Raw genomic sequence first — 72,089 nt, 5'->3', positions numbered from 1 at the left:
GATGTGCTATATCTTGACTTTGTAAGGCTTTTGATATGTCTTTCATGACCTTCTCAAAAACAAATTAGGGAATACAGCTTAGATGGAGCTACTATAAGGAGGGTGCATAACTGGTTGGAAAAGCATTCCCAGAGAGTAGTTAGTGGTTTGCAGTCAAACTGGAAGGTTATATTGAGTGGGGTCCTGTAGTGATTTGTCCTGGGTTTGGTTCTGTTCAATATTTTCATAAATGATTTAGATAATGGCATAGAGAATACATTTATAAAGTTTTCAGATGATACCAAGCTGGGAAGGGTTTCAAGTGCTTTGGAGGAGAAGATTAAAATTCAAAATGATCTGGACAAACAAGAGAAATGGTCTGAAGTAAACAGGATGAAATTCAGTAATGACAAATGTAAAGTACTTCATTTAGAAGGAACAATCAATTGCACACATACAAAATGGGAAATGGCTGCCTAGGAAGAAGTACTGTGAGAGGGGATCACAAGCTAAATATGGGTGAACACTGTAACACTGTTGCAAAAAAAGCAAACATCATTCTCGGATGTATCAGCAGGAATGTTATAAGCAAGACATGAGAAGTAATTATTCCATTCTACTTTGCACTGATTAGGTCTCAACTGGAGTATTGTGTCCATTTCTGGATGCAACATTTCAGTAAAGATGTGGATGAATTGGAGAAAGTCCAGAGAAGAGCAACAAAAATGGTTAAAGGTCTAGAAAACAGGACCTATGAGGAAAGATTGAAAAAAAATGGGTTTGTTTAATCTGGAGAAGAGGAGACTGAGGGGGGATATCAGAACAGTTTTCAAGTACATAAAAGGTTGCTACAAGGAGGAGGTGAAAAATTGTTCTTCTTAACCTCTGAGGATAGGACAAGAAGCAATGGGCTTAAATTGCAGCAAGGGAGGTTTAGGTTGGACATTAGGAACAACTTCCTAACTGTCAGGGTAATTGCCTAGGGAGGCTGTGGAATCTTCATCGTTGGAGGTTTTTAAGAACAGGTTAGACAAACACTTGTCAGGAATGGTCTACTTATAACTTAGTCCTGCCTTGAGTGTAGGAGCCACAACAAGATGATCTATGGACCTATCCAGTCCTACACTTCTATGATGTTATATAATGAACAAAATTGGCACCTATGAAATTCACACCACATTATAACTTTAAATGAGAGAGAAATCACTTTGAGGAAGAAAAATGTGGGTACCACAATTGTACTTCAGGCTACTGGGACTAATTAATTAAAGTGAAAGAGTAACAAGACTTATTGACATCATCTGATGTGGCTAATCATCTCATACACTTGAAAGTGATCAAACATGCCCAAAAAGAGATTGATTTTCAAAATATTAGGCTATGTATACCCTGTAGCTAGGATGTGAGCTGTGCTCTTGGAGACATACCTGCACTAGCTTTACTCTAGCTAGCTTGTTAAAAAGTAGTGAGGACACAGTAGTGTGGCCATCAGTGTGGGCTGCACAGGGAATACGAAACCCGAGAGACGAGGCAGGCTTGTGTAGCCTGTGCTGAAGCTCATACCTCTGTGTTCTTATTTCTGTTTTTATCAGACTAGCTAGATTAAAACTAGTGCAGGCATGTCTACATGAGCTACAAACCATATTCCCTGCTGCAGCGGAAGCAACCCTTAGAAGACAAGATTTTCAAAAATATTAGTGTGCACATTTGCATACCTACTTTTTATGCACAATTGCAATTACTGTGATTGCATGCAGACATCATGTATTTGAACAGAAAATGCCCAGCTTGTCTGCTAAATGCCCATCTTAGCCATAAAATATGTAGTTCCACCAATCCCCTTCCTTATAAACAGAACTGCATCCACATGGGACCTTCCATCCCTCTCTCCTGCAGGGCTATTCTTCCCATCTCAGGGAGTTCCTATAACCCCACTCTCATGCACTCCTATTGGCACTCTCTTTTACCCCAACCAGTTGACATTCCTTCTTTCCTATGCACTTGCCTGGATTCTCTCTGCACGGACACATCCCCACTTACTGAAGATGTCTTGTAACATTCACTCTACCTCATTTTGTTTTAAGGGATCTTCTCCCCTGGCTACATTGCGTTGGAGGACATCTTGAATGGCCTACTACCCACTATAATCTGAACAGTTAGCGTTGTAAGAGCTTTCAAACGTACACACCATATATTCCAGTAATGGAAACAGCATAGAACTACACTCACTTCAGAGACACAGCCTCGGAGTCTTTGCATAAAGTTGCTAGGGAAACCACAGGGTTTTTCTAGCTGCCGCTCTTGGGCCTGTGGTGTAATTATCCTCCTCAATGATGCCTTTGCATCTCTATATTCTGTCCTTAAAAAAGGGATCTGAATGTCTTTACTTTCAGACAACATGGGGATATCTCAAAGCATTGAGAGTTAGAAGATGTACCATACGGTATCTGATTTATTTAGACTTATGCAGATGCTGAAAAAGGGTGGCTATCTAGATACTCTAAGTGCTCTTGATATACCTTAAAAATACACCACAATAATACCTAAGTGCAGCACTACAATTTAATATAAACCCCAACAGTAAGACAGGCAACCTAAAAAACTCAAATCTCCTTCTCCCTCTAACAACTCCTCATCCTCACAATCCTTTTGGCTCCCAGCCCTGATTTTCAAATGCATGAGAACAAAATGAGCTTTGCAATGTGCTCTAAAGATCTTCAGATAAAGACCATTTCAGACCAGGGGGAACAAATTTTAAAGCCATGGTTCCCTCATAGTAAACACATTGCTGCATCTCCCTTGCACTTTTACTGGTGAAGATTTCCCCAGCGGCAGTATGACAGTGAGAGAGGAGGTTTCTCCAATAGGTAGATTTAGGATAGATCCTTATAGATACTTCTATCTCATCAGTTATGTTAATAACCAGGTTATGCCTGTTTGCTATCTTTATTTTATTTTGCTACCAAGGGCCCTACTTTGCTGTATGGCTTAGAAATAAAAAGAAGATTGGGATAAGGGTGGTTTCTTATTAAAATACTGTGATTAGTATAATTCCCATGGCAATTAATACAGCTGCTCAGTGCTGTGCTATACTGAAGAAACTCAGTAGCATGCAAGTTGTACCAGAACTTGGAGGCAGGCATTGAAGGCACTTCAGATACTAGGTCCTATAGGCATTAACTCTTCGTGGTTCCCAATAAGCACTCAGATACATGGCTAATAAAGGACAATTGCTTTGGGTTGGCAGGAAGGAACAGTTGCAAATACTCAGAATCAGTGGCGTAAGCAATTACACTTTGTGGTAAAACATAGCAATTCCTTGCTTGGCTCCTCAGGGCAATCCAATTGAAAGTTAGGCCTAGTACCTGGTGTATACTTCCTAGTCCATTCCTCCATTAGAAGCAATTAGGTAACATCCTGCTTCAAAGTCTTCCTCTCACAGCCTGCTCTGCTTGGGGTACTTTAGCACTTGCTTCCTGTTCAGCTTCTTGCTTACATGTAGTTCCTCAGCTCTGCTCTCCCATTTGGCTAATTGCTAGCTATGCAGCTCCTCAGATCCATCAGAGCTCACTTCCTGGATCAGACCTTTTTTAAGAGTTTCCTGTTATCTGGAGAGAGAGTGGGTCTGCTCTTCCAGCTCCTATAGCAACACCATGAGGGGGAAAAAATATGGAAAAAAAATCTAATGTGTCATTAAAAATCAGTTTAATCTCATCTGGGCTTGCAAACACAAAGATGTCTTAACCATAATCCTATGGTTATTGCATGATGTCCCTACAGGACAGAGATAAGATGGGTTGAGTGCCTTTGGTATGCATTTCTTACTTTAATATTTGCTATTACATATTATAATATTAATATTAATATTAATATTATAATATTTAAACATTGTAATCTTAGCTATATTTTCTGGGGTTAGAGTCCTTGTTTTGGGGTTACAACATCTCAGTAAAGTTTTTTTACCTCTTAAATTACAGATACATACTCTCAACCTTAATTCCTTCTTCAGATACGTTTTTGTTTGGGAACTCTTGTAGTGTGCATGCTCATCCTGCTTTATTTGTGCATATATGATATTGTAAGAGCTTCAGTTAAACAATTGTCAAGTTCTTTATTCTATATGACATTAACAAAAACAACAAAAAAAGCTTAATGTTCCGTATTAATCTCTTTGGGTATGTCTATACTGTAATGTAAGCCTTGGCTCAGACTCAGGCTCTAGTCTCACCCCCTTCTGTCTACACACAAATCATGCTAACTCTGGGCTCAGACCCTGATTGGGCACTGCAGAGTCTGAGTCCAATTTAAGCCTTAGCCTAGAGTTTGAGCCCTATTACTTTGCAGTATAGACACAGGCCTCCTCCCTACCCCCATTTAGGTCCTGGGAGTCCTCCAAAATATATCTTACAATCTCATGGGCCAACTTACTTTGTCCTTTCTATACCAAGAATCTCAGATCTACTCTATTGAAAACGGAAGCAACCCCCTTGGTGTACAGCAGCAGCTCAGTGAGTCAGTGTTAACCCTTCCATTGTCTCCTGAACACTGAACTGCAAACATACCATCAGAGAACCTTCTGTGTTTGCAATGGACACTGACTGGAACAAGCCTTTTGCAAAGCATGTTACTTCAAGGTCACGGGAGCACAGCCAGATTTTGGTAAACCTCTGGTGTGAGGCCAGCAAAATAGTGGATTTTAGTAAGAGTACCAGGAATGACTGTGCATACTAGCAAATAGTGAAGAATCCGGCAGCTTTGCAAATATACTGGATCAGTGATCAGGTCAGGAAGCAGATTAAGACGCTCAAGAGTGAGTACTGGAAAACCAGGGAACAGAACTGCACTTCATTGACATCATGCCCATTTTATGAAGAGTTTGAATAGGTGCTTGGCACTGTGCCCAGCATGGAGCCAACTGTGGAGCACGATGACCTGATCAGCTGGGATGGTGCTGTGTTGGTGCCAGAATCCAGCATGGGGACTGATGGGAGCCAACAGCAGAGATGGAGTGAGGACCATGAAGTCCTTCTGTTGCTGAAACCAGTCCCCAAACAGGGTTTGGAATATGAGCAGCAGCAACACATTCTAGTCTATACTGGGAGGACCCATCTGCTGCACCTCCTGAGAAGCATCCTGCTGCTGAGCCCACAGCAGACACAGAAGGGACAGAAGCTGCCCCTGAGCCTAGTAAGTTTCTGGATCCATTTGAATGTTTATTAACACAGCTACGAGAGGGGTTACTGCTCTTTGAACCAAAGCAAAAATGTTATGGGAAACCCCTGCTGGCAGACTATCTGCTAATGGCAGATTATATCCCAACATCTTGGTGTTCCCCTCTCCTTCTCTGCCCTGTGACATTCAAAATGGCGACCAGGAAATACAAACCGTAAATAACACCTTTAAAGTGAATTTTTACTGGAAAGGCACAGATTTTTGGTACAGCCATTCCTGTTTCTTAAAAATAGCAACCTTACATTGACATGCCTGTCAGTATGCCATTCTTACCACTCCATGATCTATGAAACTGCCTGGAAACAGTGAACTGTGTGGTCGTAGGAGAGATGGAATTGTGTTCCATTGCCATATCTAGTCCATTTCAGTTACAGGCAGTCCATGCACTTCAGAGGTGACAAAATCATTTGTACCAAATATAACAAGAGTTTGCAATTTCATGCAGAAATGTGCCCAGGGCATGGGGGGGTGGAGAAAAAATGTGAGAAGAGGAAGACTGCAGAGTTCTGCATGTTTGCATGTAGCCATAACAAGGTAAGCCAGTGCGGAAGCTAGTGCAACACCCTGTTGATTCCAACGTGAATTCTGAGCCAATCCTGAGTACTGATAACTGCAAACTTCCTGAAACAGGAACTGCAGATAGGTGGTCACATTTCAAGGAAGGGTGTATTTTCCAGGGCAACTTCAGTAGCTGACCAGGTTTAATGTACAAGATTTTCTGTAAACATACTAGTTAAATACAAAGCCTAAAATTTACTACAGTATATCATACTCACTAAGCCTGGAGAGCTAAGCAGTCATTCAGAAGGCTGTATACAGGAACTGCTTTTTTCAGGGGCCCTGCCAGGGAGTCAGTGGCCTCTGGTCCGACCGGCAGCACCTCCCGTGGAGTCAGGTGTTGATGGAGCGCCCCCCTTTTCTCTAAATGGTGACTTCTTATACCCTTCCATAAACAGCTCTCACCTAATTATCTCTCTCATTATCATATATGCTAATTATCTACATTGGCTTTTCACCTTTAACTACATTCCATTCTCACCACGATAATTGGGGTCGTCAAAACAACATCTGGTGATAGGAGGGGTGGAGTAAAAGTATGCCCCTTGGCAATGACACAGTGTACCCCCAGACATTCAAGGATAATTTGTTGTTCTCATCACCATTATCTATGTGCAGCTGCAAGCATACAGTATTTGTATTTTGTCTTATTATGTGTCGTGGTATGCAGGAACTGAGATCTATAAGGTTACTCAGTAGTCCTATTCATCTCTGCCAACTGGAAGATGTCATGCTACAGGGGTCAGAATAGCCAAGCAAGCAACTGAAGCTACGCTAGGCCTGTAGGACAGTGGTCAAGCAACTCAAATTGTACTGCGCCTCCAACACTTCTATCACATATACTGCAGGTTTCCCACCAGTGGCTAGGAATAACTTCTCCTTTTGCCAATCAGGCACCACGAGAACTTATGTCCTCCAAAATATGGAAGGCCTGAAATGATAGAAAAAGCTTTTGTAGCCCAGCCACTGATGGCAGTTCCTCTGCCCCTACGCCAAATAGTTGTGAAATTTTCTAAACTCAAAAAAGCAGCTTTGCATTTTGAACTCACCATTGTGCCTGTACTTCTTTTGCTGCAATTAAGAGACCTTCCATGATCTGAAGGTATTATTTTCTGTCTTTGAAACTCCACAAGAATTTTTTTCTGTGCTCCTGCCCCAAAGTATGAAGTAATAATCCTCTGTGTCTTGTCCTGTTCCAGGCCCTTCAACCTCTACTGGCTGCAGTACCTCCACAGCACGCCCACAGTGCTGCAGAAGCTTGGGCCCATGTATCTTCACAGACTGTTCCAAGAGGAAGCATTTCTGTGGTGAACTCATGATTGAAACTCGGGGGAGGGCCAACAAGCAGGTTCAGTACCAAAGGCACAGGGACTTACGGCCAGAGCCAAGAGGAAAGGTTCAGGCTGGCTGTACAGCAGGGTTTCAGCAGGGGAGCAGACACTTGTTTCATGGCTCCAGGAACAGGAACAGTGGCTGTGGAAGGACAGAACTTAGCGGAAAGAGCTGTTTGAGCTGCTCATACCCCTAATGACTGCAAGAGTAGCAGCTCCTGCTGCATCACCCACACCATGACCTAAATCCCCTGTGCACTACCATGTGCTGCGGTCCAGAAGCTTCTTGGGAAGGGCCCGTAAGCAGCTGGGAAGAGCAACCTCGCCCCATGCAGCTCTCCGTATTGGCCACTTGCCCTGGGGATGCCTCCATCTCCCCTCTCACAGAACCAAGTGTGCAACAAATGGAGAAAGAAGGGAAGGGAGATCAGGTGGCCAGAGGACATGTCACTTTAGAGCATATGGTTTCAGTGTTTGCACTTGTCCATACACTTTGTTTTTTCCCCTGTAATGTTCTGTTGTTACTGGTGTGTGTTGGTGTGTTAATGACAGCTGAACTGCCTGGTAAAGGGTAAATGTTGTATTTTTCTAATACATGGTTATAAATAAAGTTTTTTATTTCATCAAGAAAGTTTATTGCTATTACTGCTTCACACCATAGAATGTGTATTCAAAATTGTAAAGGTAACCACATGCTCGGGGACAATTGGGAATTAGTATGCAAAGACTATCCCTCAATACAATTTTTATAGCAATTCATATTTCAATCACTTCCTTACATCAGTCCATACCATGAATAACTCCCTACCCCTCTTTCATAAGAGGCCATGTCATTCATAAGAACATTGAATGGCACTAAAATTCCACACTGCTCCCCACAGTCAGTGAGCCCCAATACATCCCACAATAAGCACATTCATAAAAGTACTATTCCCCCTCTGCCACTGGGCCATGCAAGTCCCTAATGTGGGAGCACACAACATCCATGACTTCTGTTGCCTGGATGCATTCAACTGCAGTTGTGGTACCTACACTTTCTGGCTGAGCGTACTGATTTATTGGCCCCCTCCCTGTCATAGACCCATTCAGGGGGAAATGGCTCACCTCTGCTTCAGAAAGCCGCAGTAATGCGGACAGCATTGATGACACTGGAATCTAAATGGCCCTGTAAACATCTCCAATGGGATTTCAATCTGCCAAAAGCATTGTCAACAAAAACAATCTACACCTGCTGAGGGTGTCATTAAACTGTCATTTGGTGTCATTTGGTGGGAATAGTGTTCCAGCCTATCTATGAATGGGGACTCCCGATCTGCAAGAACCCTGGAATCATGATCTGGAATCGGCAATGCAGTGGTGCTGGTGATTCACTATGTTGATTTTTTTTTTCTGAATGAATACAGGTCAGATGCCCCGGTGTGATACCAGAAGGCACTGCACTACTGGAGATGCTGCTTTTTAAATGATAAGTGAGATTCTTAAAAGCACCCATGTGATTTAGGAGCACAGATCCCATTGAAAGTCAATAGAAAGTCCTAAGTGACTGACATCCTTTTGAATATCCCATCTGACATGTTAAAGTGAAGTCCTGACCAGTTGAGGTCTTTACAGTTCCCACAGCCGTTTTTGTTAACCTCGGTGTCCTGACCAAAATCTGAAGGTAGTATATTATGCTTATCTAAATTCTGTTTGGAGTTTCAATTAGATATGGTATTTTTATTCATGTCCTGCCATACACAGTTGTTGCTGTGTGCAATGGTGTTGCTGTTTGCTGTTAAACAACTGTTAAACTGTCACATTGCGCTCCAGAGGTGGCTGCATTTCAGCTGCAGTTGAAGTGACCTCTGTTGCTTGGATGTCCTAGTGGAGCAAATGGGTGAAGAAAACCTCTATCCTCTCCTGTGGCAACAGGGCAGGATTCTAATTAAGGCCACAAACCTTCAGGTGGATCCATGCAGGTAGCTCTCTGTGCCTGCACAGAGCCACGTGGATTTCTCTGGGGCTTCAAAAGGCACAAGGGTCCTCCCTTATCGATCCACTTGCAGAATCGGGGCTCACATTTTGTAGCGAATGCGAGGGAGGTCAACCAACATGTATACCAGCTTGCACACCATGGTTCCAAAGAATATGCAGAATATGCAGGTCAATGTGTTGTGGAGCTCGATCACCTAGGAAGCAGGTGGTTCTATTAATTGAAGTACACACTAGATGGGGGTGCACATGGAACCCTTTCAAAGTCTTCCACTAAACTGTCAGCACAGCCCATGGAATTCTGTCTTGGCTGCAGAGTTTTGGAGGAGAGGATGCATTTAACTACCAACGTGCTCTGACTAAGACAGAATTTTAAAGTGTTTTGAGATCCTCTGGGATTAAAAGTGTTACATAGAGGTAGGCTATTATTTATTGATTTTTAAAAAGGTATTTTTATTTTCAGTATGGAGTCAATTTTCCAGTGATATATCATTGATATGAATGTCAGCAGTGTTCAGGCTGGAATGTAATCAGGACTCCAGGAGTTTGACTGTTCTTACGTTAATTAAAATCTAATCATCATCGTGAGAACAAATACCTACTGAGACGTTTTAACCATAACTCCTGAAGGATCCTCACAAAAGTTTACATCTGCACACATTCCAAGTCAAGTTTGAAGGCTAGTTAACATGCTGAACACATTTCAGCTGTAATACCAATGTTTCTTTCAGGATTAGACACAGGAGTGATTTTACTGTGGCTCAGTGATTAAACCTGTGCAACCTCTTTGCTTCTCACATGGACTGATGACCCCTTCTCCCTCCAGCTGCCAAAAAGCTATGGCTAATGCATGGACAAAAATGTTCTAATTGTCCATTATATCAGCAATAGTTTCGATTATTTATTTTAAAAACTGGTTATAGCATGTATTTCTTTATATGCAGAGGCCATATACTGTTATCTCATTTGCAAGGATATTGCTTGGGAGCATAGAGAAACATGCATGTGTGCACACGCGCACGCACACACACACACGGAAATAACAGTTCTTAACAACCAACCACGGACTAGATTTAGGAAAGCATCCAAGTAAAAAAAATATTTTCTGCTCAGACATTCAGAAAGGAATTAAAAAAAATAAGTGTTCACATCTACACCAGTCATATTAACATTAACCCTTGGAGAGCTGCTGAATATAACATAAAGTAGATCCATTACAGCAGCATTGATATCCTGGGATATCCTGCTCCTTTGACCCAATCATTTAAAATAATGGAAACGCTCCAGGAGAAATGCCAGAGAGCATGACATCCTCAATGTAAGTAAGCCAGAAAGTTAATATAGATTTTATTCCACACCTAGATAAATGTTCAGTGCTACCATCCTTGTTTAAATCTCTCTAACAAGCTATGATGAAGAAAGAAACTTGTGAACTGTTAAAGAGAAATACAAAATCTAATGATAGATACTTCTCAGTTTTGTAGTTATGATGATAATGTTTCCAGTTCTGTGATTTACAGAATTCTTCAGGATTACTCCTTAATGTAATCTGCTAAAGTCCTGGCAGGTCATTTTGGAAAATGGCTACATCATTTAAGTTGCATTTCTTTACCTTCTGTTATATGCTTACCTTCACATGCTAACAGAAGCTGAATAGAGGTACATTAATTATAATCTTGGGAGGAAAGAAAAATATAAACAGCTCGTTCCTATGCATTTTTCAGTCACAGGGTTCCAGTACTGAAAGTGGTAAAAAGCCAAAAAAATTTAAATGATCAGGCTTCCACTGATAAATGTTTCTAATTCCCTTCTTCATCAATGCAGAGAGACCTGGATAGAGGATCAGGCCCACTGTGTAGAGGGTGCATAGTGGAACAGGATGTCAGACTCTAAGGCCCAGATCCTCCAAGGTATTTTAAATCAATGGGAATTAGAGTCCAGAGCCACCAAAGTATTTAGACTCCTAACACCTATTTATTTCAAAGGAAATGAGGAGCTTACATATATTTGAGGATCTGGTCCCAAGACCCAGTATACGAATGCAGGGATCTTCTGATGAATCGCTTTAGAATCAGGTTCTGTAATGCTGCATTCAGATTCAAGGTACTTGCTGCTGAGTCAGACTGGCAGATGGATCAAATTCGCTTTAACCAGGATACAAAGAGAGGTCGGGGGGTGGGGGGGGCTGGAAGGCATCTCTTTGAGTTCGAGGGAACTAGAAAAGAGAAGTGCTAGAGAGATGGAAAGCCTGGAAGTAGCATTCTTTCGGGAGGATATTTATATTGAGATAAGTTGTTTGAGGGTTATTAGTCAAACCTAGAAAGGGGTGAATTAGTGCATTAACTCAGGTTCTCTGTGTTTTGTTGAGGATGGGACAGGGATTCAATCTGTTCATGGCTAGCGGGAAGGGAACCCGTATAAGACTTTCTGTTTGCTATTTGCCAGACAGCTCAGCTCCCTGGGAGCTCCCTCCCTCCTAACAAATAAGGGATTTGGGAGACAGGCTGAAGTCAGGCCAGTAATCGTAGCCTATGTGGATCCACTGGCTGGACTCCTTGTGGCCTAAGGAAAGTAATTCTGCACCTCTTAAACCCAGATGAGTTTCTTCTGCACACTGCATAAGAATGAGGATTTGGCCCTCAGACTCGATTAATGATGCTACTTATGGGGCAAATCAGTTCAGGCAAAAAGAGACTTATTACAGTCTTCATCTGTCCTGTAAATTCAATCACAACCTCTTTCAGATTCATATTGTTACTGTAATTCAGCTGTATCCATTGGAACAGGCTGGCTGTTATCCTCCCACTCACCAGCACCTCCTTCTCCCACACCACTCACACTGAAGTGGGTCTGCCAGCATTTCTGCTGGGTCTTGCTGCTATGCCTTTCACATTTCCTGGTGCATTAAGGATGACTTTTTAAATCTTGCTTCAAAGTGTACAGTAAATCTCTGAAGCCCCAGAATCATTCAAATATGAGGCATTCTGGGGCTTCTCATTCACACCGTCTAAAGCATGACTAAATGGTGAAGGCCTGGGATGTATTTATTAATTATCATATTATAGCACCGAAGATGTGCACAGAGTTGTGCAGGCAAATTAAAGACAACACCTCTTTCCTATGGAGCTGTAAGTCTAAGTGTTTGATACTATGAAGTGAAAAGTTCCAGTAACTTCCAGTGTTATTGTCCAAGCAAATGAGAATACAGAATACAGTTGGGGATACAGTAGAACCTCAGAGTTATGAACACGTCGGGAAAGGAGGTTGTTCGTAATTCTGAAATGTTTGTAACTCTGAACAAAACGTTATGGTTGTTCTTTCAAAAGTTTACAGCTGAACATTGACTTAATACAGCTTTGAAACTTTACTATTCAGAAGAAAAATACTGCTTTCCCTTTATTTTTTAGTAGTTTGCATTTAACATGGCACTGTACTGTATTTGCTTTCTTTTTGTTTCTGCTGTTGACTGATTGTGTACTTCTGGTTCCAAATGCGGTGTGTGGTTAACTGGTCAGTTTGTAACTCTGGTGTTCGTAACTCTGAGGTTCTTATAAACCCTTGGGACCATGTCCTAAATTAATGTAGAACACAAGTCAGATGAGGGAATCTTTATCTATAACTTTAGATCCATATCCAAGCATTTGTATGCTAATCTGAACTAAGTCTCTGAATCTTTTAACTTGATTCATTGCTCTTACTAAGGTATGTGAATTCCCCATGTTATTCTTCATAGAAATAACACTCAGAGACCTGACTATGTTTTAAGAGAAAGCTTGCGAACTTTGGAAAGCAGACAACACTGTTTATATTTTGTTGCCCCTCTGCCAATCCATAGCAGATGTCCTGAACCTTGCAGGTCAGCTAGCCATTGGAGGAGAAATCAATGTCATGGAGTTTGGGTATATTTTAAGTTCAGCTTTCTTTGTTTACCCACGCATACCAGTCCCCAACCAGAGCTTGTCACAAACAGCATGTAGGCCATCCTCTCTTTCCTGCCAGATCTGGTCACCAGGGAGCCACTCTGTCCAAGAAGTGACTCTGGAGATTAAGGCAGAGAGCATGCTCTCTTGCTGCTTGTCATAGCTCCTCTCCAAGAAGCCAACCTCAGACAACTAATAACAGAGCATTTCTTCCAAGACTAATAACTTGCTTGTTTATGAAGAAAAAGAACTTGTAAAAGCACCTACTGGTGACCCTGCCATATCAGTATATCTATGTATTTGTCTTTCCTCTTTTATTTTATTATTAGGGATTTTTATAAGGGAAAGACTCAAGTCCAACTTTGCAGAAGTTTGGGTTCAGCTCTGGACATTGCAGCTTTGGTCCATTTCTGCTGTTTATTTATACATGAAATGGGTCTCCCATTCCATCTCACTTCCTCTCACTTGCTTTCCATTGCTAATCTCTGCTTGGATGCTGCCCATTGCCACAACTGGCAGTGACAGATCAAGATAGTCATATAGCTATATTTATGCACAAAAAAACAATTAAAAATTGCAACTTATTGATGATGGAAAAGACAGAACATAACAGTCAGTTTTCTGTCCCACATCTTCATTCCCATGCATTTGTATAGCCCATTCCTTCTTCCACCAGGAAGAGATGTCTTATGTGTTATTTCTCTAATTTAGGGCTCAGTCCTCCGAGCCCTCTATGTGTGTAATTCCCATCAACAGGAATTCTACACCTAAGAGCTTGCAGGATGGGGCCTACAATTTATGTTAGTCCCTTTGAAACTCTCAATGACCAATGGGTATTTAAATACATAGAACATCTTTCCTAAGCTGATCCATCTTCCTCAAAAACCTTCTCTTCCACACTGCTTATAAGAAACCAGAAACCAGCCAAGGCTATGTTAAGAGGCAGATGGAGATAGCTGGAACTTTAAAAAAAAAATCTCACTATAATTATAATAATAATTTAAAAATTGCAAATGCATATTAAGATTGTACATTTTTATTGTATCTTTCTCCCCGTTTTACCATCACCTTATCATCTTATATTCGAAGCTCTTGGGGGCAGGGACTATATCTCCATATGTGGTTGTACAGTATCTAGCACTAGGGAGATTACTGATAGAATACTGATTAGGCCTCCTGTATGCTATGGTAATAGAGATAATTTGTTTCACAGAAAGTGCAAAACCAAGATGCCTGCTATGATTGCACACGGCTTCTTTGTGGCCCTATGAAATCTTGAGCTCAGCTTCACAATACTTGTAAAGTGCTGGCATGCTACTTGTTCCAATTAGTAGTAGGGAGATGATTAAATAGTAAAGCTTTTTTGCAGTTGATAAACCAGTATTTCAAGGAGGACAAGGAGATTAGACCCTTAGCAATTCAACAAGTGCAGTTCCACATATACAGTATAATTTAAATGTTCTGAATGGTCACATGTGAACTTCTCCAACATTAATAGAAGTTGAAGGTTGTTGCACGCAACGCTAGAATGGTGATCTCCCCAAGATTTGTAAAAGGTCTCAGTGAGTGGAAAGGAAGAATGTGCCAAATTGCTTGACTGAGCAGGAAGTTCCCGTTATTATTATTATTTAAATTACACATTAAAGGCTAGGTTTTTAAAGGGGTCCTGACCTGGCCTCCTTTATTATGCTGACAATTAATTGCAGGTGCAAAACTTCAGGCACAATTAATTGTGGGTGCAAAACAGTGCCACAAAACAAAAGAAGCTGGCACTGAAAATCTGGCCCTAAGGGCATTGGTCCTGGTGCCATTCAAATGAATGGCAAAACTTCCATTGATTTGAATGGGAGCAGGATTGGATCCAAAGGGCAGGACACACAGTACAGCCTCCTTCTGTGACTGAGATTCTTTTCTTTTAATGTACATTGACATGCCTTAGTCTGACAAATGCTGCTCATTATGGGCTCTAGGATTACTTCACGGCCTAGGGCAATCATGGCTCTAAACTGTGCTTGGCATTTTGCAAAATAATAAGTTAAAACCTATTCTCTCTCTTATTACATTTCAGGTTCTTAACTTGGCAGGCTGCCGTAAAACCAAATGCAGAAACCTGAAGCTTTACAAGGTAAGGACTCCACTGAATGTGTGAGATGCACAGCAGCTAATTAATACCCTGCAACAAATACACTTATAAGTCACCGTGCAATGGCGGTGTCTTAAATGGATACAGTAAGTGCTAAATTCTGGCTTCAGTTATGTACATGCTCCCTTTTGCTTCAATACATGGATGGAACTAAGGGCAGAATTTGTCCCTAATTTCTTGTTCCTCTTTGCTCCACATATTTCATCCTCTCTCACCTCTTAATTGCTAGGGTGCTTATTATAAGCAAATATTATTTATAGAAAAAATTATTATGTGGTATGTGTCTGCCTTTCAGAGATCATTTCACATCCTTTCAATTCATCAGCTAGCTAAGGCGGTGAACACGGCAGAGCTGATGCTTCCAGTCTCTTAGATTGAGGAGACACAATCTGACTCATTTTCCAGCACTTCCAGAAGCTCACTCATGCAGTGGAATAGATGGTGTCAGTTCAGTCGGCCCTCTCAGCTGCAGGAGAAGTGCACTGTACATAGCTAGCAATCCAGAAGGGGATTAGGAATCATAAAAAGTGAAATGGCAACCCAGAATAAATAGGACGGGGCAAACTCCTTGACCCTGACTCCAACCGGCCAAAGCATTCACCTTTACAGAATAGATAATAAATGAAGGTGATACAGCAACTGGATGCAGGGTGTCTTTCCATTAAAAATTGACCATTAAAAAATATACTGCTCACCGAGTTACAATTTTTTGAATTTATGTATGAGATACATTTACCCAGTACTAAAAAAACCCTGTATACTATAACTTCTATAAGAAGAATAAACTTCTCAGAAGTAAGAGGCTTTAATCAGCTGGCAAAGGGGAAAAAATGAATTCTTTTCCTAGAAGGAAGGCTTTTTTCCCCTAATGTATGTAAAGTCAGCATTGATACCATGGTGATAGGCCCCTTAGAAAAATGAATGATCATCATCTGTGAAAATTAAATGATATTATTATGTGTCATGGAATTTGCATCAAAATTTTAGACTATGACAACCATAACGTATGAAGCAGGTTTGGGGATAATACCTGAATAGTATTATTTTTCATATTGTCATAGCAAAGAAATCAATTCTGGATTCCTTCCCCCCCCGCCCCCCCCTTAGTCACATATGAAGCTTTGACATTGTTCATTCCGTTTATTTGCTGCTGGCCTAATAATCCCCTGCATGCTGGGAAAAACCTTTGTTCTCTGACAGAAGTAATAAAGCTGTCTGCACGATTCCCTCTTGCGAGACATGGAGTGTTCCCGTTTTATTTAATCTGTTGGTGTGCAGCCTTTTCAAAGTAAACACTTCACAGGGACCGAACATGGAAAGACATGTGAGAGACTGGCACATATTAGAGTCAAAATTAAAAACTAACCTGTGAAAAAATAATGATGTCTCTCAAAGTATTATAATAATAATAATATAATAAAAGAAAACCTACATGAGCAACCCAGCTCAAGCAGGCCTTGACTCTCATTTTTGCCAGAGTGCATGTCCTCTTGTGGAAGTGCTTTGGATTTTCCCCTGTCTTCATTCACTCATTCCCGGTGAATAGAGAGCATAGAGAAAATGAAGAGATCTGAATGCCAGCAGGAGGCTGGCTGCTTTCTTCTAGGCATGTCCTGAGCCCAGTCACCCAGAACAACTTGTGATCCCTGGACAAAGCCACTCACAGCAGTTGGTCATATCAAGAAATTTTCCTCCTGGAATTAGATATTATCCCAGGAATCACTACTGAATCAAACATAATGCCCCATCCTGCTGGGTCAAGTAGGATTTCATTTCAATTTCCTTACACAACGATGCATTTCATCTTGTCTACGTACAATGACAGTGCTCAGGCATGAAATAAATTGAAGTGCTTGAAAGGCAGAATTATCCCTTGAACCTGCAGCATTCCCGACCCCAAAAACATACATTGGCAAGTGAGTTCCAGATAAGCAGGATCTTCAGCGAGTGTTTGTGCTGCTTCGCTTCCTTTAATCATACTCCTTTTTGTAAAAGGGATTTTTGAGGGGAAAGATAAATCATTGCTGAGGAAAAAGGTCATTTTCAAAAGGCTTTAAGAGCTTCATTTTGTGTGGCTTTTCAAGGTGAAACAGGTAATTCAGTTCAGTGAAAGTCTTTTGTATTCAACTTAATTCACACTTCACACTACCAAGAAAAAAGTAATGAATTTAAGCTTGAATAAAGTTCTTTATTAAAAGTGTTCCTATACATGTGTGAGCTACATCTTGTTGTTTGCTAGTACACAGTCGTAGCTATTGAAAGAGAAGTTATGGATAATGCTAAGGCTATTTATCCTGGCTTTAAACCATCTGTGGATATGTCTACATGTACAACGCTACAGCGGTGGTGCTGCAGCTGTGCTGCCGTCATGCTTCAGTGTAGACATTCACTACAGTGACAGGAAGGGTTTTCCCATGACTGTAGTTAATCCACCTCCCCGAGAAGTGGTAGCTAGGTTGACGGAAGAATTCTTCCATCAACCTAGCACTGTCTACACCGAGGGGTTAAGTCGGCATAGCTATGTCTCTCAGAGGTGTGGATTTTTCACACCCCTCAGAGATGTAACTAAACTAATGTAAGTTTCCAGTGTACCCTTTAGTCACTGAAATCAGAGCACTTTTCTTGCTTGTAGTATAAGAAGCATTGAACACTTCTTCCACTAGCCCTTTCTGTAGTCCCTTCAGTGGTACATGGACAGTCAAGCAGTGAACTTAGAACAAATCCTCAGATCAGAGATCAGTGCTGGGAAGGGACCCACAGGCAATATGCACCTGCTATACAGTGAGTGAGGGAAGGAGGGGCTTCAAGATTTTGCATTAGTAGGAGCATTGCCAGCAGATCGCAGGAAGTGATTATTCCCCTCTATTCGGCATTGGTGAGGACGCATTTAGAGTATTGTGTCCAGTTTTGGGCCCCCCACTACAAAAAGGATGTGGACAAGTTGGAGAGAGTCCAGCAGAGGGCAACAAAAATGATTAGGGGGCTGGAGCACAAGACTTATGAGGAGAGGCTGAGGGAACTAGGCTTGTTTAGTCTACAGAAGAGAAGAATGAGGGGAGATTTGATAGCAGCCCCTTTAACTACCTGAAAGGGGGTTCCAGGGAGGATGGAGCTAGGCTGTTCTCAGTGGTAGCAGATGACAGAACAAGGAGCAACGGTCTCAAATTGCAGTGGGGGAGATCTAGGTTGGACATTAGGAAAAAGTTTTTCACTAGGAGGGTGGTGAAGCACTAGAATGGGTTACCTAGAGAGGTGGTGGAATCTCCATCTTTAGAGGTTTTTAAGGTGCGGCTTGACAAAACCCTCACTGGGATTATTTAGCTGAGGTTAGTCCTGCTTTGAGCAGGGGGTTGGACTAGATGACCTCCTGAGGTCCCTTCCAACTCTATGATTCTATGATTTTATGATTTTGGTGATGGATAGTGAACTGCAGGAATCAGTGGATGTAATCTATGGCCTATGTAATGCAGGAGGTTAGACTAGATATTGGACCCTTCTAACTTTAAAATACATGAATCTCTTGAATTATGCGCAATTTTTCATAGGGCTGGATATCATCTGGAATGTTTTGCCCCCAGCTTTGGTGCTTAAGAGATTAATCAATGCATTTGTTTTTAAAGATAAATATCAATGGACTCCCTGCCAATCAGATCATCAATCCTTAAATAATAATCTAAAATTAAAGATCTTTTTGTGGATAAAGAGGGACACAATCATAGCAATAAATTCACATTCAGCAAAACTGGTGAAAACTGGCTGTTTGCCATTTTCACATCTAGACCAGCATGTCATTTCTCCATTATACTCTCTTGCAGATTTGACAGCCATAAAGAATTTTTTTTAGCAGTATTCGCTAACTTTTTCAAATTGTAAGTCACTTCTTGAAAGGCAGCATTTGATTAGTCATCTTCCCTTCCACCATCGCGATTCAGATCCTTCTTCTTCCCTTCAGCAACTGTATTGCTTGGGTCATAAACAAGTAATTTTTAGGAGAGTACTAAGGAGACAGATATAAAAGTTAACTTGCATTAGTGTGATGGGTGCAGTAGCTTGGTTATATCCCTATTTTAGTTGTTATTTTGAAGATAGAAAACAGAAAAAAAGAATGACACTACAAATGTAGTAAAGAGTGCATGTGGAATATGGAGTTCTTATGACAATAAAATAGTGACAAAACTTCGTGCAAGAAAATATAATTTTCAAAGGAAAGCTAAGGTTAGCTTTGGTTGTTGCAAGAAACAAAAGAAGAACAACTGACCCTATCAGTTAGTATCAAAGGAACACACCATGGGGTCAACAGACAAAAGTGCATGTGCATGAAATGAGTGGTGCCCACGTCATAGCAAAGTATTATACGTTTTGTTTTGTTTTTCAGTACAAAAATGTGTTTCTCCATAGCAAGTGCTTACTGAACCAAGTGCCCTTGGAGAATGTGAGGGTAGTGCCACTGAATAGCAGAAGAGAGCCATGCTGCAATCAAAAGGAAATTAAAGACTGGATCCTATTTATTACAGGGACTGGCACTGTTCCAGGAAAGCAATTGACGTTAATTTGTGTAGAAAATTCCAAGATCAATCCCACTTTGGAGCCAGTTCTGGCTGCCTCCCCAGGCCCTGTATGATACTCTGGTGCTATAAAGAAGCCACGGCAGGTCTGGAGAGAATTACCCTTATGCAGGAGCAATTAAGGGCTAATGTAAGCAGGCTTCTGCCATCCCTATCACAGAGTCAGGGTAGGGGTCATGATGGGGACGGGAGAAAGTGGATCAAAAGCAAGAGGGTGGGAATCTATAGCACTCATCACTAGCTCTAGGTTGCAATGCAGCCCATAACAAACACTGGAGACTGCCCTAAGTTTGAGCAGCAGAGAGGGCTAAACCATCCCAGGGTGGTTTTAATGTAAAGCTACTCTAATATACACTAGGAACTCTTTCAATCCCAGCAACAGCCCAGAATCCAGGCAGTAGAAAGGGGGCTTAAAGAACACCCCTACCTTATTCACTGCTCTACCATGAAACTCCTGGATTCAAGATGGAGCCAGATACATTAGTCTTATTCACGTAAGAATTTCAGACCAAAGTCTGCTACCTGTATAGTAAGACCTGACCACTTGACTTGTTCAAAGGCCTCAAGTGAGATGAAAACAGCAGGAATGCTGTTTGTTCTGTCTGAGCAGATAGCAATTAGTAACCTATGAATATTATTTGATCTTTGTCTATTATGAATAGAGCTGTTTGGGAATTTTTCAGCTAAATATTTTTTCTCTGTAAAACACTGATTTGTAGAAATGGAAACTTTTCACAGATCCAGAATAGATTTTCTGATCTATAAGAGACGGATACCCATGAATAGCCAACAGCCCAGTGGTTTGGACATTCATGTGGGATATAAGGGACCCAGGGTAAGTCTCTGCTTTTGGGCTATTGACTAGTCTTGTTTGGGTCTCTCTCTCTCTTTCCCTGAACACTTTCAAAAGGTCTCAGTTTTATCCCAATCCAGAACAAGAAAATATTTTGAAATTTTGAAAATTTTCTCAGTGCAGGAAAACTGTTTCCCAACCAGATCTAATTGTAAATATATTCTACTTGGTCACAATGGGCCAGATCAGGGAGAAATTATAATAGGCTGGATGCAAGAACTTTGGATAAGGTGTTTATACCACTATTTTAGACGGAAATTAATTTATTGGACGTATATTGCTCAGGATCTATATATTTACCCCTTTGCTGTGATGTACTTACCCTGCACTGTGCAGGAATGGGTTAATCCTACACTCTGGGTGGTGGAAGTCCTGCCCCTCCAACCTTGCTGTGCATGCTCTAGCTGGTGTGTTAGTATAAAAGGAAGTAGCTTGGCTCATTTGGGGCTGGATGCCGAGAAGGAAGGATGTGTGGTAGAGGCTCCAGCCAGGGAGCCATAGAAGCCTGCCAGATTCACAGGCTGCTATGCCTGCCGAGGGATCCAGAGACCCCGATAACACCCACACTGAGACTTCAGGAATCAGGGTAGGAAGTGGCACACTGTGAAGAGTCAGCGTGTTTTGGTCGGATCCCTGCTGACTCAGTGGTACTCACTTGTCACTGATAGGGCCCTGGGTCAGGATCCAGTGGAGCAGGAAGGGCATGGGTTCCCCTACTCTGGCCATCACCCACCCCCATGTAGTGGACCATTCCACTCCAGCCATTCAGCCATGCTTCCCTGAAGGATGGGGCTGCTCTACTGACTCTGGGTATTGGGCCATGCTGCCCAAAAGGCTAGGGCTGCCTGGTTGACTCTGTCCATTGGGCCACATTGCCCCCTTGACAATGGCCAATGCTGCCCTGAAGGCTGGGGCCACTGTACTGACTCTGACACCCTCACCTGAGTGAGGACAGCCGGTCAAGTTTGACCATGGGATCTGAGCACCCCCACCCTACCATAGAAGATGATGGGGTGTCTTTATTCTGCCACAGCCCCATTCTGCTTCTACTTCCTGGCTCTGAGACTTTCCATTTATTTCTACCAAATATGCACTCATTATTTGTAGCCACCATAATTTGATTTCTCCAGGTCATTTGGCCATTTGAGTCTGTCATCCTGTGTGTTTCCTTGTTTCCCCTTTGGCTTTTGGGGTTTTCTCCAAATTTGATGTTGATTAAAATTAATACCAAAAAAAGCTCTTGAAACAGCTGTCCATGTGCAGAGAGGTGCTTTTTTTTTTTTTTTTTTTTTTTTTTTTGAGATTCTTTTAAGATTAAGTGGTCAAAATATTCTCCCCAAATCCATAAAAGTATCCAAAATCATATACAATTCCCAGGAAACATCACAGCTTGAGGATTGGCAAGTGGCTCACCACTGTGAAAAATAATGGCTCCTTGGACTCATTTGGAAGTATTCCACAGTGCCCAGTGGTCCACAGACCACTCTTGGAAACTGCTACAAGCAAATGCTGAGAATTAAGAGTGGAAGTTCATAGAGTCATAGATTTTAAAACCCGAAGGGACCTCTATATCATCTAGTATCACCTCCGGCATTATTTAACGTAGTGCATCAAACCCAACAGCTTGTGGTAGACATTGAGCACATTATTTAGAAATACACTTTGATTTAATCTTGATTTAAAGGAGACAGGTTTTAGAGAATGTGCCACATCCCTTGGTAATCTGTTCTGTTGGTTACAGAGGTGGGAGAGTCAAAGGTCAAAGATCAGATCAAACTTTGTGGTCATTTTGGTCTTGATCTAAGCCTTGCCCACATGATTGATCACCAGTGCTCAGTGCTCCGTTAAGCAGATAACTTTACAGGAGTGGGAGGCAGATAAGGCATTAAGGAGAATAGTTTTTTGAAATGCATAAAAAATAGGCAAGAATCACTAAAATGCATGTAGATAATTAATTTACTTGCTAATGAAAACTATATGGGTTTGTTTTCATTTTATTTATCATTTCAAAATGATGTTACATTCCATTTACAAGAAAAGACAATCCAATATAAAATACTTTTTATACAATAAATTAAACAAATCCTATGAACGTTTATCTAAGAAAAAAGCCCCTCAAATATTCTTTTCTTCTAAAAACAGTGTACAATTTTGCAAATGTTACATCTGAACTGCAATTAAACTTTGTCAAACTTTTGCCATGAAAGCTGGTAAATCTAAAAACTTTCATCATTGTCCACTTCTAATAATAATGCTTACATTTTGTTTTAAATTCTCAGATTTCATTTTGACATGGAAAATTCAATGTACTAAAATGCATTCATAAAAGCATACAAAGAGAATTATATGTAAACAAAATGCTAGGGAATATACAGTTAATTTGCTAATCAAAAAGATATTAAACAAGTCTGCCATTCTATTATAGCAGTAAATATAAATGTATTCCCTTAAAGTGAAACATGACATAAGATTTACAGCAGGATTACTGCTTTTTCCTAGATTTTAAATATAATGGCTTGAAATATTTATTAGCTATTTTTGATAAAAACGTATATTGGTAAATACATGGAACATGACAATTCGATGCATTTAAAATACCCAGCATCTTCATTCTATACAAACATATGTTTCCAATATATTTGAAATATAGCTTTTATGTTATTTCTACATTTGTTTAAAAAAATTGTCATTTAAAACCAATAGAGAGACCTTATTTTATGAGAAATATTATTTTCGTTCTTTGGTGGAATTAAATTGTTGAGGTTTTGTTCATTAACTGAAACAAAAACTACCTATCAGTAATATTTAAAGATGAGATTTCCATTATTGTCAGTTAATTTCCTAGGCTCTCGATATTAATATGAATACATATGTATTTCAAGAGGAGAATTTGTAATACCATTTATAATATTTACATTAGTGGTAGGCACAGTGATTTCTTTTAGATGTCTGGATGCTTATCTGAATATTAGACAGAAATTATCTGACTCCCTTTGGTCTTGAAGGAGGTTTAGAAACATCACAAGAACAGTCATTGTTATGTTTTTTGATGAGTCTAGTCTTGAGTGAACCCAAGAATTTCAATAATGTACAAAGACTATATGCCAAATCTTTTAAATAGCTGGAGCCAAATTCTCTGTGTGTGCATATGCAAATATACAACATATGCTACTATATCAGCAGATGCAAATTGGTTAGTTGTGTGTAAAATAGCAGTTGCACAAGTGTTTGATTACCTGCACATGTGTATGGTTTTTATTTATTTATTTGCACTGGGACTTTAGAATGTACTATTTAAAGATATAGCTATCTGTCTAGGATTTTTCTATTGGCATCTCCACAAAATTTACTAGGGTTTCTACCCCCTTAACCAGCAGATTTCAGAGGAACTATGTGCCCTGACCCCTAAACTGATATTCCAACTTGCAAAGGAAAAAAGTCGGTAAATTAATGGTGGTAAGGTCACCATTACTTGGCTTGCAAAAACACTCTGGATTTTTGTGTATGAAGAGAGAAGGGCAATGCTTTGAAAACATGGAGGGTCCTATGGCTAAATCTTCTGTCACTCTCTGTAGCTGAAACCTTGCATAGTCCCCACCGAGTGGTTTCCATGCACTCCCAAAGGAACCTTTCCTCCTTCACATTCACTAGTTTAGGATCAGATGGATGTTTTGTATCATCCATTTGTGAAAGCTGAAGGTGTAATATGGTGACCCATAGTGATGAGGAAGCACAGAAATGATTAGTGAATTCACTAATAAACAATATTTAATTTGAAATGTCCAGTGTGGTTTAAAAGTAACTGCTAAAAGCTAGAAAACTGTGAAGTATTTAACTATCCAGCTTGCCAACTTTAATGCAGATTTGTTCATTAACAAATTTGTGCCAGTAGTCAGGATATATATACTGTGTTCATTGCCGACTCAATGTCAGCATGAATGTCCAGTGAATTCCCTCAACTGCAGCAGTCTTTGATAAAGAAGCTGAACTTTCACTGAAGTATAAAACTGATGGACAACCATTCTGCAAATAACACTTTTGCCAGTGTTATAGGGATATTGAACTATGGAGCAACAGCGACTAACTCTTACATCTTGGTCTTAAAAGTATTACAAACGAGAATGACCTCTAATGATTTATTTGAATACCAGCTCTTTCTTAATTGGAGCAAATATAAGTCATCTAATTAGTATGGGATTTTTTGTTGTTGTTTTGCCTTAGTTTTGTAAATCCTTATGTTTTGGAATCACAGTATCAATTTTCAAATGCTTATCTATTCAATATCCATACAGTGCAATCTGTAGAGTTTTGGTTGCTGCAAATAATTAGACTGTTTTATTTTCTTAACTCGTTCTTTCCATTTTCCCCCTCCTTGTGTGTGAATATGTAAATAGATGTGTGTGTGTGTGTTAGATGTTGGTCAGCTTAGATAGGTTAAGAGATGATCGTTATCACTACTTTTATTGTCTTTTGTTTTGTACACAGCAATGTACCAAGGCTCCAATCAGAGAGTGGGACTCCATTGTGTGAGATGCTCTATACACATGTAATTAAAAAAGGCAAACCCTACCCCATAGAACTTATTCTCTTACCATATGATGAAAGACAACAGAAGGATAAAATAAAGAGGCAGTGAGGAAAAGGTAACTGTGAAACAAAAAACTATTAGTGTAAAAGGCGGTAGTCTCAGCATACCAAAGTCAGTTTCAGTCTGTTGCTGTATATGCTCATTAGGCCCAACAGAATTCCCAGGATTTGCACATGGAAGCTGCCATTTTTTACCTAGCAAAGCTACAGGTTTAGCATGGGTAAAAGATGCACAAGTGTATATTCTTGGAACCAGTGGCCAGGGAAAATCTCTTACAGGAAATCCAAGAAAAAATACTGATGAATCATAGAAGATTAGAGGTGGAAGGGACCTCAGGAGATCATCTAGTCCAATGTCATTCAGTCATGGATGTCATTCAGTCATGAAGATAAACTAATTGAACAAGTAGTGTGTTTTGATTTTTGGTCCTATGCTAATATTATGTAAAAGAGACTTGTTTGTTCTGTAAAATTTCTCATTCCAAAAGTAGGGTGAAAAAGAAGGAATAGAAGTTGTGTATTCCTTGTTGAATGTCTTATGTGTAAGGCTGAGAAAACAGAAGAATCCATTCATAGGGAGACATGTTCTGAAAAACACATGTTCTGCAACCCACTTTGCATCCCACAAAAGCTTATGCCTGCATAAATTTGTTAGTCTTTAAAGTGCTACAGGGCTCTCGTTGTTTTTGCTGTATACAGACTAACACGGCTACTCCTCTGGAACTTTTCATTATGATTTCAATCATGAGTACTGCTTCAGTTTGTGGTTTGGTCTTTCAATATTCTGTCAATAGAACCATCCAGAATAACCAAGACCACATATTCTGCTGATTAAACTAACCCTAAAAAGTGCCATTCAACTAAGAACCGGTGCTTAATAGATAAGTGAGTTAAAGTGTATCAGTTCAATCCCTTCACTTTGGAGATCTGGTCATTTTTACCGGCTTTATAGGACAAAGTGGGGAAATCTTCCATCACCATACAAAGTATATTTAAAACTGATTTTCATTTTATTATTATTATTATTTATTTGTATTCCAGTAGTACCCACAATCTACAAGGCATTCTCCACAAGTGGTTTGAAAACTGTATTTTAAGCATTCAGGATAAGACGAAAAATGTCAAACGACATTTTTTGTGTGCTGTTGTCATGTGTCAGATCTGAAGATTTTACTTATAATACATGCTTCTCCCCCATATTGTATTTACTCCATCAAGCACATTTAATTATGAATATACTTTTGCAAGCCCAATCCTGTAATTAATGGGTGTTACATGCCTAAATACCTTTGAGGATTTGGACTTGAGAGCTTCCTGTGAGGTGCTCATTTCCCCTACAGGCCCATTAGTGGGAGCTGAGGGCATTCAATGGTACTTCTTTAGAGGTTCTCACTTCCTCAGAGGATCAGGATCAAAATTATTTACTTCTCTGAAGTCATTTTGGGTTCAATCCTGCTCTCTTGAAGTCAGGAGCTTTGCCATAAACTTCAATAGGAACAGCACTGGGCCCTCAAACCAATATTAGTCTGACAATTTTTAAACATTTTTTGCAAGTAATCATGACTTAATGTCTGTTGGTATGTGAGATATGCTACGTCTTGTATTTCACTGGAATTAAACCAGACATAAATTTGGCCCAGTACCTCTACCAATGAAGTAACCCTGAAAAAGAAAAACAGTGGGTACATAACAAGGTTCTGAAACAGAGCATAAGAGAAAAGTCTACAAAATTAAAGAAATAGGTGGCTGTTAAAATTACAAAATGGTTGGTAATTACAGAGGGAAAAAGGAGGTGGAGCCAGACTTTGCATTGATCTGAGGCAAGTCTGATCAAGAATATTAATAGTAAATATTTCCACTTGCCTACCAGGAGTGAAATATTTGCTGACAAGGCAGGAGACAAGTTACTCAGCAAATTATATCCATTGGCAGATTTTGGCTGATTGCCCTAGACAAAGCTAGCTCCAAGATTTGCACGTTCAATACACTGCCTGACAAAGACTGCTTCTTGAGGTTGCCTTTCAGAACAAATTCATTGCCAGAAGTATTTCACTACATGATGTCTTATATTCTTCAAGGCTTCGTGAGAGAGGAAGAAGGAAGTGTCTACCGACGACATTCTAATCTGGGCAGTACTACTAGTCGAAGCAGGCATCAGGCCTAGTTGTCAGAACAGGAGTTGATCGCCAAGGATCACAGCCAGAGTCAGGAACCAGAAGTCAGAGCCACGGTCAGAACCAGAGTGAGAGGCCTGATTCTAGAACCATGAAATAATTCATTTTGTATCATGGATTCTGGCATGAAAGAATGTTCAAAGACTTGAAGCATGTACTGACTTCAGCACCAGTGCTGCAATTACTTGACCCAGTGAAAGAGATCAGATGTTTCAAAAGAAGGGCAGAGCGCTGAGGCTACAAAGATATGGGACTGAACGGCTGCCTTTAATGCATGCTGTCTGAGCTATAACAGTGCAGGTGAATACCAGAAGAGAAGCTATGCTGCACAAAATATAATGATTTTCTCTATGGTCATAGCATCACAGCTATGGTTGCAGTACACAAGACAGGACCTTCAGAAGCACCAGCAAGGTTAGAGTGATTATTTTTAAAGTTCAGAAGTATGGTATTTATTATGCTGGAGTTCCAACCAGGACATCATCTAATAATTGCAGAAAGTCGGTCAAAAGAATAGGTTTCACTTGACACACAACCAGATAATTTTATGATATTCTCCATTCCTGCCACAATCAGATGATCACATGGTATTCTCATTCTAGATACACAATATTGATGAAATGGTAAGCAAGTGTGGAGCTAAACTACACTAGGCACAATCCCCTGCTATTGTAAGCTCTGTTAAATATACTGAAGCAGTGGAAGTTAGAATACGTCTCCTGCTGTGCTAACTTCGATCACATAACTGCAGCTCAGATGTAATGGAGGATCAGGGTCCAAGAATAGAGACAGAGCTGAGAAGAAGCATGAGTATTAACTTGATAAATTATATCTTGTTAATTAAATAAATAGATTAACCGAATAAATAAATAAAATTGACCCAAAGCCTCAATTCAGCAAAATTCTCAAGCACATGCCTACCTTGACATAGATAAGCAGTCCCATCAAAGTCAACAGAACTATTTGCCTCCATAAAGTTAGGGTTCTGCTTAAGTATCTTGCAGAATTGGGGTCTGAAATACTACAAGGTAGTAACATGGAATGGGAGGACAGCCTGGTGATTTAATAGAGTGATATGGACACTTTTTTCTTTAAATAAAAATATAAAAAATGGATGCCTGCCTTTGGTGGCATAGCTTCCTAACAGGCCGTGAGTGTAAGTAGAACTAGGTGTACAAGTTCAACTGGCAATAGTTACCTGCCTATCAAAGTCACAAAACTACCGGACAGTTGGAAACATCCATTCAGAAAAGACCTGAATCTTTCAAATCAGGGTTGAGATTTGCAATGGTCAAGCTTGCTTAGTGCCTGCTTACTCACATTATGCTTGATTTTAGCCAGCACTCTCATTCGCTCACATTCATAAGCACTAAGAAAAAAACTAAAAATAATAAAATAATAATAATAATACATTTTAAAATAATATACACCATTAAGCTAAGCGTTTGCCATTCTGGAGAAACAAGAACTCTTTGATTAATGAATACGCTATGTCAAGTGAAGCAGTAACAGACTGTGCATGGCCTGTGATTCTCATGTAGAGGGGAAGACCTATTTGTTCTTGGGTCAAACCATTCCCTTGCCTGTGAATACAAATGCTTTTGATTTAATAAAAGAACAAGCATAGAAACTCAAACATAAAATTTATTTCTTTTCTTTTATACACTCTTATGTATTAAAGTGGCAATAAAGTTATTAAACTGGTGCATTTAGAATAATATGAAAGAAAATGAGATTGTCATTTCCAATCTGGCAGGTAGTTGTACTGAGAACAGTTAATGCTTCTTTCATTGATCCATAAGATGCTGTACTGTGCCTCCAATTTCTCCTCATTTTATTAAAAGCATAAGATCATTGTCTGTGTTTACAGCAACCTTCATTGTTTCTATATGTTCTTCCATGCTGTGTAACTGAGAACACAGACTGAAAAATATTTTAAGTGCACATTGTGGGTGTTTTGTATGGGATGTACTTAACACAGATGAATATATATACCTTAATCCAGATTCTTTAAAGTGTTTCTGTGCTCATTTAATGCAATTGATCAAATATAGGATCTATGATAAAATGAGCTGCTTTCCTTTGGCTATTACTGCTGTTGCCGAGGCAGTTAAAGTCTGAACTAGGCCAAAATTGCTACATAATAAGGGTAATGAAATGCAACAATCTTTTCTATTTACTCTATTGCGTGAGCCAACTGATTTTAAGTGCACTGGCTGCATTGAATGTAAAGACATAGGGTGCCACAGTTCTTTCCTTAAACTGTACAAAAAATATAATGCAGTTTACACTGTTTACACTGTAGGTAATACATTACCTTACAGAAGGATAATTAAACTGAAACAATCAACATTGAACAAAGAACATTGAGTGTTCTGTGGGGCTAAGAGATATTTCTGTCATCTCACTGCAACTGTTATGCAAACTCAAGATATAAAATAAGTGCTGGTTGCTTTAGAATAATGGCCAATAATGCATTATTTTAATATTATTTTTGCAAGGTTCTTTGATAAAATACCAAAGAATAGAATAGCAGAACAAGAGGGAACCAGTTGCACTGTGTGTCCCACCCCTGCTTCAACCAAGATCAGAAGACTGTGTGTGTGCAGGCACACACACACACACACACGGAGGACTACTAGGGTTTACTGTGATATTACTTCATTAGATATAATGCATTACAATGCAAAAATGCAATGGTGCCATGGCACTTGCGTTTAGAAAGTCTCATTGGGAAAGCAGGGCTGACATACAAAAACTGTATATTATGCTGGAAAAAGTTTGCAAAGGAAAGACTGTGGATTATTGATATTGGGTATGGAATTGCCTCCAGCATCCATCAGGAGAATGGCCAAGTATTATTCCAAATGAGAAAGGCCTTTCTCCTCATTGATTATGTATTTAATCTTATCAGAGGGATGCAGTGTATCATATGAGAGATTTAAGTGGCTCAATAGAGGAGATAAACCATGAACAGGAATTAAAAGGGAAAATACAGTGACTGGTACAACCACATAGGAGTATAATTTAAACAAGAATAAGCACTTTAGCTTGGTATTAAACACACAGAATAGGTTCAAACTGATGGTAATTTGCCAACATTGTTCCAGAAATTCACTGGATGCAATCCCCATTTTAGGATAAACTGATCCAATTGTAAACTAACCTTAGAAAGGAGGAATACATAAAAGTTTATATTTCTTCTATGGAGGACATATAGACCAAATTTTAGAGCTCTTCTTCATCTGGAATGTGATAGTGTAAAAATGCAGCGAAGTTCTGCTTGGCAATGTGTTCATGCTGCTCACGTGCATTACACACAAGAAAAGGCTTTTTATGTCTACTTAATGGTAAACAGTTGCTATTGCTATTTGAACTTATTAAGATATATTTTTAAATTGTCTTTTAGCTTTCGAGAGGGCACCGGTAAAGCCAGAGTGACATGATACTGCACTTCTGTTATTCAAATTGTTGCCATAGAGGCAAGCAAAAAACAAGGTCCTCAGTGCAATTTTCCCTTTTTTTTTTTTGGTGAATTAAGCAGATTTACTCTTTAACAGTGGCGCTTCAGTGGATGATTATGACATCAAAGTGTGACAGACAGTGATTATGTACTGCAGGGGGAAAAGGCGGATAAAAACAGATATTTAATTCCCTTAGTTTAAAGGGACATTATCCCTGGCTAGGGGGAAAAAAAGCGATAACGTTCTAGCTTTTTTTTCTTTTTTTTTAAATTAAGTAGTGATTTATTCATCCCACCCTGTTTGGGAGTTTTTCTTTTAGACTTTTAGCTGTAAGCTTCTTTCTCTCTTGACTCTATTTTTAATTAGTCCGTTGAATCTTTTTTACTGGCTTTGACACCCGTTGAAGCAGGCAGCTGCTGTTTCCTATTCTGTAGAGCTCAGCCATAACCTGTCTCAAGTCATGACCTTTTCACATGTTGTTTTACAGAAACCACTGGGGATGAAGGGTAAATTTTTCAAAAAAGCCTAAATGACTTAGCATCCTAAGCTCTATTGGGTCTCATTTTTAGAGGTATTTAAGTGCCTAATACCCACTGAAATCAACAGGAGTTAAGTGCCTAAATACCTTTAAAAATCTGGATCTTAGGTGTTTCAATATGTCCTTCACTTTCAGTGTGATTTAGGATCCTTTTTTTGGATCCTTTTCAGTGGGAATTAATACCTAAATACCCTTGAGGATCTCGGCCCTAAATCACTTAGGCATTTTTGAAATGGTTAGCTTAACTGATCCTTTTTTCAGGGAGATCTATAGGAGAGAATCAAAGGGATGAAGGACATGATTCAACTCCCACTGAAGCCAATGGAAAGACTCCTGCTGATTTTAGCAGGAGCTGGATCAGACCCGTAATGTGGATCCATGTAACAGCTTCATCATTAAGCTGTTTTATTTGTTTTAGTGGACTATCTGGGTTCCATTTTAAATTGCATGAAACATGCAGCAGAGCAAAAACTGCCATCAACTCTGAAAGGGAGTCACAGCCGGACATACCAAACGCTAAATTCAAAACATTTCTTTGGCTTTAACTCAGAAGATCATATGGCCATTTTATTCTATTAAAGGTGGGGGGGAGGTTAAATCAGTAGGAGGGGGGGAACATCAGAGGAGTCCTCTTGATCAAGAGCCAGATACATGCCGTTTGAGTGCAAGACTTCAAACACATACAGCTTTTTAATGAAGATTTCCTTTTATTCTTCTGTGGACCAAATAAAAGGGATAATTAGGAAAACAAAACAATAAAGCCCAGTAGATTAACTTCTTTTTAATGTTGAAGAGAAGCTAGTTTTTAAAGCTGTTTCTGTAAATGTATGCACTTTTAAGAATATTGTCTCAGGATTCTGATTTCATATACAGTATAACAAATGGACTGGATGAAAAGGTCTCTTTCTTTTGAACCTGCTCTTGCGTACATTTTTATCAAGAGAAAAAGGCTGTACACAGTTTCCTTCGGGGCAAGAGGAAGGCAAGTGATGTGCAAGACAATGAGCTAGTTGTCGCCTTGTGCTGAAATTTGTATTGTTCTTTTAGAAAGAAGCAACAAAGATATTTTCTAGTAAGAATGATGAGGATGCCCTGGGTGAAATCCCATCTCCCGTTGATATCAATGGCAAAACTCCTATTGACTACAATGGAGTCCGAATTTCACCTTATGATTTTTTCAGCGTTGATCATATGTCCAGGATATGTATTGTATAGTACAGTAAAAAATGTTCTCCGGGCATATTTGCTTTCAGTTAAAAGCCTACTGTTGACTAAAGACCTCTCTTCACATGCTGGAAAACACTTGCATACCTTTTTGTTTTAGGCCCGGATCTAGCAAAGAGATCTCTTCAGCTGGCTCCCTGCAATTATGTGATGTTTTTTTCCAGATTGTAGACCTTAGGTATGGGTAGTTTGATGAGCAGTGCCACTGATGCCAATGGAACTACTATATGAGTAAAGTTGCTCAATGTCCATCATTGCTTGTAGCATCAGAGCCTTAATTTGCAAATTCTGTATCATATCTAATTAGCAAATAAACACAAACCCTAGAAACAGGATCCAGATCAGCACATATATACCTATAAATGCAAAATGTAATGCTAATGCAACATTAAATTTGAGAAATCCATCACTTAACGGTCAGGATATAAATTTTGTAAAGTGCTTACCCTATTAATTGAACATGGGGTCTGCTTCTGCCCAGACATCCTTCTATTTGCCCCATCCTCTGATCCCTCCAGTCACTTTCCTCCTCTCTCCCAGTCTCCCACTACTTTTGTTTTTGGGCAAGCTACCCAATTCTTAGAGTCCAGCCAATTGGGAGAGGAACATCAGCTGAGATTTTCCCAAATGGATGCCTACTATTAGCCTCCTCTGACCTTATTTAGGCACCTGTATATGGATTTAAAAGCCTAACTTCAGACACCTTTTTTTGAAAGATTTGGCCACTTTGTAATTAAACATGATTATTTATTAATTTATAATATGGTAGCAGGTATAAGCTCCAGTTGAGTTCAGGGCCCATTGCCAGCCACTGTATAAACACGTGGTAAGAGACAGTCCCTTTCCCAAAAAGCTTACAATTAAAATAGGCAAGACACACAAAGAGTAGTAGAAAGGAAGTATTGTTATCTTCAGTTTACAAATGAGAAACGTAAGCACAGAGCACTTAAGTGCTTTGCTGAAGGTCACATTGGAAGTATGTGGCAAAACCTGGAACTGAACTCATCTCCTGTGTCCAGTCCAGTGTATTAACCACATGACTTCTAATTTTCTCCTGATGGTTATACTGGTACTTTTATATGCAGAAAGATCAAGTGAACTAGTGTTAGAGTTTCTGAAGCTATCCATTAAGCACTTTGAGGTTAGGAAGAGCTTGATATAGCCACTGATCTCTCAACAGTAGGAGTGTACTACTAACATATCGGAACAAGTGTAAAAGAAAAACCATGGAAACATAATAATTGTTGTTTGTGGCATGGTGTCTGCTCTGCAATGGCCAGGAAGGGGTTAAGAGGGCCCTTTGAGAAGCAGCCAATGGGAAGGAGCTGCGGGATAGCCAGTCAGGGCACAGGAACCCAGTATAAAAGGGAACTACCAAGCAGAAAAGAGTCAGTAAATCCCAGGAGCTTAGGGAGGAAAGGAGGTCAGCACCATGCAGGTGGAAGGAGGTCAGCACCTGGAACAGAGCAGTGGCTGACTGCGGGAGCTCAGCAGAGCAGATGCCCTGATACAAGGGCGGAAGAGGTGCTAGGGCTGTGGGAAAGTGGCCCAGTGAAGTCTGTCGAGGAGTTGGGGGAGAGGTGGTGAAAGCTGGCTGCACATAGGGTCCCTGGGCCAGGACCCAGAGTAGTGGGTGGGCCCGGGTCCCTCCCTGCCTCCCCCAGACTGCTGTTGGAGTGGTGGTAGACTGCAGCAGCCCCTGAAGTAAGTGGTGGAACCAGGACAGAACAAGGTGGAACCTGGAAGGGGGTGAGGACATGGATTGCGGCTTGGCCAGAGGGCTTGGTCAGGAAGAGGACGTGGTGGATACTGACAGTGGCGAGAAGGGCTACCAGTGAACCCCGAGGAAGTGTGATGGAGCACATCTGCAGACATGGGCATCCAGTTGTGCTATTCCCCAGATCACCAGCAGGAGGCACCAGTCTGGTGAGTGCTGTGAGTCTGTCACACTGCTATTGCATGTCTCAGCCATATTTTCACTTTCTCACTTGACAGACTCTTGTGCTTTATTGAAAATTAACTTACTTATACAGTAAGAGAAAAGAAGAAACACATCCAACACGTTCTGAACCAGCTAGCATTCCTGCCACCCTGCTCTGTGTTAACTCAGTGCATAGTAAAACCAGACTATCACTCTACACAGGTGGAAGGGTGAGTTCTAGGACCATTTCACACTACGTTTTTCTACTGTAGAGCAATTACAGAAGCATCTGTGGTACATGCTTTGTGCTGATGCTATGTGAATATCCAGTGGAGTGAGGTAGTGGTCCTGTTTTAACACCCCATGAAGAGTTTATTTTAACACTGACTTCAGAGTGGACCTATAGTGCTTTATTTTTGATTGAAAGGGGAGGAGATGGTGTAAATAAAGTAATTATAAGAGCACAAGACCCAGGCTATGATGGATAAACCTTAAAATGCTGAGTTAAAAGAACAAAGATAATAAGGCTTCTTTGAATCTGGGCATCATCTGATACACTGAAAAACAAGTGCAGATTGAACAATCTAGACCTGTACATCCAGGGGTATGACCTTCCTTTGGATGTCACATTGTTCTTCCATAGAATTTAGCTGGGGCTCCATGTGTATATTTTGGGGAAGAATTTGGCCCTGTAGACATAGATGCCTTTAAGACATTTGAAGACAAGTGTCAGATCATTGATCTGATTCTCTCCCCCCAAATTCTCTTCTGCAATCATTATGTATTTAGGGAAGGATTTTTGCTAATGATTTTACAGACATGTAGCCATGTAAATATCATCTTCTAGAAGATCATGACAGGAATAAACTTAGCAAGGGGCACTGACAGGGCATGACAAAGGTAGTGAGGTTCTGCATGTTAGTGCAGGGATCACTGAATACGGTAGATAAATGCATAAAGAGAGCACTCTTCTAAAGGGAAAAAAAATCTCTGATTTATTTTAGTGTAGCTCTTTTTTGTAAAAGTTCAGATTTCTTTGGGCACAGAAATCAAACACTGCAGCTTGTGTTAATGTTTTAAAGCTGTCACATTTTTTTTCATTCTTGATTTTCTCCTAGTATCCTTTCCTGTTCTGTCTTCTAAAAATGTTAAGCGTTTTGGCAGACTTTGTGCAATTCCGATTTTCAGAAGACAAAACAGGAAGCCATCTCAAATGCTCCCATTTGATCCATCTTTGTGCTGGCAGCACAATGCCTGTAAAATCCACCTGCTGGAAGTTGAGTGGTTTATGCAAAGGGATGTCATGGTAATTTGGAAACTGTTGAATACAGAGCAAAGGCTTTTCCTGCCCCCAACTCACCACACCAGTTTGCCTAGCTCATTACATGCCAAAACTTTTGATTGATGTGTTCTCTTCAGTCATGGGTAATTTTAACTCATATATTAAGTAGCTGCTGCTTCCACTCCATTATATTTCCTTGTATGGGGCAAATCAGACCTCAAGCTTGGCCTGTATTGGGATGACTTAAAAGCCAGAGTAAACCTTTGTTCAGCTTGAGTAGGCGGCAAGCCAGTATTTCAAACCCAGCTCACTTATGCAATCTCTGCTTTTCTTAATTGTAGGGATCCCTGTGGTATGAAGCTTTTTATTGCTACAACCTAGCTTTCTATGAGCCCCAAGGAGGTAAGAAAAGTTGTTAAAGGCTTCCTAAATACTTATACATTCTTTTGAAATGGAGGAGATTTAAATGGATTAACAGCTGCATAAACAATATAACCAATGACTCCCTTACTTTGTTTTCAATAGGAGATGTGGGTGAAATTCACCAGCATTGTGATAAGGCAGCTCAAAGCCTTCCTCACTACTTAAGGGCCTACACTGGGATGACAAGTAAAGAAGCCACACAGGGCTGTCTGTACATCTCCTGCATGCTGTGGGATGGGCGTCTTTGTCAGTTCTATATAAGCCCCATGGAAGGCAGCCAACTTAAAGCTGAAGAGAAGATTTACAATCTATTTACTACTGGCTACAACTCTCACAACTGGCCCATGTATTGGAGTAGTGGCTACAGGGGGGTGGAATGAAATTCTGTTCTCTGGCTCTAGAGTTAGGGGTGGATTTTACCTCAAGCAGTCCCCAGAAAGCCCAGTGATCTATGACTTTTCACAAGGAAAGTGGATTCCAACATACTTGCATTTCATCAAAGTCTATATGGGGTAAAATATGTTCCCAGCTACACCAGTAAATCCAGAGAAACTCTGCCAATTGGAATGATGTAACTCAGTTTTACACTTGTGCAGCTGAGAGCAGAATGTGGCCCTTTGTCTTGCAATTGTTGTATTGGTTTTTTAAGTCTCTTTTACTGCCGTCTTAGATTTTTTCTTTGTAGAGCTGATGTGTAAAGGTATGGATAAGGCAGGTTGGCTGCATGCTATGCTGTCCCTCTGAATACAAAATAACAACTCATTAGCCTCGGAAGCTTATTTGATGGTGTATTCAAATATCTGTTTCAAGGGTAATGATATGGATTCTATTTTTTTTTACTGCAGTGGAGAAGCTAGTGTATTGCTCACTAATAATAATCTGAAGAAATGGCCCCAAACAAGACCCTGGATCCAAGCACACATTCGTTCTGAGGGGAAAGAGGGAAGTGTTTCAAAATCCAGATCTGTATTTGAATTTTGCAGCTCAGTCTGCTTTCAAATTATAATATAAAATGTTTTGGCCCAGCTCCATACTCTTGTTTATGAAGTACAGGATTAGACCCTGTGTTTTTATAGTGCCAATCTGCCAGAGCACCCTAGGCATGGCATAAAACAACATTATTAAAGTACATGAAAACATGACAGATGAACAGTCTTAAAATCATGATGCTGTCAAAATACAAACAATAAAATGCATACTGTACTCTTTACATTGGTGTCATTGATGGGCATTTCTATGCTGCTCCTTTCAGAGGACTTGAACTTCACAATGATGCTGTTTAAGCAGATACAGTGCTCTTGGGACTAATGGGAAATAGCTTGTTAAACTATTTCAATATATTCTTCCTTGTCTATGCGCTTGATGTCCCCAGATATAATACACAAAAAGGCAATGCTCCTGCAGCCTTTGTTGTCAAGCCCAAATTCACATTTTTGGAGAGGGTACACTGTCTCTGTCCAAAATGAGGACATTTAAGACCAAATCCTCTTTATTCCTCTGTAAAACAGAAAAGAAATTGCCCATATATTTGGGACAGAGTGGTGAATGCCATATGCCCTGAGTCACGGAAGTTCCAGAGGAGACACTTACAAAATAGAAAAGTGAAACAAGATCCTAATCTGCATTAACAAAACTGGATTGAGGAGCTCTATCATTAAAAGAGCTAAGGGATTTATTGCAGTAGCTACAATAAAGAAATCAGTTGGAGGAGGGAATTTAGCTGACAATTTGAAATGTGTATCTATGCTAATTGATCTGTCATGTCAGTCGTGGAGTAGACATGCTCACAGTATCTCTTATCCAATAATTTCCCAAGGTAGAAATGACATCCATAATTGGTGGTATCACCCACTTTTAAGCAATATTCCCCACTCATTTTGCTGTGAGAGTACTTCATCTGAGTACTGAATAAATAGTAACCAGATACCTAAGTATCTATCTGTCCTCTGGATACACTGGTGCATATACCTGATGCATTCATTTTTCCATACCAGTTATCTCCCATGTATTTGAGAACCATTTCTCTAATTTGGAGGGATTATTCCTTTTTTGGTGAGAAGTTAACAATGGTCTAGCTGCTACTAACAAGGATTAGTTCTTCATTGCTTTTGTCAGCATTTCTGCTAGGAAGCCACAGCAGGATTACTAATGGATCAGTGGTATTAATATCCAACAATTCGTAATATTTGGTTGTGAAGTGCATCATAGTATTCATTAGTAATAGAAATATATATGTAAAATCACCTTCTCCATAGTTTCTTTCTGGTCTAAGTACCATCAAAACAATATTTAATTTTTTTTTATCATAATGGATAGTCTAGACAGACAAAGTTGATCAGGAACTCCTGTTTTAGCTGTCGCTTAACATGAAATTTAAAAGGGGGAAATTAAAAACTGATAAAAGGAAATACTTTTCCTTTCAACATGTAATTAGACTCTTGTAGCCATTGCCACAGGAGTCTCTGTATCCAAGAACAGAGATTGATTCAGAAAGAGATTGGACATTTGCGGATATCAAGACTATCCAAAATTATCATAATGAATAACAAATATTGGAAATGGGGCTTAAACTCCATTAGAGCCAAACTTTGGTAAATATTTTCAAACCAGTGGTAGCCCTGGCACATCCCGTGGGGCTAGAACTCTCCCAGGGCTCCAGGAAATATTCAGTGAAAATTTAAGTGCTGATTGGAAGGGATATTAAACTTCATGCTTTCAGCCTTAACCCAGTCTCTAAGTAGTGGAGACCCAGGATGAGATCCAATGTGAAGGGCAGTTTATCCTATATCTGCCTCCTGCAAGGTTCTTATGCCTTCCTCTACAGCATCTAATGCTGCCCACAGTCAAAGGCAGGATATTGGACTAGATGAAGCAGAGGACTGATCCATTATGGCTATTCCTATGTGTCAATGTGATCATCAAGACAGTGCATACAGCTACAGATATCAGAAGTGTATTAATAAAGGCCTCAAGAACAAAAATGTTGCCAGTGCCTCATATAGTATTATGTTTCAGCATGACAAAAACAAAATTGCACATAGTCCAGACATAAACTTGCTTGTGTCCATGAATTGAGGAAAATAAAAACATTTTAAAATGAACATCTCTAATTCACTGCTGTCTATCTTTTTCTGCACTCTTTTCTAGACACGTGGTATTTCCACCTAACAAGATTTTTGCAAAGCACACCAAATACAGATGAGAGATTACTGACTGACTGCTCAAAGTTTGTTCAAAAGAGCAACATAGTCAAAAGTAAAAGCAACATTTTCATTCCAATGCTTTGCAAATCAGGCATAGTCTAGAACTCCTCAGACCTTTAAAAGTGTGGAAAAGCTTAAAACAAAAGATATATAAACTATAACATTTTAAATTAGGAGAAAATTTGGGGTGAAATTGCTTAAAAAAAAATTACTTTGGTGGCTTTGCTAAAGGACTTTAAAGGGCCTTAGCACTGACTTTTCTAACCCCCCAAATTTTTTCTTTAGGAAAAAAACTGTCCATACAAGAAACTAAAGATTTGTTCCAACTCCTATTAAACTCAAAGTAAAGCTTTCCATTGACTTTGTTAGGAGCTGGATCAGGCCCTAAAACCCTTATATCAATGTCACAGCAATTATTTACCAAGGTGAAAGTTATTTTTGAAATCTTTTTCTTAGAAAAAGGTTTTCTTTTTTTTTGGACAGTTTTAATTTCTCAAGTAGTCTGAAGATGTTTTCTTCTCACCCTCCTCCTACCCTTTCCCCCAGCTCCCTTCCCTGCACACACACACAGACCTTTGCACATGAAAATAGAAAAAAATAATTAAGTTTAAAACATTATGCAAACCCCATTGTATTGTTTTTTCTAGACTTTGTAGTGTATGCACATCTTTCAGATTAATAGAAATTATATAACATAGGTGAAAGAAATATTGGGTCAGATCCTCAGCTGGTATATCTTGAAGCAGCTCCATTGTCATCAGTGGAAATGTGTCAATTTACAGCAGATGAGAATCAGGTACATGTCTTTATGTATCAGTCTAAAACTCTGGTTTGGTATTCTCTCATCTCATCATCAGAAAATGTTGGACATGGAAAGATAACTCGCTTCAGGGTTAACAAAGTATTTTTCTCTTGACAATTACTCAGGGCTTCTCTGCATGAGAAAGTTGCACTGCATCTAACTTAAGATGTGATTTTAAACTGATTTCGTTAAAACCATGCAAAAATATGTGAGGATATTCTTATTTTGGTTTAATATTTAGGTTTATTTAATTTTAACCTAACTTGACTGGGAACAGCTTTAAGCTAAACTGAAATAAATCATTCTGAAAATAAAATGAGTGTCCACATCAAGGTTTGCACCAGTTTAAATACATTGGATTACAAGCTCTGCTTCTAGACAAGACCTCCATCGAGTCTGAATCTCTACTGCCAGCAGAACACTCACCATCACAATCTACAAATGTATTTTATTCATGCTCAGCCATCAACTTTCCTTCAGGGATAGCCTTCACATCTAAGCAAATGTGTGTCAGGCAATTTAGAAATATGCCTGAAAGAAATATGATTTCCCTTCTGAATCAATCAGTCCTCTGCTTTTTATACTACCTAGACCATTCTGATAAATGATGGCCTCACAATTCTATTGGGAGGATAAGTAAGTGAAATGTTAATGTAGCCCTCAAAAGGGAAAAGGTATATGTTGGTTTCAAGAGCTTTGGAATCATAAAGCTTCAAGATCATATTCATATCCTTGAAACATTGGCCTCCAAAAAGTAATGTAATGTGTATATATATATTTTAAAGAAGGAAAACTAGAACAAAAGTCTAAAAAAGGAAAAGAGGGGTAGGATTAATATGTCATTGTGTGAGAACCCATTTAATTAATTCAACACAATTGGAGCCTTCCTTGCAAAGGATTTAAAAACAAAGGGGAGGGATTGCTATTAACATGTTCTATTGTCCCTGAGCAAGTCTTCCTTTGATCTTTTCAGATGACAGGAGATGTGTCTTAGGAATTAGAATGTAATGCAGCAGTCAGTTGTGATTGATGGAGGAGTATCAGAGCAGAGCCATAGGAAATACTTAGCATAGGCATGTGCTGGTGGGTTTTTTTGTTTTGTTTGTTTTTTTAACTGCCTCTCCTCCTTGTTCTACCCAGAAAGGAACCTCTCCACCTGGGCTTCAGTTTGTCATTAGTGAGTGTTCTACAGATCAGTGTTTTCTTTTTCAGCTGTGAACTCCTGGCACTGTGTTCCGAGTCAGGTAGCCTTGTCTTTTGACCTACTTTAGATTCCAGCTTTGCCTTTAATAGGAATGCAGAGTTCTTTTCACAAGTTGATAGTCATTAATGCAGACACAGCTTGAAAGGAGCTTTTTAGTGTCAGTACCTTTCTTCACAAAGGTTTTATTTTTCTCTGATTAACCTTGGTGCAGAGACACAAAGACCAGTTCAGCAAACTAGTGCCAAGACACCACTTATTGGTCCAGATCCATAGATGATGTAAAATGACATAGCTACATTGACTTCAAAGGAACTACATTAATTTACACTAGCTGAAAATCTGGTCCATTATTATTGCTTTGAAACGTATCGTAAAGCCTTTCATTTAAAAATACATTTAAAAAGTAAATAAATGTCACAGTAATGTCTTTCACTTTGTCACCACTCTGCTGGCAGTCTCTTGCCTTTCTAGGGTCTGGAGAAACTTACAGGAGGAGGAAGACACACTTAGAAGATGAGGGACTCTATCCTGGGAAGCAGTGACTCTGAAAAAGATTTGGGGCTATTGGTGGATAATCAGCTGAACATGAGCTCCCGGTGTGATGCTATGGCCAAAAGAGCTAATGCGATCCTTGGATGAATAAACAGAGGAATCTTGAGTAAGTGTAAAGAAGTCATTTTATCTCTGTATTTGGCACTGGTGTGACCACTGCTGGAATACTGTGTCCTTTTCTGGTGCTCACAATTCAAGAAGGATGTTGATAAATTGGAGAAGGTTCAGAGAAGAGCCACAAGAATGATTAAAGGATTAGAAAACATGCCTTATATATATATATATATATAGATATATATATATATATATAACATGATCCAATGGCTAGAAGTTGAAACTAAGAGATTAGAAATAAGGCACAATTTTTAACAGTTAATCATTAAAACAATTTACCAAGGTTTGTGATGGCCTCTTTTTAAATCAAATTTTAAATCAAGATTGGATTTTTTCTTAAAGATATGCTCTAGGAATTATTTTGCGGAAGTTCTATGGCCTGTGTTATACAGGAAGTCAGAATAGATGATCACAATGGTCCTTTCTGGCCTTAGAGTCTATGACAGACTAAATGACTGACAGTTTATCTCACAGAGCTTCCAGTTTCTTGAAGAAAACAGCTGTTATAATTATGGTTCTGCAAAATCCTCATTTGACTGGTGTATAAAATAGAAATATATGGAGAATTGCTGTTAAAATGACTGAAGCCATTAGTTTCAATAAGCTAGGGACCAATATCTACAGAACCTATGAGGACTTAACTGATTTGAGAATTGGGTTATCTATAAACTCAGAATTTCTGACCCTAAGTCAGGCAATGCTGTTGACAATGAAAGGTCTATGCTGCACGCTCCTTTGTGCAGCATGTAGTGTTCATACGCTATATGCCCCTCCCCCCAGCAAAGGTGTAAACCGCTGTGAAGATAGTGAGACACTACTTAGGCAAGTAGAGTAAAGACCCTCCTGAACCTCATATGTCTGTACCCTACTTGGCTGTCTACTTGCCCAGGCACATCTACACCACTATTTTTAAAAGTGTTCCACTGCCTTCCCATTGTCAAGCTTTTCCCTGGTGCCTCCCTACTGCCACACTCTTTCACTGCCATATGGAGGCACACACCGCAGTGTGGACACAGCCTGTTTTTACTGTGGTATGTAATTACAAGTACTCTACATGCTGCTACAAGAGGCTGAATACTTGATTGGGGTAAACCCAGCTCCAGTGTAAAATGTTACTTGTGATAGGGGAATTCTAGAAGCACAACCAGGAAGATTTTTGTGCTAATTTGCAGGCCAATTTCTAGAACACTCTTCTTCCCAAATGATTATTTCATAAGAAGGGTTCCATCCAAATTTTTTCAACAGGCCAATTAGTTTGACTATGCTTACAGTGGCCCTGATTCAGCGACACACTCAAGTATATGCTTAATGTTCAGCACATGAATAATCTTGTCCCTATTCTGCAAAGAACTTAAGCACATTCTTGTCTCCATTCAACATCAATGGGACCACTCAAGTGGTTACATTTTTCCATATGCTTAAATGTTTTGGTGAATGGGAGATGAAATTATTTTGACAGCTTGTGAGTGGCAGAGAATCTGCTCTTCTACAGTAAGACTTCTAAACAATCTACATAACTCATAAATCTCTGAAAAAAACGTAAGTAGCAATGGCTAAGAAAAATAGGTTGGAGATTAAAAGTAGCAAAGGACAAACATAAATATGATTGAAGAGTTGTCAGAGCCTTTAGGAGTGACACACAGTTGCACCATCCCAGGAAGACTACTAAGTGGAGTAAAAAAATGAGAGTTCTGTAGCACTTTAAAGACTGACAAATGTAATTTCAGCAAGTATAAGCTTTCGTGAGCTTCAGCTCACTTCCTCAGATGCAGTTGGTAGAAATGATACAGTAAATAGGAAACATATATAGAAGGCAACATATGCATATCCAAGGGCATAGATAACAATGGGGTGGGTGGATAAAAGCCAGGTACTTTAGGCATAATGACAATCATTGAGTAGGAGGTGAGAATGGGTGATCAGAGCAAATTACTTCTTGTAATGAGAGAGCCATTCCAAATCCCTGTTTAAACCCAGTTTGAATATGTCAAGTTTGCAGATAATTTCTAACTCAGTAGTTTCTCTTTCAAGTCTGTTTTTGAAGTTTTTTTGGAGAAGTACAGCAACTTTCAGGTCAGCGACAGAGTGCCCTGGGTGATTGAAGTGTTCTCCGACTGGTTTATGGATGTTACCATTTTTTATGTCTGATTTGTGTCCATTTATCCTTTTGCATAGTGATAGTCCAGTTTGGCCAATGTACATGGCAGAGGGGCTTTGCTGGCTTATGATGACATATATAACATTAGTGGATGTGCAGGTGAATGAGCCCCTTATGGTGTGATTGATGTGGTTAGGACCAGTGATGCTGTTACTAGAGTTGATGTGTGGGCACAGCTGGCAACGGGGTTTGTTGCAGGGATAGGTAGCTGGATTGGACTTTTTGTAGGGTGTATGGTTGCTGGTGAATATTTGCTTCAGGTTGGGGGGGCTGTCTGTAAGCCAGGATGGGTCTGCCACCCACTGCCTGAACGAGAGATGGATCATCATGGAGAAGTTGTAGATCTTTATTGATGTGTTGGAGAGATTTTAGCTGGGGACTGTAGGTGATGACCAGTGGTCTTCTGTTGTTTTCTTTGTTGGGTCTGTCCTGTAGGAGGTGACTTCTGGGTACCTGTCTGGCTCTGTCAATTTGTTTCTTCACTTCCCCAGGTGGGTATTGTAGTTTTAAGAATGTTTCAAAGAGATCCTGTAGGTGTTTGTCTCTTTCTGAGGGATCGGAGCAAATCTGGTTGTATCCTTAAGGCTTGGCTGTAGACAATGGATCGTGTAATGTGTCCAGGGTGAAAGCTGGAGGCATGAAGATACGTATTGTGGTCAGTTGGTTTTCGGTATAGGGTGGTATTGAGTAAAGTTGAGTAAAGTTACTCAGAAGTGTAAGTATTTCCTTGTGTGATGCTGGGAGACCATGTGCCAGCTCATGCCAACATTCCCATGTCTCAACTGAACACTAACCAATACATCTGTCTGTCTCACCTGTGTCATTATTGCTAAAATGCATGTTAGAATTATAGAAATGTGTTCAGTGTTTAGAATGTATTGAATGCTTGGAAGTGGCTGCATGCAATAATTTCCCTTATAACATATCTATCCCATATTGTAAGGTAATATTTGAGTGGCTGTATGGCGAGCCTCTGAGGCTGTGTAAGTCACCAGACAGGAGAGATACATTAATTAGTGTTAAAGGCTGATCTTCAATAGGAGGTGGTATTCCCTTCCTGAAAGGAAAGATCCATTAATACCAAATGGAGTATTGTGAGACACTGCAACTGGAATTTCCCTGCATACCATCAACAAGAGGACAAAAGACTTTGTTGTTCTACCCTTCTCCCAGTGAAGATGAGTCATGCAAGTGAATTTCTCCTGTCAGCTGAGTTTGCAGCTCAGAATACATGGCAGAAGGGGGATAAAACTGCTAGTAAGAAAGAACTTATTATCTTTATACTGCTTGGACTGTGGGGGCAAGATTTTTAGCCTGAGTTGCCCTAAAGGACATATAGAGCTTGAAGGTTATAGAAGCCTCTCTTACCTTTTGAAATTTAAGGTTGTAACTCATTTGTGTACATATTCTTACTTGCTTTAACCTTGTAAATAACTCTCTGCTTTCATTTTCCAATTTAATATATCTTTATATAGTTATAGGATTGACCGCAAGTATTGTCTTTCGTGTGAGATCAAATGCGCAATTGACCTGGGGTGAGTGGTCCTTTGGGACTATCTGAATATTACTGTTGGTGTAAGAGACCATCTATCACAAAGGTAAGCTCACCTGGGTGGTGAAATAGATTGGAGTACCCCAGAGGACTGCCTATGACTACATGTCAAAGCTGTTATAGTGCCTGAGGAGTTTATATTTGATAATTGGTTGGTGAAATCTAAGTATAGAACTCACAACCAATTTGGGGTGTGTCCTGCCTCCTTACAGTGTGCCCAGAGGTTAGTACTCATGCTCGTGAGTCACTGCTTGAGTAAAGTTACTCGAGAGCACGTGTGTCCTTGATGAGACCCTTAGTAAGTAATTTTTATTAAATTCATGCCAAATGTCAGCAGTGCTTCTCCCAGATGGCACATTACAAATGTACACAGATGCCTTTTGCAGACAAAATATAATAGGTTTAGGGAAGTGCTAAAAATCTTTAGAGGAAAGGCATCAGGAACAAGATCTTACATCTCAAAAGCAGTGCTTGAAACTATCTCCTCCACCCTCAAAGTACTCACCAAGGTTAGTGGATATATACTGCAACTAGTTAATTAAGCCATCATGCAAAGAATGCTGTGGTAAGCAGTCATTAGAGATCCTCTCTACAGATCCCCCCTCCTTTTCTTTCAATTTACTCTGCTAGCCACCTTAACACAACAGAGAAAAAGCAGGAAGATTAATGTGTGAAAACCAGATCAGGGATGACAGTTGCCTCCGAGTGTAGCATAACTCCGAATTTATTTCCTTTGTTAAAAAAAATAAATGGATATAGCCCACACAGCTCCCCTCTCGTAAGACGTTAACATCATATGCTTTCCCGGCTTCTTTGCAGATTTTAGACAAAGTTTCATTCAAACTGGATTATTTCTGGTCATTAAATGTTTGACAGTCAGAGAAAGATATCTTTTATGGAAAACTGTGGTGACTGCTTCTAATACTGTAGATTGTGGAATATATATGTCGTAATACCTAGGCATAGTAATGAATAGGTAATATATTACAATATACAATATTATTAATATATATTATAACATTATATTATTATTTATTGATTTTTAAGACCTGACAAGTGCTTGACACTGTACAAGACTCAGCTATCAGGAGAGTCCCTTTCTGGGAGAGATTAAACAGTAAGAAGATGTATATAAGAGTGAGTGTGGATTTGTGTAAGAGATGAAAGGCCTGTGCATTGCTCAACTTCAGTGCTCTAGTTCTGAAGACATAATTAGAATTTCAGCAGTGGATAATCCTTGTTCCAGCCATCTGCACAAGGGGAAATTTATCCAGGATCAGGTCTACAGTGCACCTTTCCATCCTCATATTCAGGCACAATTCCTTCAAGATGCAAGTCAGTAGATGCTGAACTGGAAGGTTCAAAGACACTTAAGATACCTCTACATACTTCCAGCTTGGGTACACATTCACATGCAAGCTTTAATCAAGCTTGTATGCTAAAAATAGCATTGTAGCCACAGCAGTGCTGGTAGCAGCTCACGCTAGCCATCCAAGTACAATCCCGTCTGAGTCCCTAAATACATACTTAGGAAGCTAGACCTACAATTGCTTTTGCCACTGCAGCTATGCTGCTATTTTTAGCATGCAAACTCAACCAAAGCTAGTGTGTGAACATGTACCAGAGATGGCAATTAGACCTCCAGCACCAGTGTAGACATACCCTCAATCTACATTCAGTTTTAGGAAAATATATGCAAGTAGTAAAAGGAAAAAAAAATCCCTCTTTTCAGGTACCTTTGTAGCACTTTAAACTGAGTGACCTAAATTTGCTTAGTTATGTTTAGAATTCAGCTGTAAAATAATGTCATTATTAAATATAGTGTGGAATCACAAAAATTCAGACAAGATACCTTAGACTGGAACAGTGATAGAAAACAAGATGTCTTAGACTAAAACTGTGACAGAGATGCTAAATTTGGGCAGGGTGTCCTAGAACTACAATAGAAATGCAAAATCGTTGGTCTATGTTGTAAGATGTTAACTACCTTTGTAATAGCACCCAGCCATATCCCTGTCAGATAGATAACAAGTGACTATATGTGACTCGGGACTCACTGGCACCAAAAGAATCACCGGAACATTCTGGCACCGTGAGACCCACAGTGTATGTTATAAGTACCCTATGTGCGGTAAATGACCTGTTAAGTATCAGAAACTCCACTATATGCTCTATATGTAAAAAGGAATCTTAAAAAACCTATATAAGCCACTTGTATTTTGTACCAAGACGAAGTTCCAGAGATCAGCACAGGGACGTGCTGTCTGGGCTTCCCCATAGCTATAGCTTCCTGTGTGTATGTCACAATTAAAGTTCTGCTCAATCCAACCCTAAAAGAGAAGCTGTGTGATCTTTTCCACGACAATAGCATTAAAATATATCTAGAGTTTTAACTGCTCAGTAAGAGTTACTTTGCCTTTTCCACTATTACAGTTCTACTCTTTTGTTGCTATCACATTAATAGGAAGTTATTGTGCTCATATCTTCAAAAGTATATCTTATTCAAAGCTGATCCTGTGTGCTGCAGAGCACCTCTTGTAATGCGCTGAATACCCTCAACTCCCATTGATTTTAAAGAGAGGGTACTTATTGTTAAGAGCTCCATATAATGAGATAAACAAAGGAAGTCAGTTCCAGCATGCAACATTTGCTGGTCCTACAAAACCCAGGAACAATGCCACATATTTTTGAGAACCACCTACTGGACAGCTTATCTATTACCTATTTACTTATATTCAGATAGCTGTTCTTTATAAAACACTCCTGTAACACTTAGCTCCTCACAAAATGTGTTCAGTGCCTTACAAGGATTGGACCCATAACTACTGTGCTTAAAAGTATGAGTTTATTATTAAAATATTAATATTTCCTTAACATCTAATAAATTCATGCCTTATTACTTGGTCTTTAAATCTCAGTAAAACTATTTTAACATTGAATTGCCAGTTAAATACATAACATTTGATTCTTAAAACTGATTTGAATCTTCTTTTTTCATTCTGCTCTCATTTACATCTGCGGGTTCTACAAATGCTGCTCTTTTTTAAACCTGGGATTTCACGGGTGTAACTGAGGACAGAATTTGGTGTATTATGCTCCAGGTATAATAATTTTCACTTCACTTTTTCTAATTTCTGCTATTAAGATGGACATTTGAGATACAATGTAAGGGGAAATTTCAGAGAGAGGGAAATGTGCAATGTTAAATGACTGGCAATAGACTGTGCTTCCATCTACTCTTATCTTACATCATTTGCAATTATTTGCTCTGGTTCATATGCAAAAATTTCCCTTAAAATTTCCTTCCGTCCTGCAGGGGATTTCCTGACCTGTGCGTTGAATTCCATTGGAAAACACTGAATTCTTGGAAATTCAGGGCAGGAAGAATTTTAAAGGCCACACGTCTGCACTGTCATGATGATGAACTGTAGCAACAGTCATTTTCCAGATTCAGCTGCCAATTACAAATTATGAAATGAAAAAATTACCGTTTGTCCCAACCCAAAATTACCATTTGTCCCAACCCAGCATTGTTCTGTCCTATTCTTCACCCTTCTAACTATGGATGACTGGCTAAGAAATAAAGCATTTTTTGTAGCCAAATCTCACTTGTCCCTTGAAGAACATCAACCCTGTGCCCAAAACACAGCTATTTACCACAGATTGCTAGAATTCTCATACCATGAAAAACATATAGGTAGTATGGGATCACAGATCCATTGCAACAAATCATAAAATAAGGCCCTGATTGGGACTGGTCAAACAGTTTCAGTCAAAATGGTTTTTCAACAGAAAATGGTTTTTTGATTAAATTTTTCACATAAAACTTCTTTTTCATCAAAAGTGTTTACAAGGGGAAAAATAGCCAAAATGTTTTCCAACCAACTGTAGCCATATGCTAAACATTAGATTTGTGAGTACCCCAGTGAAGTGCAGTGCAAATAATAAGCAATAAGACAAGGTTCCAAAGAGCTCACAATCTAATTTAGCACAAGATACAACAAATAAGTTTAATACACAATAGAGGTTAGGAAACTGAAGGTAAAAGTCAAAAGATTTCTCTGTTATATTGACTAACAAACATGCAACTTGATTATTTCCGTTCAATCAGAAATTTTTGTGTTCTTTTTTAATGCACTCTTTTTTTCCCAGTTTCAGTTTTTATGTATCTATTCATTTTAACCTCTTCCTTTCTCCAGGTTGTTGCTGTAATTTTACCTTAACTTTTTTTCCCAAGTTACATTTTTAAGATGCCTGCCTGTTTCTACTGTATTTTATTATTTACCTGTGTTTTGTCTTTTTCAGTCCTCTTTTAAAAAAACCTCTGCCTTTGCTTATTTCAAGTTTTATTTCTTTATTAAACCTGTATCTGAGATGAGGTTTAAAAATCAACACCTGGAAACCAGTAAAGCATTTGTATTAAACCACTACTTTCCTAGCTTCCAGTTATTGTTTATTTTTAAGCCTCATCCTATTTACAGCATTATTATTAGTTATTTTAACAAGCCTCAGCTATTGTTTATTTCATGGCTTTTAAAATATATTTTTAAACCTCAACATATTTTATATGTTTTAATTTTAAATCATATCAAAATAACTCGCTCACACACACACATAAAACACTGTCAGTTCCACAGCTATCCAGTCTTTCTTCCAACTTTTCCCTTTCTATTGTCCAAATGCTGTTCTTGCTCTACATATATAGCCAAGTGCCCTTAAAAAAAAGCACCCAAAAATAAAATACCCACTTTCATTTGATGATGTTGGCTGAACTCTTGAGGTACTTCAAGTATGCTCCCTTCTCATATGCTGCCTTTATTTCTTCCTAAGGGCCCTGGACCAAAGTCCACTGACGTCATTGAATTGGATTAGGACCAGAGGAAACTGGAACTTGTTAACTGGCTGCTTCCTGAGAGGGTGAGGGAAAGCACAAGACTTCCTGACTCTCAATCCAGTGTCAAAAAGTCATAGTGCAACAACATGTAATGAAATATCATAACTTAGGGCATTATCTCGCCCTATTGAGGTCAAAGGACATCTTGCAACTGACTTTGATGGAAGCCTAAAATGAATAAAAAATGTAGGAGGGAGAGAATCTTCTTATAAACACAATCTTGAATATTGTTTCTGTAAAATGGGGGCGTGTCATAAAGCATGGAGTCATCTACCAGCTTTATAAATCATCCCCACTTTGTCACATAGTCATTTTAAAAATTTTGCTAGACCTTTAAATTTGACTAAGCAGATTAAAGAGGAGGAATTCTACTTATCATAATGGGAGCTGCAATGATAATAACCTCTGTAGTTAAGGTGCATAATGGTTTCCATTCATTATAATGGAAACCTGAAACTTGCCAGGTTTAGTCTCTGTCTGAGTAAGATTTGGGGGAGGGATAGGGCTTATTTATTTATTTGTTGCAGGATTATGCAAATTGGCTTGGCCATTTTTGAGGGATAGGAAAGTGTGTGTGAGGGGAAATATACTTTTCTTGAAACAAAAAAAAAAAGTTGTAACCTTTTCTGAAACTAATGGGTTTAAAAGTCTGAAATTTGCCATTGAGATGTGTTCACGAAAGGGCTGTGTCTTTGAGTAGTCCTATAAAAATTGGAGAGAAAAATCCGAGAGCAAGTTATATAATATTATATCACATTATTTGTTAAATAGTATGTGATCGTGCAGTTACAACCTTTACTATAATGTACACATACAGAGACAGAGTTAAGATGGCATGTGCAATACTGCAGACAGAATACTTGATACAATTTTTTGGGAATAATGTTATTAAAAATGAATAAATTGACCAGCTATAGAATACATCATTCATCTAATAGAATGAGATCAGCTGTGGTGTACAACTTAACTTTGCTATTTAAGTGCTTACATGCAACCTTAATAATCTCTTAACATTATTTTTAAAAGTTATATAAATAAAGGGAACAGCTTTAAATCTGCACATCTTCTGTGAATATGACCTCAATAAATGGCTTTTTAAATATCACAAAATGAAAGGATCATTTTTCCAATTCAGTTCTCAGTTTATCTTTAAAGTTTCCTCTCTGCCTTTAATTATCTTTGATGGAGTGGTAAGATTTTTTACAGAGAACAGTTTATATACTTGAGCTGATATATCATAAATGAGAAATCTTCTGCTTGAAGCAGCATTTAAACTGTAAGGACACATCACATTGATATACACTCAATAATAACATTTCACAGCTTTTAACTAAGCTGGTAAGTGCTTTTTATTTTCCCAGAGACAGCTGCCCCTTCCTGCTCATGTACTGTTTTTGCCGACAGACTGATGTCTTTATTTAGGAAGTTATAAAGAATTGTTTGGAGTCATCAGCTGTTTCTAAAACTAGCCATTGAAGGAGGGATAAAACCTATTCAGAAGATGGATGACAACTTTTCATTTGGGGATTGTACAGCAGGACACTCTCTTCTATAAAAATAGATCCTGCAGTGTAATTTGCTACCCATATTTCACATGGAACCACCATTCTTTTTTTTGAAAAAATTACAAATTGAAATTGAAAACTATGGGGACAATTCTGCAATCCTCCTTCATTCAAACTGGGATTTTTTATTGATTGATTTACTGATTTATTTTTATTGTTACTGAGTAAAGCATGCATGTAAAACTGGGCCCTAAAAGATACTGATTTTTCCTGCAAAAACTCCTCTAAGATACAATACGAGTCAAACCAACTCACAAAATTTCTATTAATAAAGAAACAACAGAGAGAATCAATTTCCCCACAATATCTTTTTGTAGCAGAATGCTAGAGTTTGGGGGCGGGGGGAGGAACAACAGTGTAATTGTTATTAAATAAGTTAATGTCCTATTTAGCTGAATGGAGTGATTTAAATATCAGCCATAATGAGCTGTTTTCAGTTTATTTTTAAAATATAATCTATTAATTAAGGAGTGATGTGTGCCTTTAAGACATAGCCTACTGTAGGAGGTGGCACAAAAGTGTTTTGCCCAGCGAGAGCTCCCGGCATCAGTGTGTCATAATATAGACAAAATGGGCCAGATCCTCATCTAAGGCAGATCCAGCTCAATATTTTCTGCATCACAAAAGGATTGTGGCATCTTTAATCAGGGTCCACATGTATTCCCCTGCAGAGGGCCTATTCTAGCCACTCTGAGGAGAAGTGAGGCCATGGCCCCATCTTTCCCTCTCAGAGGGCTACCACTGCTATAGTGGCTGCATGCACTCAGGTAAGTGCTGTGAGGTAAGTGCTCAGACAAGAAGAACCTTGGGTCTGATCCAGTCTGGCAATTCCTACATTCTTAACAGCTTTAAGAAAAGGTGTTTTTATTACCTGCCCCCCCTGGCCAACACATAAATCTCGTTTCTAATCATCTAACTCCCTAGTTGGGTAGTTTGAATTGTTCCAAACATCTTTTGGAGGATTATATTTTGTGATTATATAATGAATATTTGATGATCTATGGTCAGTGTATAATCATGGAATAATTATAATCCTAAATAAGATATTGAATAATAATTACAGGAACCAAGGATTTGATTAAGGGTATTAGGGAATTAGAAATGAGAATTAAAAATGACCAAAGGCTGGGAGTAAATTCAAGGTCTTCAAACACCTTTTAAAAATACCATATTTTTTAAAAGATTAAGAAAATTATTGGACCAGAAGTTTTCTCCAGGAAACAATGTAACAAGAAGATGTAAATCTATCAGCATGTTGTCAACTAAATCCACGAGTCAAGTCCTCAAAGAGGACAGGCTATAACGCAGGGACACAATCTCTGAATTAACTTTGGAGTTAGTAGTAAATGTCTCTGAATTACTAGTGTAAAGGCAATGCCTTTTTGTCTCATTTAATAGGGAAGAGGAGAAAAAGAAAACTTATTTTTGCACAATTTTTCAGGAGAAAGGGCCTACATATTGGAACAACATTTGGAATATATTTTGTAGTACAGCTGTGACAGTGTTTATTCAAGTTAGGTGCAAGGTATCTGCAGTGCATATTATGTTTTCAAAGAGCTTCATTATATTGTATATCTCAAAAAAGCCTTCAATTTAGTTTAGATGAAGTAGAATTTGTATAATGTGCCCAGCATTTTTTTAATTAAATGTCTTCTCTTTGACAGAGTGGAAAATATACATTGATGCCTTGCAAGTCTTCAGACTAGTGAGTAATTACTCACATGAGTAGGGCCACTGACCTCAATGGACCTGTTTATGTGAGTAACTGCTGAAGAATGTGAGTAAAGGGCTCATAATCTGCCCCATGTCTTATACTGGTGTTTTCTGTGATTCTATGTAATTTTCCAGCATAGAACATATGCTGGTTCTTTGGTATGTAGTAAACTTTTTTTTATTAACAAAGAATGAATGGGGAAATCTTCGGAAAAATTAAAAAGAAGCCTGTTAGGGAAAAAATGGAAATCTTATGAAGTTTATAGATTTTTTTTTTGGTGGCTTTGCAAAGAGGTCTGATATGCAGCTCATCTATGTGAGGCTTAGTGTTTTGTTTCCTAAACTGAAAGATATGCTTACTGAAAAATATTAAGAACATTTATGGATATAGAAAATACATTTTAATTAAATTCTAGGGGTGGATCCTTGGCTGGGATATAAGTGTGTATCTGTACTGGCTTCAATGGAGCTACACTGATTCTTACCAACAAAGGGATCTTCCCGAAAACATTCAGGTTCTCCCCTTTACGTTTTATACACAGACAGACACAGACACAGCCAGTGACTCTTATCGCAACAGAAGCAACATTCCTCAGTGATATCTGTGGTCTTCTGGCCTCTAGTTAGAAAATATGACAGGCAACATCTCTGTATGATTTCCTGCGTGTAATGTTTACTTGGGAGTCAGAACAAATACTGTTCAACTGCTTTGAAATCAAACCCTGTTGCTTTCTCATTTTTTACGTTTTGTACCTATTCCATATTTTCTCACAGAGTGCACTAAAAACTCTGTCCTGCCCTCTGAAATGTAGGTGCAGAATTGACTGAGTAATCTGTAAAATCTTTGTGTCTTTGCTGAGGCATTAAAGTTACATATGGACATTAGCAGCTGCTTGATTTGATTGTATAAGGTACTGTTTATGTTTTTAGTTCAATGTGAACACAACGTTAGCACTGAATATCTCTGAGCAGCGTAAGCTAGTTGTATAGGAAGGCAGGTGGTTATCATTGATTGACATTTGCCTTTGCACATTATTCTGTGAAGGAATTAGCCTGTCAATCAATAAGAAATTAATTATGATTAATTTCCAGTGATCTCACCCATTGTCATTCTAAAGTCTTGACAGAATAGAGAGTTACATGTGATCATTGTCCAAGTGTCACTTTGACTAGAAAGTCTCCACCCAAAACACAAAGACAATTCCTCCACTGTTCCAGTCAATTGTGAGAGGAAAACTGTGATGTATAAAGAAGAATTGTCCCAGAAGATGGGATCCAGGTTATTAAGCACCACTAATTATGCCACACGTACAAAACAGGAGTGACAGCCTCATCATGAGAGGCAGCAGGTACCAAAACTCCCCCTGGAAAGGAACAGTTTGAAATGATATCCAACAGGCAGAAGCAGAAGCGGGACAGGACCTGTGATTTGAAATTAAAATTCAACAGAATCCTCTCTATCACCTGAGAAGCCTGAAGTTGCCTGTGATTGAAGAGAGGATGTACCAGGCACCCTGGCAGTACCTTTAGGCAACACCTGAGGCCTGTATTCGATATAAAAACACTGTAACCTACATGAATAACTTATTTAATATTTGTTATTATTCCAGTTAGCACTACTTTTTGTGTGTATTAGTCTTGTAACTGTTTGTCTTTCTGCGTATCATCAATCCAGGCATGGTTATTTCTGAAATGCCTAATATGCTGAAAAATAGCTGCTCTTTGTGAAACCTTTACAACAATTGAGTACAGCTTCATAAAGCCATTATCATCAAATTATTATCTGAGTGAATTGTGTCTCCTATCAGAGGGCTTAATTTCGGCTGCACATATCCAGAAAGCATCCTGCTGTATTCCTTGTGAAATCAGCAATTATGCAGGTGCAGTGACAGGTGCTTGCAGATGGGAGATTACAACTCAGCTCTAATTTGTTTTTGTGAATTCTTTTGTGAATTTGTAAATTTGTGAATTTCCATCATCTATGAACTAATGAGAGTCACACCAGTCATTTTATCTGGGAATTGCATTCTTCAAAGGTTTCAGACTTGTAAACCAAAAATTGTTTCTTGCAAATTTTGGGCAGTGTAATTGAATCTGAAAGAACCAGGCAAAAACTAAACAACCAGGCAATTTCACCTGGATGTAACCCTTCTTCCAGGTGGTGCGTGGGAGCAAAAATGATTTAATATATCTAGGGTCCCTCTTGACAAATAATTAAACGGTGTTGAGCCTCCATCCACAAATGTAAACTAAAAACAATCTTCTTTGGTGCCCTTAACAAGCAGAACTTCCTCACTAATAAGAACTCTGAGATTGTGTACCAACAAGGGAATCTTTATTAGAGGAAAAGGAACACAGTCATGAACTTGGGAAAACACAGCAACAGAATATAAATGCCAATAAAGAGTAAAATACAGCTCCTTCACCAGTAACTCTAGCACTTGTCCATCAATCTCCTGTCACACCTGCAGGAGAGTTTGGCCCACAAGTAATAGCCCTTGACTATATCGCCTCATCCGTCCAGGGTCTGGATTAGCAAATAGCAGTCTCTTGGCAGATCTGTCTCTGCATTTGCCTGCTCCACCCTCTGAAGATGCCACCTCCTATCCCAGTTCAGTGATTCAACTTTATTAAGGTGCTGTGTAGGCAAGGCCTCACCAAACTCCTCCCAGCTTTGTTGCTGTCCTCTGCATCATCTCTTACTGTGCAGTTTGTTACATTGGCAGATCAGGTGCCCAGCTCATGCCAAGGCCCCTAAGCATCCCTGAACATTGACAAATGCATAACTGGAAACCAGTCTGGCTCAACTGTGTGTTAGCAATGGTAAAATAGATGTTAAGTTGATAAGAATGTGCTTGTAGGATGCTGCATGTATTGATAACACTTTTAAGATCTGTACCCAATGGTATAAAGTTATATGGAGTTTTGCATTGCAATCCTCTGTAATTGTGTAACTCACTAAACAAAAAAGAAGCATTAATTGGTGTAAAGTGTTAATCCCACACACAAGAAGGCCCATTGAAACCAAATGAGCTATTGTGAAACATCAAAGGACAAAGTCTTTGTTAATTGCTCCCTTGGCCCCTGACACCCATGAAAATGTGAGTGAACCCATCCCATCAGCTTGAACCTGGGCAAAGAGAATAAAAATGCCTGAGAAGAAGGAGCTGTATCACTATGCCACTTGGAATTTGGAGAGGACAATATTTCTAAGCATAAACAAGGGATCCCCAACAGGCTTTGTTTGGGTTAGCCCTAAAGCACATGTAACACTTGTATATATAGCAGCTACTATTACCTTTTAAATCCTAAGACTATAACTCCTCTGTGTGTGTATGTTTACCTGCTTTTAGCTTTTAAATAACTCTCATTTCTTTTTCTTAGCTAATAAATCTTTAGTTTGTTTACTATAGGACTGGCTACAAATGTCTTTGGTTTGGGATTTGAGATACAACTGATCTGGAATAAGTGACTGGTCCTTTGTACCTGAGTATTGTGATTTTTGGTGTAAGGAACCATCTATCACAAAGGCAAGCTTGCCTAGATGGCAAGATAGACCCGAGTACCCCAGGGGACAGTCTGTGATTCCAAGTTAAGGTTGTTACAGAGCTTGAGGTGTTCAGACTTGATACTTGGTTGGCGAAATCTAAGTATACAACACACAACCCGTTTGGGAGTTGTGTTCTGTTTCTTAATAGTCTGCCCTTAGTTTGGCACTCACAGTCATGAGTAACTCTAGGCAGCTTGGCAGAGTCCTCTGTGATGGCTCTCACAGTAAAATCCTTGGTCTGTGTTATCTCTCATGGTGAATCTCCGCAGAAAAGCAGCCAAGAGAATTTAGGACTAGATTTTTATAGTAAAATGCTTATTCATAGAATTCAAAATGTTTTTTAGAAATGTATCAGCTGTGACCAACTTCTGACAAATCACAGGCAGGATTCCACAAGAAACTTGCCTGGTTTCCTGCCAAGTTTCCTAATGGCTGTTGGGGACGCCAGGGCTTGCAAGGTCCTCAGCTCTGGATAAGTCGTACAATGCAGACTGCCTCAGAGTTGGGAACCCCCAGGGCTTCCAGAGTCTTGGGTAGCCTGAGAGGACCTCCTGGGATCCCTTGTCCCAGGGCAGTCACCATGGCAGACCTACCCCAGATTCACAGAACCAGGAAGCCCTTGCAGCTGCTGAGTAAAATGAATCTGATTCTTGCCAGTTTCAACTGCTATTCAGTGGTGAGCAGTTATGAAACACAAGAACCATGCCAACTTCACTCAGTAGTTTCTGGGGTCCAGGGGAGCATATTTTGTTCCAGGAACACCATCTGTCTGTGCTTCCTAAACAAAATTTTCTCAAAATTTCCAGATTGTGGGAATTTAAAAAAAAAAGGGGGAAAGTTTGGGTGTTTTGGTCTGCATTGGTCCGAAACCAAAATTCAAATGTTAACATTTCTTACAAACCAGAAATTCTGAGTTTCAGACAGCTCTCCTTAGGAACCTTGAGCAGAGTCCTGGATGCTTGGAAATGAACTCTTTGGCACAAGGTAAGAACATTTTCTCCTCTGGAGCTTCTGGCCATACTCTCAAAGTGGCTCTGGCAATCTTACTACTACTGGTATTTCCTAACATTTCAACACTAGACTTCACATTCGATTCTTTTTACCTGGGTTTTTTTTTGGGGTTTTTTTTGCCAATAATTCCTATTTATGCTCTTTCTAGGCACCTATACTGCTTTCTTTGACTCAAGGGAAAGATGAATATTAACATCACAATGCAGCTTTTTCTCCTGAAAGGTTCAAATTGATAGTGATGCAGCAAATTAAATAAAATTACAGATTGCTACTGCCATGTTATTTCTGAAAATACAATTTACAGAAGAGGTAATTTTGGGAATGAGGATCTCTGGGATAGCAATACACACCACTTTGCATTTAAATTGGGCAAGCAAAGTAAATGACCTACTGCTCCCTGAAAATCAACAAATTCAGAGGCAGTTCAAAGCCTGCCAAACCAGCATGGCTTATCTTTACCACCGTAAAAATATTACAATGCTGGGGTGTAGAGCCCAACATCAGTCAGGAAATGTCTGCTCCAGATACTGGAAGTTTAAACAGCTATGTTGAAAGAAACCTAAGGCTATTGCATTGTGTTGAGCTTGAATCTTTCTTTAAAATTAATTCCTTTGCAGTCCAGGAGTGGAGAGTTATTTTAGAGCAAGTATAGATTGATATTAAATGGAAGTTTAGTTTCAAGTTATTCTAGTGTTTGGAAGATGAAGATATGCCTAATTGGGAAGAAAGAATTCAGGATTCTAAGCCAAACTTTTCAGGACACCTTGTTTTTGGGGACTAGCTGCCCAAAAATCACTAAATGTTTTTGAAATTATAGACCCAATGTTTTGGGCTCAAATAATATTTGTCAGTCAAAAAGCAATGTCTTTTTAATATTTCTATAGCAAAGGATATACCAGAGAGGAGGGTGGCATAAAGAAACAAGAGGTATTTACTCTTCCAGTTGCTTTCTAGAGAAAAGCTGGACTACATTTGTGGGAGCTTAGCTAGCCAGAAACATATAGCATCTGATCAGCACTTCTGACTAGCTGTTGAGCCCTGGGTCCAACAGATTAAAACTCTCAAAAAGGCCAAGACTTAACTGTGGCTAAATTTTTTGTAAGGAGATGCAAATACTGCTTGAAACTGGCAAAACAAAAAGAACACTAAGAATATGTCTCCACAGAAAGGAAAAACCCACAACTGGCCCATGCCAGCCATCTCAGGCTCACGGGGCTCAGGCTGTGGGGCTGTTTCATTACTGTGTAGATGTCCAGGCTCAGGCTGGAGCCTGAATTCTGGGACCCTCCCACCTCGTGGGGCCCAAGAGTCCGAGTATCAGCCCAAGCCCATATGTCTACACAGCAGGGAAACAGCCCCGCAATCTGAGCCCCGCAAGCCCGAGTCAGCTAGCACAGGCTAGCTGCTGTTGCTGTGTAGACATACCCTTAAAAAATAGCCATGTCTCATTAAAAACATAGTCACGTGCAAGTTTCATGCATTTCTCACTGGTAGAATGTCACTGTCTCTTCTTTGTAATTGTACTTTCTTCTTCTATTTTTGTGCTTTTTAATAAGGGAAAACCAAAGATAGCTTGAAACTAATGTATTTCTTTGTGGTAGAAAACAGATCACATGCAAGACTTTATAAGGTTTGGAAAGGTTGTATATGCTCACAGCTCTTACGCCTCTTGAAATATGTTTATAAAAACTAATAAGGAGCTAGTAATGCTGACATACTTTTTCCAAATAGCTTTATTTAATATTTCATTTAACTAAATATAAGCAGCATAATCCACAGTCCTCAGATGTGCATCAAACATTGCTGCAAGCTGGCATTGTGGTGCAACCTTTGAACCCAATCCTTCAAACACTTATGTGCATGATAAGCATGTGAGTAGTCCCACTGATTCCAATGGGCGTAGGGTACTGGAAGAGAACAGAAGTTTTCTGGTTCCCCTAGAGGGGAAAAGTGGGAAATGAAAGGGGCATCCGGCTGCTGGCAAGGTTAGTTTGCATAATTAGCATTTTCTTCAGTGAAGTTTCAAAAAGTGTTTAAAAATGTATTATGTGGAATTTCTTTACATTTTTGTCTTTGGATTAATGTTGCATTGGGTGTACCTGACTATGAAAGGGTATAATCATATATGGAAGGGCATACTGTGGAGGAAATGGGTCACCTACATCTGGTAGTTGGTGGACTCAAACTGATTAGCTGAGCCCGAGATGGAAAAGGAGTCTTTAAATCAGGATATGGCTACATTGCAATTAAACTCCAATGGCTGGCCCTAGGGCTAGGGCTCTAGGACCCTGCGAGTGGGGAAGGGTCCCAGAGCTTGGGCTCCAGCCTGAGCTTGAATGTCTACACCACAATTAAAAGCCACTTCGCTCAAGCTATGTGAGCCCATGTCAGCAGGAAGAGACCAGCTGCGGGTGTCTAATTGCAGTGTAGACCTATTCTCTGGGTCCTGCATTGCTTCCCAGTGCGCTAGCCAGGCTGCATCCTAGAATGTTGAACTCCTTTGGGAAACTGATTTAAGCATTTTATCAGAGCTGGTGGCAGACCTGACTCGGTGGTGGCAGAACTATTGGAATTGACACTAGTTGACTGGATTGACGTTGGCATCTGTGGGCTGAAGCAAGCAGACTACATCAGACTGGATAGGAGCTGGCTGAAGTGAAGCAGGGCAGTCAACAGCCCAATGAGTTGAGGGGAGCCCCATTGCACCCACTCGGTTGCTATAGAGTTGGGCTGGGACACTGTAAGTGAGATTTAGATGGAGTGGCTATAAGTTTGAGGAAGACTTCTGGGAGCCCAAACAGCCAGCCGGTGAGTAACAGCAGAGAGTGTAGAGTCTCCACAACCCCACGTAAATTTTGAGACTTTTAAAAAATATCATTGTTATTATTTATTTAGATGTTTGGGAAAAAGAACAAATAAAACGTGGGGTGTTGCCCGATTCCCAGACTCATGTGCTCCCTGAGCAGGGAAGGAACACCATTAAAGATAATCACGGTTTTAGTTATGAGTTCCTAAATCCTGCAATTGTGAATAAGGTTCTACATGGGGGTCTGAGCCATGCATTTTGAAGGGGAGCCCATAACTCTAAGCTAAACATCCTACTACTTCAAGCCCAGACATTTTTACTGCTTTGAACACTTGGCAGTGGGCAGGAGTATTGGAACAATTTTTATAGTGGGAGTGCTGAGAACAATTGAACCAAACTATAAATTCTGTATATAATGGAAACCACTTCAAGCCAGGGGGTGTGGCAGCGCATCCACCACCACCAGTTCCATCACCTATGGCAGTAGGATACACAAGAAAGTTGTCTTTCCAGTGATGCTTTTAAATGTTTGCTCCCCTGCCAAAAAAAGTGCTTTTTTTATTTCCACAGTTGGACTCATCTGTGCATTAAAAATCCTCTAGCTTTCTTCTTTAAAGTCCTAGGAGGGGTGATTATGTTAAGTTTGCATTGTATTTTAAATGTTTTTCCACCTATCTGGCAAAATACCCTGAGCACCTTGGTTGGCCATTGGATAGCGGCTGTGTGTGTGTGCAATAATAATAATAATACCCAGCTCTCATGGCATTTTTTATCCATAGATCTCAAATAATAATGAAATTATTTATTAATAATATGAAAATGTGTATGGCTTCCAATAGGTGGAATTATCTCAATTACATTTTCACCATCCAGCAGTTCCATACCCATCTTGAAATAAAACTATGCAAAGTATATTAATAATTAAATAAACTTGGAAGAGAATGAGTTAATATCAGAGGACAATATCTGTCCTGTTAAAATAATGTAATCTTTAAAATAAAGCATAAAAGAACTGTGATGTGAAATTGTCAGTTTCATTATTTAATGAACTAATTTAGAAGAGTGTACTTTTCAAATTTTATACTGATGCTGCAGTAGAATCATTGATAAATAACTAACAAAAAATGCAGACCCACAAAGGTCTTTAAACTCTGGGGAAGTCCTGTAGTTGCAGTTCTGCCCTAGTGGCTTATGAACACATCTTCGACAGGGAGGCTTGTAGATGCAGAAATAACTTCTGAAGTGAGATCAAAGACAGAGGATGGGGGCAGCAAGATGACATGGGGGGCTGCTTTCAAGAACATAGAGTGCACTGGGACTGAAAAAGGCACTTAATTCCAGGGTATATTATGTCATCTAGGATGACAGCTTATTCCAGGCAAAGGGATTCCAGTTCTGGAAGGGGGAACAGGCTAAGGGAATTTCTTTCAGGGGTAGAGGAAGTCAGAAGTTGGGCATGGAACTGGACTCACTGGAGCTAGAAGGGGATGTGGCTTGCTGTCCTGTTTCCAAACACAAATTGCAAAAGTAAAGTCTCTATGTATTTTTTATTTATTTCACTTTTTAAACTTGCTAAAAATGGCTCCCAACCCCATGCTGTAGGTACCCTTGACATAACTTAAAAATACAAGTGCTACTATTAAGAAAATCCACTAAGAATCCCCCCCGTCTTGAAGAATTCCACTCCTCCAGTTGTAATCCCTGTCCATTTTAAAATTTCTGGTGGAAAAAAAGAGAAGCTCTGCAGTGAAGTCAAGAGAGCACAGAGTCGCCTCTGAAATAAACAGCCACATCTCTGCACTCAGGTAGAGCCCTCAGAAATGTAAGGTACACCCAAAATAAAGCCTCCCAGTTACACACAGGACAGTCTAGGACAGTCCTTTCTTTAGTGCTGTCCTAAACTATGTTGTGACAGCTGAGATCATTGGGTCGAGAACAATGCACCATTGCTGGGGAGAGCACAGGGTGACGCCTTCTTCTTCAAGGTTCCACAACTCTGCAATGCTCTGTCCACAAGGCTCATCACGATACATCTAAGCATCCTTCTTTCAGGACAAGGCACAAGACCATGGAGCAGATTCTCATCTGATGTAAATCCACATAATTCCAATGAAGTCAATGGAGCAATACTGATTTACACCAGCTCGGATTATGGCCCCTTAGCTTTTCCATTTTTTTGTTTTCTCCTTATAAGTTTGTGTTTGAAAAAATGTTGGGGGATAAGATATTGGATTTTTTTTTTTTTTTAAATTGTGCTCTTGCTTTTAGATTTAATTGGGCAGCCGTGATTTTTTAGAAAAAATTATAGTAGGTAAAAGACATAATGTACTCTGCACAAGAACCTAAAAATATATTTTTCCTTAATATTTAAATATTAATGAAAAGAGGGACAAAATATCATTTAACATTAAGATTTAGACCTCTTCTGGAAAGGTTTCTCTCATCAGAAAGGCCAGAGGTTTGGGGGCTATTTGGTGGGGAGATATGCTGTCATGGATTTGACAGGATGTCATGTGTCAACACAACTGATCAAGGTGTTTGACATGATACATTCCTTCCCCAGAATTCTTCCAGATATTTGTCAGAATGTATTTCCTCAGCAGAAGTCAAACTGCTAAACTTATTTTCCCTTTAACAGGAACTATCCACACTGCTGCAGAAAAACTAAAACTCCTACATGGAAACAACAGCAGGGGACATTAAACACAATTTTACACTCCGGTTATTGCTGGACGTAACTGTGATTAGTGGTGACCATCAGTGCTGATTGCCTTGCTACCTGAAGTATTACTGTTTCATACAATCATGTACAGGAAAAAAAATCTATGCCTCCTGGGGAAAAAAATGTTGCATCATGTTAAATCTGTTTCCCCGATCAAAGTGAGGCAAAAATGCAGAGAAAACAATCCCCATAGTGCTGTTGAAGGGTTTTTATTAACTTGAAATATCTGTTCATACCATGCTACGAGTTTTGTCCTCAGGAATGTGATGAAGCTTAAGTGTCCAAGTAAAAATATCCATTCTTGTCTGCCCTCTTTCCATTATTTGCATCACTGCATACTCATGACATATACTCATAGTCATAGAGAGATACCTAGTCTGTCATGCTTCAAACCAAGTGCCAATATGTCAGTGAAAATAAATGACATGTTGGACCCATCAGAGTTCCTTTTTTTCATCCAGGTAAGACAGATACACTGCTATTTCCAGCTGGCTCAAGCCTCAGCTGGCTTGACCAGGAGGTTCCTTCTTGGCTCATTCGTTAGTGCTATAAAGATGGTTCTGGTCTGAGCTACACTCAGCAAGTCCGGGATCCCACTAATTGGTTCAGTCCAGTATATTTTATGGCATGCATGTGGCAGACATAATGGTCTTAGCTTCAAAAATAGGAATAATATTTTTTTTTTCACCTACTTCGCCATGGGCCAGCCAGGATTTCAGGCCTCAATTACTGTATACAGTGTACTGATCGAAAATATTTTTCCTGGCATGACCACACATAAGTGAGTAGATCACGTCAACTCTTTGTTTTAAAAAAATGAGTTACTTATATTTATGTAATACTTTATCTGGGCCCAATTCTGCTTCCCTTCATTACACTGAATAGTATCTAATTATGTAAGTTAACTCATTAAAATCAACATGAGCAGAGGCAGAGAGAAGGAGCCCCTTTTGTAAAGTTCTGTGTTATTGAGAATAGTTTATATCTATGTAGCCCTTCTGCCAGTCGGAGTCAGCAGCAAATATGGGCTGGGTTCAATATCTAGGAGTTCCTTTTCAATAACCATTTTAAGCCGCCACCCAGTAGCCTGGGACAATTACACATCACCCCTTGGGCCCCTCTAAGAGGCAATACTTCCCCTTCCACAAGCACAGAGACTTAGTGTAGAAAAGACATTTTAATAAAAGGGGAAAAGTAACCCGGCATTAACTTGGGAAAATGCCGCAAGCAGGATTCACAAGCATAAAACCATGAGCAAAACACCCACCCCAGTGTATGCTTTTGCCTCAGTTTCTTATGTCCAGCAACCAGAAGTTCCTGTAATGTGCCCCTCCCATCACAGCTCTACACTCACAGATGTCATCATTTGTCAGTGCAGACCCAGAGTTCAGAGGTGCAGCTACAGCAGAGTTCACCTTGTACCCTGATAGGGGAGAACAGGAGCGGGAGGGGGAACGGGGACAGAAGGCCCTTTGCTCACTCTGCTGTCTGGCCACTCCACTAGCCACCTTCTTCTGCCACCTGCTTCTCTACTGTGACCTCTGGTAGACACTCCCTTGAGGTTCCACCCTGCTCATAAGGACTGTCAGCTCTTAGTGGAGAACTTCCTTGCTGAAGCAGGCTGGGCAGAAAACACTGTCCTAAGACAAGCAATTTCAGTTCTAGTGATCATTTAACAAAACAAAAACTTCTCATGGACTCCTAATTAACTCCATCTTTGAACAGTGGGGAAGGGCCAGTTAAACCATGCCTAAGACTCTCAGGCAGAGCCACACCTCCCACAAGGGACACCTATCCTCACCCCCTCAATCTTTCACAGGGGGTCTGCACCTGAGCCCCCTGCTTACCAAGTTTAGTTCAGATGAGGGTGACCCCTCAACCAGGACCAGCTAAGCACAGTTCTGCTGCCCTTTACTTGCCCAATAAGGAGAATATCCTTTCCTTTCCCAGGCATTGACCACTAAGGTGATTTGTAACCCAACACCAGCCAAACTGATCATTTGGGCGAAGCAGTCCCATCATGCTGAGCATCTAGGCAGGGTAGGTGTGCTCATGCAAATACAGTCTGGTCCTGAAGCCTTAGCTATCTCGTCCTTGCTTTTATATATATAATTATATATATATATTAATAATAATAATAATTGCATTAATTAATAAACCTGATAATTAGGGCTCTTGGGCATATACAGATCTATAATAACAATACACAGATCTAATACTAAAATAGCATTACTTGAGCTAGACAAAACTATTGTAGTGCCAAATTCTGCCTTCAGACATGTGCACATATGCAATTCTCATTAACTGCACTGGAGATTCTGCACACACATGGGAGAGAAGAATTAGGCCTATAATTAGAGCACCCTAGAACATTCCGAGGATAACTTTCTTAACGAAACACTTCCCTTTTCCACCTCTTTCTGTCTCTCTGTCACTCACACCTTCACCACATAGTACTCACATCTATAGTCATGCCACCAAATTCTAGCAATGTACTATTAGCAATTCTACTTCCATACTATTTATTGAATCGTTATGCCTCACTTTGAATACATGCAAATACATTTTTAGCTGCTAGTTATAATTTCCCTCGTATGGGCTTACACCAATTAAAATATTTTCTAATACCTGGGCCCTGATTTTTTAAATTGAAAGACCTTTTTTGCTCTAATACTATGAGACAAGTGGAAGCAGATAATGTTTATATTATTGATTAATCAGCCAGTAAAGGGATTAGGTTGTAAGATTGTTTAGCACACGAAAATCCATAGTTATTGTGTTAAAACAGATTTGTAGACTTTGTTTATTAGCTATATCCAAGGTCAGCCCTCTGGGATTTATGCAAGCTGAAATGTCTATATTATATGTGAACATAAAGCAATTTGTTAAGAAGAATATCTAATGTTGGTGACACAAAAGCAAATAGTGTTAGCAAATAACAGGTCAGTACCTGAAAGAGACCACTTATAAAAGCACTTGTAAATTTAGAAAAGTGCCTAAACATTAAGTAAGTTGAGTAAATACAGATAAAAATTGGAAGAGTTCCAATTTTTGGACACTGTTTTCTTTACTTAATGGATTTCCTATGATGTATTTATTTTGTGATTTTTGTGGATAAAGAATTTCATTGGCTTGGCCAGTAAACTCTACTGTGACTGTTCAGTATTTAATGCCCTGGCTAGTGTGTGAGCCATTTTGCCAATCAGGGTGGAACATGTTTTTGGCCACACACCAGTGGCCAATCAGCAGAGAAAAACAGCTGGCAAATCTAAATGGAAGCAAAAAATAAATAAATAAATACAGCTGCATGGCACAGCAGTATAGCATTCCCTTGAAGAAGGCTACCAGGGTGACTGCCTTATTCACCTACCCCTAGAACCAGCCCTGAGTATTGCTGCACTCTAATGGATGGAATATGAGAGCTGCTCAAATGTGTGAGTGTGTGTGTGTGTGTGTGAGAGAGAGAGAGAGAGAGAGAGAGCGAGAGAGAGCAACTCTCTACTACTGTTTTATTAAAGAAATAACCCCTAATATTCCATTAGAATGGGATGAATCATTTTTATGTGTTTGGTGGATTTAGTCCCTGTTTATGTTTGTGAATTTTCTGTTAACAGACTATGATTTTTTTTTACAAATTTATTCTCTATTTGCAATGATTTGATGTATAGTTTGTGCAAAGAAAATGTCATTTTGCAGATTGCTAGCAAACTGTTCATTGTGGTTATCTCTTAATGTACTTGATATTCTTGATTCAATGTATCTGCTTTGTGGCTGGCCAGCTAGAGTCATGTGGTTTTATTTCTGTCCCTTGATTGGATTGCCTAAGTTTTATAAATAGGAGGAATATTGGAATAAATCATTGGGACTTTGGTTTACTCATGGAGAAAGTGTGATGCTATTTAGGGAGAAAGAGTTAGCTGCAGATAAGTGGAGTAGGAAACTTAAATAGAATGGTTTAAGTAACTTTCTTTTCCTGATTTCCATGAGAGAACCCATTATAGTTGGCTGTGTGTGATCCTTACATTTAAAAAGGACTGGGTTCCTTGTTGACTGATGGAGAGAAAATGACTTAGAGAGTAATTTTTTCAAAAGTCACTATATGACCTCCCATTTCCAAAAGCGATTTAGGCACTTAGGAGCCAAGAAGTTCCTAAATCACTTTTGAAAATGGGACTGAGGCTGTGTCTATGGTGCTCTTTAGTTCTGACTACAAGGGTGTGAATAGAGGTGCATCCCAAAGTTCTGTACTGTAATCAGGGCCCAAGCATAATTTTTTCAGGTCCAGTACAAATTTGTAACATGGACCCCCTCCCAAACACATACCATAATCCCTTATCCCATTGATACAATCTCATGAGCCATGAAAAAAGTTTGAATTCTGAAATTACTGCTACCTATACTACATTTCTGAAAAATGCCCCACCTTTGCTATTTTTGTTTAACATAACACCCAGCCCGAGAGTTCTACAAGTTTGCTGACTATTTTGTAACTTTTTGGTCATTTTAAAGGTATATCCTGCAAATGTCTTGATTTTGTTCATCTGCTTCCCTAGTTAGTATATTGCCTGACTGCAGAAAGGCCTTATCTGATTTGAAAAACTGGAGGATAGATTGGTGTCCTTTAGCTTCTTTTAGTTCCCTTTCTTTTACCTCCTTACGTTGCTGGCTGCCTGATTTGTATTTATAGCCACCACCAGACATGGCAGTATGGTGTGTGTGTGTAAATGTGAGTGAATTAGACACTTATTCACATATATTTTGGGCCTACAAATCCTATCAGAAGAAGCAGCAGTCTTATGGTGCTTTGCTTTGCCTCTCCCACCAGCTGTTTCTCCCTCCTGCCTATGCACAAGGAACTCTGGGACTTGTAGTTCTTGATCTTGATGTGATAGACCATGTCACAGAGAGGAGCACAAATCTCTCTGTCTCTCAGTCTCAAACTACAAGCCCTAGTTTAACTACACAAGCACACACTCCATATTCTAGAGAAGGGCCTGCAGAATGTTGCTTGGGACTGCTCTAACACTGCTTCTGATTGGCTCCAGCAAATCTCATAAGATCTGGACAATAGATACATAGATACAGGGAAATAAGTTTCTATAAATATCCTCAGGCATGATCTACAATTTAGCCTCAATTTTTTCCTCATGGTAATGGGGTTGCAACCTGGGCTGGGCCCCCCAGAGCCTCCGGGCCCTGGTAAAGTGTACCCTTTTTCCCTGTGGGGACCCAGGCTGTAATTCCCCTGTGTGAACACTGCAGGTAAGAACTAAAAGGTTCCTATTTCACGTTAATGTGCTCCTCTTCAAATTGGACTCCGGTAACATGAACTAGAAACTAGGATTTACAGCACAGCACTTTGGTGCATCTTGCTATTTCACACTCCTGTAGTTCAAACTTTGGACCACTGTAGACAAGTCCTTAGGTTCCTGTCACTGAAGATATGTCGAAGTTGTGATTACAGAACCAGCAGCGCTGCATCTCAGAACCGGAAAGCTGACTCAGGCTTGTGGGGCTCAGCCTGCAGAGCTATAAAATAGCAATGTAGGCATCATGTGCCCTTAGACACTTTTGTAAATTTTACCCAGGATTCAAATACATTATTGGCTGTTTCATTTGTTATCACACAGTAATTTAATTTGCACAGAGGTTCAGGATCCTATTTACAAAGGGCGTGCTACTCTCTCTGTTTCTCTCATCTTATTAATTGCTTCCGCGCCAAAGCTCTGGCCAATCTACTTTCTGCTGTGTATTCCAAACCATACACAAATATAAATATATGCTAAGTGAATGTCTTGCAATCACTAGTCACCATTTTATATCATGTTTATGTATCCCACTGGTGAGTGTGTGTTATAGTAGCATCAACAATTCACCACTGTCATTAATCATGCATAGTGTGCAGTCTTGGTTGTGAAGGATATGGTTATCTATGTCTCATTGAAAGGCCTTTGACAAGATAGGGCTTGGAGAACTGCTAGATATTATTAAATGATGCCCCCTCCCCATCTAATATAGTCTACAACATTATCGCACATGCCTACCGAGTTTCCCAAGTGGTACCAGAAGACTTCGTTTCCACTTCAGTTATTCTCCCAGAATGGCCTCCTTTCACACACACATGATGACACAAAGGTGATGACACAAAGATGAATCCATAGATTTGAAGTTCTGCCACGCTGAGGGCACTGCTGCTCCTGCCCATGCTGGTAATGTTTACAAATCACTGGCTGCTGTTCCCTTATTTTCCCCAACCTGTTTCTAGACCTTAAAGACCTATCAAAATGGCTTTGTGTGTGAACCACCAGTAGAAATACTTATGCAAACATACATTTGAATGAGTATTCACCACACTTTTGCTTTCTGTATCTTTCTCATGAATATGTTTTCATTTTCAGGAATAATTTCACAAAAGAGTTTAAAATGGGGGGTCATGAATATTGTCATTATTTGCAAGAATATTTGAGGTTACCTTTTTCCCTGTATTCTCCAAGCTCCAAATACTGCAGTTAACAGAGATTACTCTTTATCTCAAATATGTTTAGGAACTCTATATTCTGATATATCCCTCCTGATGAAGTCCATGTGACATGGTCTAAGTCCTTAATCTACACAGGAAAGTTTTACCTGTTATACCAATATAGTTATAAGGGCATAGTTACATCAATATATCTCCCCATGTAGGCACTCTTTGTTCTGTGTAAGAGTGTTCTTTTCTTTCAGTTTAGCTTAAACACCTTCTCAAGTGACATCAACTAAACAAAAAAAAGTCACTGTTATTCCAAAATAAGTGTGTCTGCATGGAAGGTTATACCCGTACAACTATATTTGTTTAAATTCGCACCTGAGGTTATACAGAAAAAACTTTCCCATGTAGATAAGGTCTAGGCTGTAAATGTACCTGACAAAAATTTGTTACAAATAGATCACACCTTTCTAAAAGACCAGATTAGAGAGCAGTCATTCTAAGAAAAGCTGTATTATTACCTCTAAATAATTTCACACTGGTAGCTACATAGGTGTATATAGGAAATACAGTAGTGTGAAAGCCACCAATTGCAAGTGATCTACTAATGGTGAGCTCTGAGAATGCATTTGAATTTGAGAAACTACACTATTTTTAAGATGCATATAACTCATGTAGAAAATAAATGTATGAGATCATAAGGACTGAAGCTATAACTGTAATGATGTCAATTTATTCCATATATTTAAACACATCTTCTAAATGACATTGTTGTCTACATTATAGTCTAAGATTATGCTACTCCATGGTCCTAACATACACCATATTTCCCCTTTCTTATACCTTTTTTGTTTAATCTATTAGCAATGTTTCTATTAGAATTTTCTTTTTAAGGGTTCACAAGTGTAACTGCATTTCAAACCCAAAACCCAAACAATGTCATTTTTTGAACAATGTTTTTTTTTTCAATCCCATATAACTATTCCTTTCAACAATTAAATAAGTATTTAACATATAAAAATGTGAAATATTGTAAAACCTATTATAAAAGAGTCCATGAAATACCCATTAGTGGGAGTTAAAAAGCTAAAAACTTTTGGTTCTTGTAATTTCTTGATCTAACAGTAATTTAATCATCAGAAATCAGGATCATTTAAAAAGTTTAAAGGGATTTTTTTTTTCAGATTCTGATTTTTTTCTATTTATTTTCTCCCTTTTAAATATCTTTGAACTCCTACTATAAAACTGCACTAAGTAATAACTTCTGACATTTTACACATTTTGATATTGTAATTCTTGGGGCTTCTCATTACACCAAACCCGTAGGATGCCAGAAGCACGCAAGGTGTATTGCAAATCAGCGGCAAGTACTGTCGGTGATTCAGCAGCTAGCCCTTGTATGTGCTAGCACTGGTGGGTCTTCAGTAACTACTCAGGTACATGATTAAGGGAAAGATTATTTTACTAGAGCTGGCAGGAAAGGGAAAAGTTGCAAATAACTTAGGTACAGAGGCTTGAACAGTTATAATTCAAAATGAGCAATAAAGGTTTTTGTTTTGGACATTGGGGGAGTCCAAGCGAGAGACAGGACTCTTCAGTCCTTATTCCTGGA

Source organism: Emydura macquarii, unplaced genomic scaffold, assembly GCF_026122565.2.
Source record: "Emydura macquarii macquarii isolate MOO-44397 ecotype Brisbane River unplaced genomic scaffold, CSIRO-AGI_Emac_v2 contig_3019, whole genome shotgun sequence".
NCBI lineage: Eukaryota > Metazoa > Chordata > Testudines > Chelidae > Emydura > Emydura macquarii.
Note: the sequence above shows the minus strand (reverse complement) of the source record.